The following is a 61,309-nucleotide window of genomic DNA, read 5'->3' as shown; positions in this document are numbered from 1 at the left end:
AGACAAAAGTTGAACTTTTTGGAAGGTGTCCCATTATATCTGGTGTAGAAAATTAGCACTGCATTTCAGAAAAAGAACATCATACCTACAGAACTAAAACATGGTTGTGGTAGTGTGATGCTTCAGGGTCTGGAAGACTTCTGGAAGAATTCTGCTTTCCATCAAAAGATCCTGAAGAAGAAAGTCCAACCATCTGTTTGTGACCTCAAGCTGAAACGAACTTGGGTTCTGCAGCAGGACAATGATCCAAAACACACCAGCAAGAATGGCTGAAGAAAAACAAAGTGAAGACTTTGGAGTGGCCTAGTCAAAGTCCTGACCTGAATCATATTGAGATGCTGTTGCATGACCTTACAAAATGCACCACATGTGGCAGAATTACAGTCAAAATTCCTCCACAGTGCTGTGAAAGAGTCACTGACACAAGTTTTCGCAAACGCTTGACTGCAGTTGTTGATGGTAAGGGTGGATCAAGCTGTTATTAGGTTTAGGAAGCAAACACTTTTTTCACACAGAGTCATATAGGTTTGGATTTTTTTTTCTACCTTAAATTGCTGGATTTAAATCAGATTTAGATAACTCTGCTAAACAAGTCACTTTGTTTGATCAGAAAGATAACGTGTTTTCATCATTTGAGGAATAATCGTGCCATTAGAACATTTTCCACAGAATGAGTTGCATCCGATAAGGACGAATCTCAGTCTGTAAGAGGAATCAGATCTGACAGGTCTCAGTGTATCAGCGCATGGCATATCATTCATTTAAGGTTGAACAGTCAGAACAGAAAAAGTACAGAGGAACTGTGTTAGTCCAACAGAACAGTTTCTGCTCTTTTAACTGAGTTACATTATGATATAATATCCAAACTTCAGAAGACATAAGATATCTGAACGTGTTCTGAGGTATCAGAACGTGTTCTGAGGTAAAAGACCCAAATTGTGCACACTTTTAGTAGGTACTGACCAGCGTATACTGGGAATAGAACACAATACCTGCCTTATGTTCTGGAGAGGTTCTGACCCACTCCTCCTCTACATAATTTGAACCACAGTTTGGTTCTTATCTCTGCTCAAAACCTTGAGCCAGAGTTTAAAAAATGATTAATATTTTTCGTAGTTCTGGTTCCAAACAGTTAAGTGACTAAATTAACTAAAGAACTTTGCCTCGCCTTTTACTTGATTTTGGTTGGTTTGTAGAATGTAGAATGTTTCACGAGTTGCTTTTTCAGATGTTGTGCTGAATTTTGCTTCCCTGCAGCAGAATGAGTGCAACAGATTCCCCTCAGATTCCTTTTATTTCTGTTTATAAATAAGATTTAATCTACAGTTACAGTGACATGCCTGCATATCACCAAGGAGAGCCGGATTTCAGCACAACACTGTTCTTTTTCTTCTTATTGTAATAGGATAATAAAGTGCGTGTAAACACACTCACTGTACCTGTATACCTGTTAAACCCCTAATAATAATGCATTGACTCGCACATAAAGTATTTTTCTCAGAGCTCCAGCACTGAGACCTAGTTGTGTTGTTCAGCAGGCAGGGAGGATAAGTCTCTCCAGCAGGGAGAAGGCTAAAGACACGACCTCGCTCGGCTCTATCTGGGTCCTCTTTTTCAGGAGCACTGAGGCAGATCACATTGAGACTAATGGGAGATGACCGGCTTTGTTGCAGCACTCTTTCACTGGTTCACGGGCTCGGGATGGCAGGCCACTGTCAGGCTCGCTTAAGGATCGCGGGGCACGTATAGCGCGCCTCTTTATGTAATACAGTGGGCCAGGGCTAAAAATAGAGCTCTCCTGCCGTTTCAGCATCAGACTGGCCCTTGTTTAAAGTGATCTCATCAGCATAGTCAGATAGTACCCCGCTGTGTGGCAGGCATGAGTATAGGCATTCGCAGCGAGGGCGGCATCTCAGGAGAGTGCACGGATCAATTCGGTCCTGGAGAACACCTGTCGATTGAGACTGAACTTTCAGAGCAGCAGCTGCTTCAGTAATAATAGGACCCTCAGGAATTCTACAGCTTCAGGTCACATCAGGTCAGGTCAAGCAATCCGGGAGACTGGATCCTCCAGAAGCCACAGTTTTCTTTCTAGAGTCACTATGAAGACCAGAGAGCATCACTGCAGCTTCTGACGGGGATACTGTAACAGGGATGTGTGAAAGGGACCTGTTAGGAAAGCCCCGGATCACCCAGGAAAGGCGAGTTTCCCAGTGAGGAGTGTGTGAAGGGGCTCGTTCCCCTTGACCCGCTCGCTCTCTCTCTGGAGGAATGGTGTTCACAGGAGGATGTGCAACAGTCAGAAGATTGTCTGGAGCCTGGTGATGATCTCGCTGTTCGAGACAGGTGTGGGAGTGGCCAGCGTCATCCTGGGAGTGCTGGAGCTTCAGGGTGTGGTGCAGCAGACCCACCTGTCCACAGCTACACCCATATGGAGCGGCGTGTTTGTATGTCTCCACCTCTGCTAAATTTTTATATTTTGGAAACATTTAAAATACAACCATTAAATATCAGCTTGGTTTAAACCTTAGTCCATGATAATGATCTTTATTAAAATTGGCTAAAGGTAATGCTTTTGCTTTTTTTTTAAAAACATTGTTACAATTTCTGAGGCAAGAGTTTAATAGGTTAATCTAAAATGCACAAGTAGTGACCCAATTGTGCAACAGCAACTATGAAAATATGAAAATATATGAATTATGATTTCCAAATGGAATTAAAAAAAAAGACACACTTTTTTAATTTGCAGTTAGCAAATTTGTTTCTATTGTGTATCTATGCACACTGTAAACCCAGAAGTTGTTTGAACTCAAATAAATTAAGTCGTTTTATATAAAATTGAAGATTTATAAACAATCCTCAACTATTTTGAGTTAGTTAAACATTTGTGGACACATATAAACATTCAAACTGAGATCTTTGATTTGAACCAACTTTTAATAACTGTGTTTAGTCTGTTGTCATTAACAGCTTCTTTTCCATTGGCTTCTGTCACAATCTATTTGCATACTGGGTGTGTCCCCCAGTTTCTGACTAACACTCACCATCAGTGTGTAGTGATTCCTCCCAGGCTAGTTTAGGTAAACTTGTAGATTAACTGTTATGATTAAATGAAGGTTTTAGAACAAGCATCATTTACCGAACTGCAGTAACTCTGTGTTCTCGCTGTGCTCTCAGTACTTTTAATTCTTTACTGTTTTCTTTCATCTACTTTTCTATGAGTATTTAAAAATAGTTGAATGAAACCAGAAGGAAGACTAAATACAAGTTTAGAAAAAAAATAATATATATGTATATGTATTTGTTAAGCTCACTGTACTTTTTTTTGTATTACATGAACTTAAAATTTATTAGGTAATCGGTTACAACAAAAGTTTTAAGTTTAGTCAACTTATCGGGTTTTATAGTGCACTACAGAACGAATGAAAGGTGTTATAAATATTAACTTGCCCTCTCTTGCTGTCATCATGTTTCTGGTTTTGAACTTTTCCCCCTCTGTGCTGCATAAGTAAAAGTTGAGTGTAGGTCTGTAGAAAAAAATATCTTAATATGTTTTATTCCTCAGTTCCTGCTGTGTGGACTCTGTGGGCTGCTGTGTGCCAGGAAGAGAACTGGACTGACAGTAAGTTGAAGGAGATGGACTGGGTGAGACAGGAGAAGGTAGATGTGGTGGGAAAGGAGATATGAGAGGTGGGATCAAGTGTACACATAAAGTGGTTGATGATGTGAGTGAGAGAGGATAGATAAAACCAAATGAGTCAAATGAGGTAGTGTAAACAGGAGATGAACTGAAGGGAGGAGGGACAGAGGTGGGATGGAGTGGGACTTTGGACACACCTTAAATTAGAAAATCTGAAATACTTCTCAGACCCCGGATGGGGAAAACGGACCTTTCTGAAAACGCTGACGTCACATAGCGAGTCTGCACGTCTGCTTTTTGTTTGAAGTTTCCTGTTCGCCATGTTAGTACGTCCTGCTCTTATTTAGGAAATTAGCGCCACCAGCCTGCCTTTTATTGCGCTGAGTAACACACTCGAAGTCCGCAGACACAGCAAATGTTTGGAGTTCAAAAATCTGCAGTTAATCAAAACTGTGTGAAATTGATAAATTGTGTGAGTTTATTCTCTATCTTAAAGTACAAGTTGAGTTGAGGTGAACTCTTTGGCAGTGTAGTTTTTCAGAGTTGATTCCAATGTGTTGAGGAGCATTACTGAACGCTCTAAAGGGCGTGTTCCCCAATCCTAGTTTACCATCAGTGTAAATCCTTGTCCACCAGGGCTACCTTCCATGGGGTATTCTTTAATATTTTGGATGATGGTTGTTTGCTTAGCCAATGCGTTGTCGGCTATAAAAGCAAATAATAGTTTTTTTGCAATGTTAAGGACGATAAAGTGCTGGCAATGCAATGAAAAAATGTACACAGGCATACACTTGTTGAGTATAAAATTGTTATTGTATATCAGTAATTAAGTTTTTTTTGTCAGTTTTACTCCTACATGTTCCAGGGTTTTAAAATATTAGTTTAATAACACACATTTTTGCATTCATATTTAGCACTGTCAAGGAGTTTATGGTAAAATTAACTGGAGCTGAAAGCTGTATTTTACTTTAGGTGGGATAAGTGTTTTAACAACAGCTCAGAATTAACTCCTAAGCAGAGTTAAAAAGCCAACTCCCAGAAAGGAGCTACTTTAACTCTGTCATAGACTGTATTCGATGGTCACGCATATACACTTAAAAGAAGTTGATATTAACTCTCAGGGAGATTATTCCAAAAAATAGAATTTGCTGTGCAGAGTTTGTGTCAATGAGGGGGTTTGCCATGCGCCGCTCTATCGAAACTCGCCCAAAGCCGTACGAAAAGCGCACTAAAAAGTGCATTTGCTGTTCCTGGAATAGCTTAACTGAAGTTAAAGTAAAAGAGCAGTCTGGCTTTTATCCGCAGACAGAGTTTGTGTGAATGGGGACACGCCCAAAAGCCGAATCCATCCGAAAGCACCCTAAAAAGTGCATTTGATGGTGCTAGAACAGCTTAGCTGGAGTTAAAGTAAAAGAGCAGTCTGGTGTAGCTTGAAGTTTCCTGTTTGCCCTGTTAGCATGTCCTGCTCTTATTTAGAAAAGATGGCCACAGGGTAATGCTGTAAGTAACACGCTGAGGTCTGCAGACAGAATATGTATGAAAAGTGGGGGTTTGCCACACCCGCTCTGTCGAAACTGCCCAAAGCCGTCCGAAAAGGGCGATAAAAAGTGTGTTTGCTGTTGCTGGAATAGCTTAGCTGGAGTTAAAGTAAATTTCATGATGGCACTGTTAGTTTGCTCTGCTCTTATTTAGGAAACAAACGCCACCAGACTGACTTTTAATGCCGTGAGGAACGCCCTCGAGGTCCGCAGATAGAGTATGTGTCAATGACGGGGTTTGCCATTCCACACTCTATCCAAACTCGTCCAAAGCCGTCCTAAAAAGCGCGCTAAAAGTTTGTTTGCTGTTGCTGGAATAGCTTAACTGGAGTTAAAGTAAAATAGCAGTCTGGTGTAGCTCGAAGTTTCCTGTTCGCCCTGTTAGCATAGCCTTCAACAGCTGCCTCCCCTCATTCTGCCTTGTTTCTTTTTCCTTCCTTCCTTTCTTCTTTTAAAAACCTGATTTCTGCTTTTTGGGCAGCATGATGTCTCTAGCCCCCAGGACTTTTAACCTGGGTTCCCATTTTGCACCCCCTAAGAGGGGGCCCCCAGAATGTCCCAGAATGTTTAGAGGACTGTGACTAAAGTTCATTCTCCAAGTTGATTTTATGAATATATTTATGTCAATAAATAAATAATTAATTATTTACCAACTTACCATCTTTGGTTACTATTTTCTTCTAAGAAACTACTGAGGTCTTCACAGAACAGGAATATTTATACTGAGACTAAATTACACACAGCTGGACTCTATTAACTAAACGGAAATCGATTGCACTGGATTTTATTTAGGGGGTTTAGAGTAAAGGGGGTAAATACTTTTACACGTTACAATTTTTTCAGATTATTATTTAATTAAATGTATAATACATGTTTTTGAAGCTGTAAAGGATTAACATTGTGAGAGAGAAAAAAAGTGAGTAAAAAACACTCTAAATATGTTAGAAATGATACTAATGAACTCCAACAAATGAACAACTTCTGTTGCATTTTAAATAGGCAGTCACGTCTCAAAATAACTTTATTTTTATGTAAATTACAGAAACCATTTTTTTGCCGTGTTGTTAAATGTTATTATAAGAGCAGTTTTTTATTTTATTACATTTTTTTTGCTTTTTTTAAGTTTTCTTTATTTTCAAACCTATTATAGACAACTTGTTGAATAGCTTTTTACAAAGAGTCAGACACTGTGGAGGAGGTGAGTGACAGGCTGTGTGGTGAATGAGGTGAGTGAATGATTGAGACTGTGTGAGTTAAATTCAGTGAGGTTTTTTTTTCGTGTCACACTGAAGACACTTTAATATTTATATTTCTACTCGGTAAATACGAGGCAGGGTCAGTCAGTACGCACAGTGTGTTGGTGGAGCGGTGTGTGTGTTCTGAGTGTGTGAGACTGCACTGGGAGTGTTGTGGGCAGGGCTCACGGCAGCAGCCGCTGCAGCACGGAGGACAGTAACTGAAGAGCGTGTGTTTATCTCAGAGTCGCCAAAAGTCTCCAATAACACCACAAAAACTCACTAGATTTCTCGCTAGTTGCTTTTTTACTAAAAAAGTCGCTAGAGGGTCTGAAAAGTAGCTAAATATAGCGACAAAGTTGGCAACACTGCTCCGCGGTCATGTTGTGTGTGTGTGGGGGGAGCGCGGGAGGGAGGGAGAGAGGGGCGGGGCTGCGCACGGGAGAGAGGGGAGGGGCTAAGCTCTGGGGAGCGTCGGTGGTGAAAATAAAAACACATCGTCCTTAACTGTAAATTCGAATTAATCGATAAAATCGATTAATCGAAAAAGTTCAAGGAGTATGAACACTTTTGAATACTTTTGAAAGCCACTTTAGGTGGTCCATAAGGTGGGTCAGGGCGAGAAGCAACAGCACTGCAGATCTAAAGGGAAACTCACACTTTTGTTGTTACTAAATGTTGCTGTTTGCTTAGTACCTTTACTAGGAGGTACGTTAGGATACTCTCTGCAACTCTGAGCACTAAAACTGAACTGTACTCCTTTATTTCAGATGATCCTGTTCTCCGCCTGCTGCATATGTGGGCTAATCGGAGGCATCCTAAATATTCAGTTTGTGCGGGGGTATGCCCGGCGGATGGACGCGGTGCCCCCCCTGCACCTGGCCTCGCTCTCTCTGGCCTGCATCGGCATCGGGGGCTGCATCCTGTCCACCTGGCTGACCTGTCGACTGGCCAGCAGCGAGCAGCAGAGGATGTTCATAGAGAGGGAACTTTCCCTTCACCATTCTGTGGAGATGGGAGAGAAGGTGAAGAACATGCAAGGGTAAATGGAATTGTGTGACTACACATGCAAATTTAACATACTGGAATATATTTTGAATATATTCTATTATTGTATTGGAGGGAGGTCATTATCCACCGTCAGACAGGGACCAGTAATAATAACTTGGTCCTGTTTGCACAAAAATGGTGCACATATTGAAAGATGGCTAATGCTAATTGGTGGGTTAGCCTCTGTTTGTCTTTAACCATAGTATCTTCAGTACATGTATTTTTAATGAAATTTTAAAAAATCACAGTTATGTTCACACTAACTATATACAGTACCAGTCCTACATTGTAAATGAATACTGAAGTCATCCAGACTATGCAGACATGAAGGAACACATAGGGAATCATGTAGTAACCTGTACAACAGAGGAAACTCTCGCTCTTTCTTACTGGGGCAGTCCTGATAAGCGCCAGTTTTATCAAAATGTTTTTGATGGTCTTTGTGACTGCTCTTGAGGATACTTTCAAAGTTCTTGAAATGTTTTGTATTGACTGACATTCATTTCTTAAAGTCATTTTTTCTTTAATTAGTTTTTAAATAGGGCTATTCACTGTATACCTGTAACTCTACCTCTTCACACGTTTACAACTGATGCTCTCAAACACATAAAGAGACAAGAAATTCAAGTAATTAACTCTTGACAAGTTCAGCCTGATTTCCAGGTGACTCTACCTCATAAAACAAGATGTTTAAAGCTGTCATCTAAGCAAGAGGTGCTACTTTAAAGAATTAAAAAAATAAAGCATATTTTGGTTTGTTCAACATTATATTTGTTTACTTAATACTTTTGTTTCTTTTTATAGTTTGGATGACTTTAGTATTAATCTACAATGCAGAAGTTTTTTTAAATAATAAAAAAAACAGTCAAGTGTCCAAACGTTTGACTTCTACTGTATGTACAGTGCACAGTCAAGTTTACACATTTTGACAGTCTGGTTTAAATGACCTACCAAAGCATGAACTGAGCTTTGTTAAATTGTAATTTGTATATTTAGTCCAGTTAGTTTGGTTTCACACTGCAATTTAGTGACTAAACACACTTAACAACTTTACCACAAGAACTTGACTGCATCCTGGTTTCATGTGGGTGGAGCCTCCCTATACTTTCCATGGAATAGATTATATAGGGTATGCTTTGGATGGTGGTGTGTTGTCAGTTTGGTAAGTTGTCTTACCAAACCACATCTTTTTCATATTTTATTGTTTAATGGGTGAGGATAGGCTAACTCAACTTCCTGTAATTGGTCTGAAAGTCCAAACAGTCCAGATAAGCGTTTTCACACTGCAAACTGACATGGTTCAGTAAATCAAAAAAATTATACTAAATATTTTGGTCAGACCAAACGGTCTGGTCTTAAAAGTTCAAAGGTTTGGACCAAACAAGCTAGTTCTGAAAGCAGCCATAGCAAACCTGTTGTGCCTGTTCTGCTATGACACCTGCCTAAATATTAATCAATCAAGCTACCTTTATTTTCACTCTGTAATAATTTAATGTCTATTGAATATACAGATGATTTACAACTTACATCAAAAAATTCGATTTAAAAAAATTAATATTAGAAATCTGTTATTTAATCAGGTAAGCTAAAATAGGGAACTAAAAAAAAATAAAATAAAAGATAAACAGAATATGAATGAATAAACAGAAAACAGAACAAAAAAAATAATAAAAAAAATAAATAAAATAAATGTTGCACTTTAAGGCACACTTAAAATCTTTACTTTTCCGGAAAAACTGCTAACATTACTGTTGAAAATATTGGAAATTTAAGCTTACTCTAAGTAAACGGAAGCACTTTATTCAACCCAAAAAACAGTTTTCTAGAGAGAAATCTTCTCTACTAGAAAGGAAACATGGCTGCTCTGTAGCTGCTCTGTAGCTAAAAGCAGATTTTATCAGCTCAGTAAAAAAACTCCAGGAACCTGACGGGTAATTGACCACTGAAAAAAATAGTGTGCTTGATCTACTTAAAAAAATCAATTCAACTTTTTGCATCAGATAATTAGGTAGATCAAGCAAGAGTAGTCATTGTATTTACTACTTAATTTCTCCAGTAGTGCTAACATACTTTTTCAGGTAGTGTCAACTTAAAAGAGTCCATTGACACTACATAGGAAATTGAAGTATTGTCAACTTAATTTTCTCTTGTACACTGCTGACTTAAAAAGCTGAGTTAACTCAACTTAAGTGTTTAATTTGTCCTTTTAAAAAAATGATCTGTTAAGTCAAATAAACTAACAATTCATCTTAATTTTAACACACACTTTCAAGTTAATAAAACTTTAGTAATATTCACATAACTTATCATTTTAAGTTAACCATGGATATTCTCTACATATTTAGTATATTATTATTTAACTACCAATACTGACAGTACAATAATGGAGCAATACAGAAGTAAACTGGGTAAAGAGTGAACTCTGTAGCTCAAAGCCAGCATACTGTGATCACTAGAAACCCAGAATAAAGTTATTGTGCTCTTACAGCTCTACAACACTGAGACCTGCCAATCAACATGTATATTATAATTACTGCATGCCCAGGATAAGGTAGCTTTGGGCAACAGACAACACAAAGATGGTAAGTAAGGGAGAGGCCACGCCCAATATGCAAATATATGGTACCAGGAGCCTATAGGAAAGCTGCATGAACCAACACTGTAGAAAGAGAATCGACACAGGTAGTGACTAAAACCCTAGTAAATATAACAAGACTTTAGTTTGTTGTGCAGGAGTACCTAAAAAGATTTATTACATAAATACATTATATTTAGGAAAAAATACACAATGTCTTGTATTTTGAACAAATGTGGAGTAATTAAAAACTAGATATATTCATGTAAAGGTAGAAACATATTTTTTGTTGTTAATAACACAGATTTAATTATGTTACATTTACTAATGCTCAGATTTATTTTTTCAGTGTAGAGCAGGTCGGATAATTACTGTTATTTATAAAAATCACTGATGAGCAATTAAGATGACATATGGCCAGAGAGCAAGTTATAAATGCATAAAAACCAGTGTGTTACCCATCAAGCTTTTAGTGTAAAATATGAAAAACCTTTCCTGCATCTTCACTACAACATCCAGCATCAGATGTTTAAAAAAAGTCCTGCAGACAGATAGAATGATATATGACATATATGTTTGGAGAAAAAAAGGGTGCAGAGATTCATTAAAAGAATACCTTTCCAACTGTTTGTGCTCTGGGTTTGTGTTGCAGCCAGTGGCATGGGGAGCATTTTGACTGATGGAATGGAAGAATGGACTGAAGCAAATACAGCAGCAGTGAATTCTGGAAGTGAACATTAAATATCTCATCATCTGTGCAAAGAATTGGAGATGAAAAAGGGGGAAACTTCTACAGAAGGAAAAGGATCCTGATCACATCAAAATAATTCACTCTGGACTACCTCATGAGGAGCAAACTCAAGGATCTGCCATGCCTCTCAGAGTCCCCTGACCTGAATCCTCAAATGTTCATGAATTGACTCAATGACCTCAGAGGACTAGAAGCCATTTTGCAGGAGGAAAGGATGAAAATGCCATAAACAAGAACTGAAGAACTGTTGGCTGCTGCAAAAAATGTCAACTACATGAAGGACTACCAGAAAATGTTTATGTTATGACTATCTCAGTTTTCAAGTCACATATTCCTCCTTTCTTTACTTATATCGTTGCTGTCCAATGAAAAGCAAGTGTCTCCAAAACAGCAACTTTACAGGAGAGAGAAAAAATCGTCTTCAATTTGAATGGAAGTCAATGTAAAAAAAGATTACATTACATTTGGCAGACGCTTTTGTCCAAAGCGACTTACAATAGTCAAGTACAAGGTAATAGAAGTTTAAAGGTAAAACATCTTTAGATAGGGCTTAAAGGAGGTCAAAGGGAAATAATAGGACAGAGGAGTGAAGGAGGGGAAGAAGGAAAAGAGGTTAGAGGTAGTTAGTGTGTTAGAGGTGTTAAGAGAGTAAGTGCTCTTTGAAGAGCTCTGTTTCTTAAAGATAGAGAGGTTTTTTTTTTTCGCATAACTCATATGTCATGATTGAAACTCAGGACCAAAAATGGATGTGCTCTGCCAAAGTTGCTTGTCTGTTTGCATGGATAATTCTAGCCAGATACTGCCATTACATTACATTTCAGATAATTTCGTTTTTTCTTTTAAAGAGTTTCTATTGGTCCGTTCATCAAGACATTCTGACACGGTGTAAGGGACAGTTTGTGTGTTCAAGGTATGTAGAAAAATAAAAATCTTCACAAATGGATATACTTGGTTTTCATTGGAGAGCAACGATATGCACATAGAACCAAAAAGAAAGTGAGTCTCTGTAACAGGGCTGTAGATACGTGGCTTCATTAACACACATATAGATTCTTTTAAACCTTTTCTCGCATGTTGGTCACTACAATGAACAGCTATTTAAAAGTCATTATTTTCTATGTGTGTTTGTTTTACTGTTATTGATGCATGACAGTCTTTAAATGGGACTTTGAAACAGCCCTGCACCATGTGACCAATAACTGCAAGTGCAACGAACCATACGGTAAACACTCTATCACAGGGGTCACTAATAGGCGGACGGCGGTCCGGATCCGGACCCAGACCAATAAACTACAGAGAAGGATTTATTTCTGACTGCGTTCATTTAAAGTGGTGGAACGTTAGAAGTGGGAGAATAAAGCGAGAAAAGCTAATACAGATGGTGCGCACCAGAAAAAAAAAATTAAAATACTACCTTTAAAAAAACATACTAGTACTAGAGTTACTTTGAGGAATTAATGAGAAACAACCGAGACAAGAGTGCAAAATATTCCACTTTACTCCACCTGATCAGAACTCCTCAACAAGAAAAAAAACTCCCTCGCTTGCAGGAGCGCTCTCTCTCTCTTTGCTCCCAAAACAACCCTACCTCAACACTAAGGCAACCCCCAGGGGACAAAAAGCATTGGCAACTTCCCCCATCAGTTTTACCCACAACATAATAAAGTATGCTACAGTAATAATATTAAATAAAATAAACTACTGGTTTTAAAAACAGCTGATATTTTGGCCAAGTTCAGCAAACATTTCTCTATATATTATACGATTTATCATTCATGTAATTATCATGACAGGCAGACCTAAATGAAATGAAATGGTTAAAATGGAGGGTTTCAGTGTGTCTTGGTCTCCCATACAAAAAAACCCTGCTGGTCACTAAAAAATGAAACTTTTTTCAAGCTCTGTGTTCAATATTTTCATGTGGATGGATTTTTTTTTTTATAAAAACACTGACATCTTAACGCAAGCATGTTTCTGCATCTTATATACCTCCTTTCTCCCTATATGATGAAATATATAAGTCATAAAACTTCAGCGTCTACATGCAGATAGCACTACAGTTCAGATTTCCACATATGAATAAATATAAATACTGTTTTGTTACAGATATACAGTATAATATTGTGTTAAATCTTAATATGAATCATTTCTTTCCTAGCACGCTAAAATAAGAAGTATCATTTTGTGATTAAAGTCGCTTAAATGTCACTCTTTACAAGGCACATCATCGAGAAAGAAGAAAGATAAAAGTTACTAGGAACAATAAATGATTATTAATTTAGACTGATATGGGTGATATTATTTAGCTACGCATACAGGAATAGTGTCTCAGCCAGCCAGACATCTCAGCATGTAGAGTTGTAGAGGTTGATAGAGCGTCCAATAGAATGGCATCCCACACATTTTCTATCAGACCAAGTCAAGAAACAGCTGAGGAGGCTCCACCCCAGGAAAGCAGCAGGCCCAGACAAGGTGTCCCCCCGAATCCTGAAGACCTGCGCGGCAGAACTGGGTGAACCGTTACTACGGATTTTCAACCTGAGCCTGCAGCTGGGGAGAGTGCCCACCCTCTGGAAGACATCATGTTTAGTACCAGTTCCGAAAAAGAACCGGCCCAGTGAGCTGAATGACTTCCGACCGGTGGCACTCACTTCACATCTGATGAAGACGTTGGAGCGGCTCTTCCTCTGTCTACTCAGACCGCAGGTGCAGCATGCCCAGGACTGTCTACAGTTTGCATACAGGGCAGTTGTTGGTGTGGAAGACACCATGCTCTACCTGCTACACCGAGCCCACTCACACCTGGACAAGGGGAAAAGCACAGTGAGGATCCTCTTCATGGACTTCTCGAGTGCCTTCAACACCATCCAGCCTCTTATGCTCCAGGATAAACTGGATGGGATGCGAGTGGACCCCTACCTGGTCGCATGGATCTTCAGCTACCTCACTGATAGGCCGCAGTATGTCAGGCTGAAGGACATCACGTCTGACACTGTGATCAGCAGCACTGGAGCACCTCAGGGCACGGTGCTGGCCCCTCTCCTCTTCACCCTGTACACCGCAGACTTCTGCTACAACTCCGAGCTGTGTCACATTCAGAAGTTTGCAGATGACACAGCCATCGTGGGGTGTATCAGGGACGACAACGAGGAGGAGTATAGAACTCTGGTGAGGGACTTTGCTGTTTGGTGCCACAGGAATAATCTGCAGCTCAACACCTCAAAGACCAAGGAGTTGGTTATTGACTTTGGGAGGTCCAGACCAAGGTCACGACCAGTTCTGATTGATTGGGTTGAGGTGGAGGCTGTGGACTCCTACAAGTACCTTGGGCTGTGGCTGGACAGCAAGCTGGACTGGACCTGTAATTCTGACGACCTGTACAGGAAGAGTCAGAGCAGGCTGTACTTCCTGAGGAGACTGCGGTCCTTCAACATCTGCAAGAAACTCATGTGGATGTTCTATCAGTCTGTGGTGGCCAGTGTCCTGTTCTACACCGTGGTGTGCTGGGGATGCAGCATATCAAAGAAGGACTCATCCAGGCTGGACAAACTGATCAGGCGTGCTGGTTCTGTGGTCGGCATGAAGCTGGACTCCTTGGTGACGGTGGCAGAGAAGAGGACTATGGACAAACTGCTGAACATCATGAACGATGCCAGTCACCCTCTGCACACCGTCATCAGCAACCAGAAGAGCCTGTTCAGTGACAGTCTAATCCTCCCCAAATGCAGGACCAACAGACTCCGAAACTCCTTTGTCCATCATGCCATCAGACTTTACAATTCCTCCCCTGGGGGAAGGAGGAGTAACAGCAGGACAGAGGATGAGGAGGAGCAGTAGCAACTCAAATGGACTAAGTGCAATAAAATAACACATACAGACTAAGCGCAATAAAATAATACATACGGAATAAGTGCAATAAAAATTCTATTCAAATACATTCACTGCATATTTATATTTATAGTTATACTAATTATATTTGCTGTTTTATACTTTTGTCTACTTCCTTTGCACTTTATATTGTAAGATTGTTTAGTTTTATTTTATTACTCCCTGTCACCTACTCTTTGTTTCTATCTGTGTGTACTGTATTGATGCTGCTACTGGAACCCTAATTTCCCTGAGGTAACCTCCCAAAGGGATCAATAAAGTTCTATCTATCTATCTATCTATCTATCTATCTATCTATCTATCTATCTATCTATCTATCTATCTATCTATCTATCTATCTATCTATCTATCTATCTACAGTGCCCTCCATAATTATTGGCACCCCTGGTTAAGATGTGTTCTTTAGCTTCTCATAAATTGAGTTTTGTTCAAAATAATATAGGACCACGATGGGAAAAAAAAGTAAAGTCCAACCTTTAACTCAAGTAAATTTTAAGGGGGAAATAAAATCCCTGACTAAGAAATAATTATTCTTCATAAAATCACCTGTTCCACAATTATTGGCACCCCTAACAATTCTTAGGAAATAAATTTAATAAAAGTATTTCTGTCACTTCTACAGTGAAAGACAAAGGAACATACCATTCAAGTGAGGCAGATGTGTGTTGACCTTCACAAGTCAGGCAATGGCTACAAGAAAATCGCTACTCGCCTACACCTGTCCATATCTACTGTCAGAGGAATTATTAAGAAGTTTAAAACACCTGGAACAGTGGTAAACAAGCCTGGACGAGGACGCAAGTTTATTTTGCCACCACGCACAGTGAGGAGGATGATAAGAGAAATAAAAAGTTCTCCAAAGCTCACTGTTACAGAATTGCAACAAATGGTAGCTTCTTGGGGTCACAAAGTCTCCAAAACAACCATCAGGCGCTATCTACATGCCAACAAGCTGTTTGGGAGGCATGCACGGAAGAAACCATTTCTCACTCACAATCATAAACGCAAACGTTTGGAGTTTGCTAAGCGGTACTATGACTTCAACTGGGACCGTGTGCTTTGGTCAGATGAAACAAAGATAGAGCTTTTTGGCAACAAATGCTCTAAGTGGGTCTGGTGTAACACAAGAGCTGAGTATGCAGAAAAGCACCTCATGCCCACTGTGAAATACGGCGGGGGATCAGTGATGCTGTGGGCCTGTTTCTCTTCTAAAGGCCCTGGGAACCTTGTTAGGGTGCATGGCATCATGAATGCTCTAAAATACCAGGACATTTTAAAACAAAATCTGGTGGCTCCTGCCCGAAAGCTGAAGATGGGTCGTCACTGGGTCTTTCAGCAAGATAATGACCCTAAACATGTGGCCAAATCTACACAGAAATGGTTCACCGCACACAGAATCAAGCTCCTCCCATGGCCATCTCAGTCCCCAGACCTCAACCCCATTGAAAACCTGTGGGGTGAGCTGAAGAGGAGAGTGCAGAGGAGAGGACCCAGGTCGTTGGATGATTTAGAGAGAATGTGCAAAGAGGAATGGTCAAAGATCCCTCTTTCTGTATTCTCCCATCTTGTGAAACATTACAGGAGAAGATTAGGTGCTGTTTTGTTGGCAAAAGGGGGTTGTACAAAGTATTAACATCAGGGGTGCTAATAATTGTGGCACACATGATTTGATGTTAAATAATTATTTCTTAATGTGGGATTTTTTTCCTACTGAATAAATTCACTTGAGTTAAAGGTTGTATTTTACTCTTTTTTCCATCGTGGTCCTATATTATTTTGAACAAAACTCAATTTATGAGAAGCTAAAGAACACATCTTAACCAGGGGTGCCAATAATTATGGAGGGCACTGTATCTATCTATCTATCTATCTATCTATCTATCTATCTATCTATCTATCTATCTATCTATCTATCTATCTATCTATCTATCAGTGATAGGTTTGGAGATGCAGTTGGACATGTGCATCTCAAAAAATAGAATATCATTAAAAACTTACTTTATTTCAGTAATTCAGTTCAAAATGTGAAATTGATATATTATGTAGATGTATCACACACAGAGTGATCTATTTAAAGTGTTTATTTATTTTATTGTTGATGATTATGGCTTATAGTCAATAAAAACCCAAAAATCAGTGTCTCAAAAAATTAGAATATTATATACAACCAATTGGTACTTTTAGCAGTGTGGGCAGCTGTTTCAAGTCCTGCTGGAAAATGAAATGAAAGTTGTCAGCAGAGGTTCAGCATGAAGTGCTGTAAGATTTTGTGGGAAAATAAAACTGCACTGACTTTAGACTTGATAATAAAACACAGTGGATCAACACCAGCAGATGACATGTCTCTCCAAACCATCACTGATCATCAGTAAATTTTACATTTCATTTAAAGTAAATCAAGGAAGAAGAGTCTGGAGGAAGAGTGGAGAGACACACAGTCCAAACTGCTCGAGGTCTAGTGTGAAGTTTCCACCAATCAGTGATGGTTTAGAGAGACATGAGCTCTGCAAGCAGAAGAAGGTAACCAGCGTGGCAAGGAATCACATCTCATGATATGATATTATCAGATTATGTTGCCCAACATATCACAATATGTTGCCAAGAGTAATGATGATACCACGACTCTCTATGATACTTCACGCTATATGTGTTACTGAAGAGGATAAAATATTGATGCCATGTATCAATAATATATAACAAAGGATAACTAGAAAGGGAAAGCTTGTGAACCAACTTTAAGTTGGCTTAGGGAAAAAATAAAATAGGTCAAATGCTAAAATCCAAAAAATGTTGGCTAAAATGGTGGAATACCAATACTTTAGCTGATAAAGCAGTGTCCAAAAATGTTTGGATAAATAATGAAATGCCAATATTTTGGCTCAGAGTGTGAGAGACATTAAAGAACAAATTAGTATTATATGTTTAATATTAAATGATAATGATCAGGATGTATTTTCAGATATTAAGCAAGCATGCTGAGTTAAAGCACGGGCAGCTCTTGTCAGCAGCGCTTCAGCCGGTGCTTTCCTATTTGGAGTGTGGAGTGCTTTTAAAGGTGACTGTAGTTAGCCCTTTATGTACAATACCCTCCAGAAGCATTGGAACAGTGGGGCCAATCTATTTATTTCTATTTGTAGAATGAAAACATTTGGGTTTGACATTAAAATATCAATGTAAGACAAATCATCAACATTTAGTATTTTGTCTGAACCCACACATTTTTCTTGTGAGTAAAAATTACAGACCCACTGACCACTAAACTTTTGCATTCTTCTTGCCTGTTGTTTTACTTTGCAGCATGACGAAGGATCTCACAGAAAGCTTGGTTAAATCCTTCTTTAAATTGACAGACAAAGTATTTCTCTAGACTTCTGAGTTCACTGTACATCAGCAAAGCCCAAGCCATGACACTACCTCCACTGTGTTTCACAGATGAGCTGGTGTGTTTGGAATTGTCAGCAGATCATTTCCTTTTTTAAACTTTAGCTTTTCCATGACATTGGTAAATGGTAATGTGATAGATAGACAGATAGATAGATAGACAGACATACAGACAGACTATACCTTATAAGATATAAATAAAAATAAAAAATACTGTAATCTTAGATAAGTATCTCACCTACTACAGTGGTCAAAGAATACATACAAGAATATATAAATACAAAAACTATACAAAGTATGAAAGTAACCTAACCGTAGATAGGAGGTAGTGCAGTAATACAGAATCTTTGCCTCATCAGTCTTTTTTCAATCTTTTAGAGTGGAGTGGGTACTAAAAGCAGGACTTTTAACTGCATTATAAAAGGCAATAAAAACCAATGACCTGAAGCCCTTATAGTAATAAACTATTGTCTGAGCATATCTGTAATAACCTTACAGAAACATTTTGCACCAATTGCTCCATTGAATAATGAATTACAATAATGACGCCACAATGAAATACAAATATTATTCAGAGAAATGTCAGAGAAAGATGAAAAACAGCTTGATTTTGGATAACTGCTCTTGTTTTAGCCACTGCACATGTATGCTTATTGATTTAAAGACCATTATCAAATATTACACACAGATTTGTAGGTGAGAATTGTATAAAAGTCAGTCAGTGTCCTAGATTCCATTATGGACTGTATGAAAGGCTCTCTTGGCCAAATATATCTCCAAGGCAACTTGACAACCTATTTCTTCAAAGGAAACCAAAGGAATCACATCAAAGATATCGATTCAAAGACTCCATACTGGACACTGAGCTTTGTGCACTGTTTCTTCCTCCACCTGTAAAAAGAAAACATATCAGTCAGTGTCTGAACTTTCACCAAGACTCAACAGTTCTACAAGTTCAGATAACCTGTAGGTAATCAGATAATGTGTATTTATGGTAATCAGTAGTAAATGTATTTTTGTCTCTGTGTAATGGAAGGAAAATAATGTACAGGCTGTAGTAACAGGCTGGGAGGTTAGTCTTATTTGCCCATTACACTAAACAGACAAATAAAAAGGCCAATAACAAGGTTAGATAACACACTGAGGACACTGTTAAACTAGCATAACAGAAGTGCTGCAGAAATTACTGAAAAGTCTGTTAAGAACCAGCTCTCAGAACCATCAGCTACAGTTCTGCAGTGGTGATCTGACCATAATCTAATTTAAATATAAACTAAACAATTGGGAATAAAAAACTAAAAATAAAAAAATGAAAAGTGTGCATTTGTATTTAGCCCTCTGACACACCTAAATATAATCCAGTGTGATCAATCGCCTTTAGAAGTCCCTAATTTGTAAATAGTGTTCATCTGTGTGTAGTCTATTTACTCAACTACCACTGATTTGTAATATACTCAGAGATTGATTCGTTAGAGAAGACTAGTGATCAAACATCATCATGAAAAACAAAATGAAAACACCAGGCAGTTCAGGGATAAAGTCGTGAAAGGAGTATTGCAGAACTGCAAACCTCCCAAGACATGGTCATCAACCAAAATAGAAAAGTAGTCAAGAGGCCCATGTTCACTCTGGAGGAGCTACAGAGATCAGCCCAGGTGGGAGAATCTGTCCACATGTAAACTATTAGTTATGTTCCCTTTATGGGAAAGTGGAAAGAAGAAAACCATATTTGAAAGCAAGCCATTAGTTTTTCACAAAGCAAACGAAGAAGATGCTCTAAACGAGACTGAAGTTGAAATTTTAGTGCCAGAAAACAAATCACATCACCCTGAGCATATCCTCCCTTCTGTTGAACCTGGTGGTGGCAGCATCATCTGGGGATGCTGGTCAGAGTTAATGGGAAAATGGATGGAGATAAATACAGAGCAATCCTGGAAGAAAACCTGTTGGAGGCTGCAAAAGACTTGAGACTGGGAAGGAGATTCACCTTCCAGCAAGACAATGACCCTAAACATACAGCCAGAGCTACAGTGGAATGATTTAGATCAGAGAATATGCATGTGTTAGAATGGCCCAATCAAAGTGCTGACTCCAATTGAGATCCAATTGAGCTTTTGTGGCAACACATTAAAAATGTTGTTCAAAAATGCTCTCCATCCAACCTGACTGAGTTTGAGCTATTTCGTAAAGAAGAATGAGCAAACATCTGGTAGAGACAGTCAAATGAAAGTTAAAGTAAATAAAAGAAACATTGTTTTTTTTTTGGTTTCAAAAATCTTTTCTGATTTAGGGTTGTAAAAAAAAAAATATTTTAGCCTAGTGCACTGTAATGTAAAGAAGCCCATGTTGGTTACCAACTGACTGACTTTAACCTGTAGGTTAAAGCTAACAAATCTACACCAGTGCAGCTGAATAATGTATAATTACTTACAGTCTGAGTAATTCTCAGTGCTTTCTGTTCTTCTGGGTGGACTGAAGCCAAATGGATCTTGCAGAGGAAAAACATTCAAATCAAAATCACAAAAAAATAAAACACACACACATATACACACAAGAATATATATCAATTTATAAGGCTTTGAAACTAGCTTAATTGTCCACAGTTATAGTTGTTTATAGTAATTCAACTTTATAGCTCTGGTCAAATTTACTACAACTGTGGACAGTTAAGCTAGTTTCAAAGCTTTATACATACCCAGACTCCTCTATACTTGTCCCAAAAGCAACAACTAAGGGTTCTCTTAAGCAGCTGTGAAGATGGTGAAGCACATCGTTCTACTGCTACACTGTTGTGGTGGTACTGTAGCCGGTGTGGCTGCTACACTCTTTTGGTGGTAATGTAGCCGGTGTGGCTGCTACACTGTTGTGGTGGTACTGTAGCCGGTGTGGCTGCTACACTGTTGTGGTGGTACTGTAGCCGATGTGGCTGCTACACTGTTGTGGTGGTACTGTAGCCGGTGTGGCTGCTACACTGTTGTGGTGGTACTGTAGCCGGTGTGGCTGCTACACTGTTGTGGTGGTACTGTAGCCGGTGTGGCTGCTACACTGTTGTGGTGGTACTGTAGCCGGTGTGGCTGCTACACTGTTGTGGTGGTACTGTAGCCGGTGTGGCTGCTACACTGTTGAGGTGGTACTGTAGCCGGTGTGGCTGCTACACTGTTGTGGTACTGTAGCCGGTTGAGGGGTGGAGCGTTGTGTGTGCTCTTACTGTGAGACTACACCGGAAGGGGGGGGAGGGAGGGTTCCACGCTGACAGTCAAGCTGTCTACTGCTCTCTGGTCCAATGAAGGTAATTTAAAAAACAGAACATTTCCTCACTTTCTGAAAAAAAAAAACCCGTGACGGGACAGGACATAAAATACGGACGTTTGGTCACCCTAGTTAAGGTGCTGTTGAGGTGCCAGTGCTGAGAGGACGCTGCTATGCAGTTGATGTGCCCTGGGAGGGCGCTGCTATTCTGTTTTTGGTGCGGCTGAAACACTGTTGAGGTGCCACTGTTTTTCTTCCTTAATTTTTTGTGTAGTTCCAATACACACAATGCTAATGCTGTTAATAATAACAATGCTACATCAGTCAAGCTGAATAATGAATAGTGACTTACGATATGAGGAGCCAACGCTTCTTGTTCTTCTGATTGGATTAAAGCCAAATGGATCTTGCAGAGGAAAACATTAAAATCAGTATCGCAATAAGATAAAACACACACATGCACAGACACATATACACACATGTTTGGAAAAGCAGAGGAAAAATTTCCTGCATCCTAACTTCAAAATTCAGTTAGAATGTTTGAAAACAACATCAAAACAGCCATATATCTTTTGGAAACAGCCTCATTGTTCCACAAGGTTTAATTATTCATTGATGCAATTAACCAATGTATGTTGTTTGGGGGCACAGGATTTCATGAAGAGAACAGTAAATCTGAGGTTAGAGATTAATGATCTTACTCTGATTTTACACCAAACCTCTCCAAAGCTACATCAGTGCAGCTAAATAATGGATAATTACTGACAGTGTAAGACGTTCTCAATGCTTCTTGTTCTTCTGGGTGGATTGAAGTCAGATGGATCTTGCAGAAGAAAAACATTAAAATCAGAATCATAGTAAGATAGAATGCACACTGTACACACACCATACCTGTCAAGTCTCCCGTTTTGGCCGGGAAACTACCGTATTTTACCCCTCTTTCCCAACGACCTTCCTTATTAGTATTTTCCCGTAATTTCCTGTATTATATTAAAAATATATATATTATTGAGGAGACAGGACACTGGCCGCTGTGTGTCACTTAACCAATCGTGGTGCCGGTTCAAGGAGCAAGTCCCGCCTTTCAGTTGTATAAAGTTGAGAATGGCATTAATGACTGAAAACGTTATGAGGCCTACAAATAAAAGAACACAGCCAAATATGGCAGAGGTTCAAATATGTTTTGGTTGTTTTGGTGCCTCTGGCACCTCTGGTCAGAAAACTGCAGCATAGCAGGACAGTGGCCGCAGCATATTTCAAAAAGCACCCAGAGATAGAAGGAAACAAATGGCTGAAGTGCTTAGCAATGAATCCGGATCTAAATCCCATTAAACACATATGGAGAGATCGTAACGTAAGTTTCTTCAATACTTTTGCAAAAATAGCGATCCATAGGCATAGGATGCATATATAAACACTCAACAATGTAGTAAGAGATGAACAAAATATGTGCAAGAAGTTCACTTTAGGTGAAACCGCTATGGGAAAAGACTGCCACTCCCTCCCCTAAATGAGGAAGAGCTTCAGCAAATAGATGATCCTAAACACACATCAACAATCACAATAGACTACCCTAATATTTGCAAGCTGAAGGTTTTATATGATGATCCGAACATCATTGAAAATCTGTGGATAGATCTCAAAAGAGCAGTGCATGCAAGATGTCCCAGGAATCTCACAGAACTGGAAGAATTTTGTGAGGAGGAATGGATGAAACAAGAACTGAAAGAGTCTTATTTGGCAACAATAAGCTGTGTTTAGAGACTGCGATACTTCAAATCAAATCAAATCAAATCAAATTTATTTGTATAGCGCTTTTTACAACAGGTGTTGGCACAAAGCAGTACATGATTACAGGACAAAGAATCAGGCAAAACATTACACATAGAAAATACAGAATACAGAACCCCCAGTGAGCGCGGAGGCAAGGAAAAACTCCCTCAGAGCTGCAGGAGGAGGAAGAAACCTTGGGAGGACCAAGACTCACATTTGAGGGGGGACCATCCTACCACTGGTCAAAACGGCTTTTAAATTAAAATTTAAAAAGTCTTTTATACATCCATATAGGTTTTATGTACTCAGGAGTGTAATAGTGCCACTAATGGCTTGGATGTAATCTGTAGTGGAGAGTAAGATGGTCGATGAGCAGCTGATCTGTGGTGGTGGTGGAGAAGAGCTGACTTCAGAAACTTCCATCAGTCTGGCCGGACAGGAGACGCGAGAGCCTGAGGGTCCAACATCGGTATCGGGTCAGACAGGTGGGCAGTCAGTAACTCGGAGGAAAGCAGAGAGATTAGTTTTGACTGGATTTATGCAAAACTGAGAATATTAAAACATTATCAGAGTGTGGCAAATGACTCCGGCAGAACTGAATAAAACAGCCTAACTAAAGGCAGAGAGCCAGAAGGTAACATAGACATGGAGGCACCCTGAAACACCAGCATCCACCCACTCCACCGTCCACAAACCTGAGTGACCGTGTGCAGTGGGAGAACAACAGCACCAGCATCTCAGTTTACCACAATTTCCTCTGTCCATGAACCCCTGAATCTGCAGCCTTATCTAAAGGGAAAAACATTAATTACCAAAAGCTAAACTAAACAAGTAAGTTTTCAGTCTAGACTTAAAGATTGAGACTGTGTCTGAGTCCCGAACATATTCGGGGAGATTATTCCAGAGTTGAGGCGCTTTATAAGAGAAAGCTCTTCCTCCTGCAGAGCTCCTCTGAATTTTAGGAACTACTAATAAACCAGCACCCTGAGATCTGAGTAATCGCGGTGGTTTATAACAGGAGATGAGGTCTTGTAAATACTCAGGAGCGAGCCCGTGTAGGGCTTTATACGTTAACAGGAGAATTTTATAGTCTATGCGGAATTTGACTGGAAGCCAGTGCAGTGCTGATAGTACTGGACTAATATGGTCAAATTTTCTCGTTTTAGTAAGGACCCTGGCTGCAGCATTTTGAACTAGCTGAAGTTTATTTAAGTTACTGCCGGAACATCCAGACAGTAGCGCATTACAATAATCTAGCCTTGAGGTAATAAAGGCATGGACTAATTTTTCTGCGTCATGCAGTGATAGGGCATTTCTTAGCTTGGCAATATTACGGAGGTGTAGAAAAGCTGTTCTAGTAACATTAGATATGTGTTTATCGAATGCTAGATCTGAATCTATAATAACTCCAAGGTTTTTAGCTGCTGAACCAGGTGTGGCTGAGAAGTCAGCCAGATTTAGCATTAAGTCTGATAATTTATTTCTAGCAGCTTTGGGGCCTAATAGGAGAACTTCTGTTTTATCACTATTTAATAGGAGGAAGTTGTGCGACATCCATGATTTTACATCTTCTACACAATCCTCGATTTTCTTTAATCTCACTCTGTCATCAGGTTTGGCTGATATGAAGAGCTGCGTGTCATCCGCATAACAATGAAAATTCACATTGTGTTTTCTAATAACTTTGCCCAGTGGGAGCATATATAATGTAAATAATAACGGTCCTAATATAGAGCCTTGTGGAATTCCATATCTTACCTTGGTATAACTGGAAGACATATCATTTATCCTCACAAACTGATAGCGATCGGTTAAGTACGATTTAAACCATGCTAAGGCAGTTCCGGTTACACCGACCATGTTCTCTAGTCTTTCTAAAAGGATAGTATGATCTATTGTATCAAAGGCTGCGCTCAGATCGAGAAGTACGAGTAGGGAAACACAGCCTTGGTCGGCGGCTATAAGTAGATCGTTTGTTATTCTAACTAAAGCTGTCTCAGTGCTATGATAAGGCCTAAATCCAGATTGAAATTTTTCATAGATCTGGTTTCTTTGCAGGTAAGAGCAAAGTTGTTGGGCTACAGCTTTTTCTAAAATCTTAGAAATAAACGGTAAGTTTGAAATAGGTCTATAGTTAGACAGTACACTAGGATCAAGATTTGGTTTCTTGATCAGAGGTTTAATTACAGCTGTTTTAAAGGCTTTGGGTACATGGCCCAGGGCGAGCGATGAGTTTACTATCATTAACAGTGGTTTAATTATATCTGGCAGTACCTGTTTTAGTAATTTTGTGGGAACAGCATCAAGTGTGCAGGTTGTGCTGTTTGAAGAGGAGATAATTTTCTCTAGTTCTAGCTGTGGAAGTGGGTTAAAGACTTCCAACCTAACTTCAGTAACAGGGTTTTGTTCTAGATCAGCCAGACCAGATGACAGAGAGGATGTAATATTTATCTGTTTAATTTTATCCCGAATGTTTTCAATTTTACTATTGAAGAAGTCCATAAAATCGTTGCTGGTGTAAATGGCTGGAATCTGAGGTTCAGTACCTGCCTGGTTTTTAGTTAATTTGGAAATAACACTAAAGAGAACTCTAGGATTATTTTTATTTATCTCGATCTGTGAGGCCAGATACGCTGAGCGGGCTTTATATAGTTCTTTTCTATATTAACTGCTTTAAGGTACGAGTTTGATCATTGTACCACGGTGCGAGCTTTTTCTGTCTCTCTATTTTGTGTTTAAGGGGTGCTACAACATCTAAGGTAGAGCGAAAGGTATTTTCTAAACCTTTGGTTAGTTTGTCTAGTTCTACTGGGTCTATAGGAGAGTACATTAGAGTTGATAAGTCTGGAAGCTTATCTGTAAATTGTTGGGCTGTAAAAGGCGTAATTGAACGTTTTACAGAGTAGCTAGGGGATGTACGTATATTATGACTAAGATGTAATTTAAATGAAATAAGGTAATGATCTGAAATTGCGGAGGTTTGAGAACGAATATTCGGGTTATCTATGCTCACACCCAGGGTCAAAACTAAATCCAGAGTATGATTACAGTAATGATTAGGTCCTGTTATATTTTGAATAATACCAACTGAGTCTAAAATCGATGTGAATGCCTTTTTTAATGGATCATCCAATTTTTCGAAATGAAAGTCTCCAACTATAATCACTTTATCATTACTTACTGCTAAGTCTGTGACAAAATCACTAAATTCTTTTAAAAATTCTAAATAGGGCCCTGGTGGTCTGTAGATGTTAATTAAAGAAAATGCATTCTTTTTTGTAACTGGATTGAATATACTGGTGTAAAGAAGCTCAAAAGAAGTAAAATTTTCATAGTGTTTCTGATTGCTAACTAAGGTACTTTGGAAAAGTATGCAGACCCCACCTCCTCTACCGGACAATCTCGGATTGTGTATATAATTATAGCCTGCAGGGGTGGCTTCATTTCATTTGTGGGGTGTTACTAGTTACTAACTATGCAAGGTGCCCAAAGGTGCCATTTTCCTTTTTAGTTATTTTTAAAATGTAAAAGACGAATATATATATATATATATTTTATTAAACAAATACAAAGGTAATGTTTCATCTTAAACTTTATGCCCTTTGGAGATCATTTCATCTTTAACTTGTTTAACTCTTCACAGTAACAGTAATTTTGCATGCAACTGTAGAAAGCTTCCTTCCATTCCAACTTTTAATTTGCTGTGATATTTATTTAATCAATGAGTGTATGTTACTGAGTAGCAACATGTATGTGGAACAGCATTATACTGCTTCTCAGTCTCTTTAATAATTACAAAAACAGCCCCAAGCACCAATCGGTGGGTTCAGGCAGAAACTAGGACTACTCTTCCGTTACAGTCTGAGGGACATAACAGAGTCATTATTAGAAAATACAGTGCCCCCTTATGGAAGCAAAGGTGCAAAGTTTTTTTGATAATTGAATAAAAATACTTTTTAAAATTTGCTTAATGAAGCGTTCGCATGTTGTAGTATTCCATATAATTTATTTAAGAAATAATCATTAATCCCATAGCTGGGAAATTTTTGACTGTTTGAATTTTTAACTTAAGGCGGAACAAAACCCATACACAAATAAGAAGTATAAGGATTACAGCATCACAATTAAATACATAAGGATCAATTGCACAAATATACACTTGCAAGAAGTAGTATGTGAACTCTGGGATTACTTGGATTTCTGCATAAATTGGTCATTAAATGTGTTCTAATCTTCATCGTCACAACGATAGACAAACACAGTCTGCTTAAACTATTGCCACACAAAAAAATATTTGTTTGCATGGTTTTATTGAACACAACATTATGTGCAGGGTGGAAAAAGTATGTGAACCCCTCGGCTAATGACTTTTTAAAGAGCTAATTGGAGCCAGGATGTGATGAGATTGGATGTGTTGGTTAAAGCTGTCCTGCTCTAACAAAACACACAGCAGTTTTAATTTGTTGTTCTTAAGAAGCATTGATTAATGAGAATCATGCCTCTCACAAAAAGCTCTCAGAAGACCTACATTCAAGAATTGCTGACTTGGATGAAGCTGGAAAGGGTTACAAAAGTATCTCTAAGAGCCTTGATGATCATGTGTCCACGGTAAGACAGACGCTCTACAAATGGAGAAAGTTCAGCACTGTTGCTACTCTCGCTAGACGTCTTTAGTCCTGTAAAGATGACTGCAAGAACACAGCGCAGAATGATCACTGAGGTGAGGAAGAATCCTTGAGTGTCAGCTGAAGAAATCTCTGGCACATGCTAACATTTTTGTTGACAAATCTACAATAAGGAAAACATTAAACAAGAATGGAGTTTATGGGAGGACACCACAGAGGAAGCCACTGCTGTCCAAAAAAACATTGCTGCATGTTTAAAGTTTGCAAAAGAACACCTGGATGTTCCACAGCACTATAGGCAAAATATACTGTGGACAGACGAAACAAAAATTTAGTTGTTTAGAAGGAATACACAAAGCTATGAGTGGAGAAAAAGGCACAGCACACCATCATAAAAACCTCATCCCAACTGTGAAACATGGTGGAGGGGGCATCATGGTTTAGGGCTGATTTGCTGCCTCAGGTCCTGGACGGATTGCCGTCAACAACGTAAAAATTAATTTCTAAGTTAACCAAGACATTTTGCAGTAAACTTAAGACCATCTGTCCGCCAACTGAAGCTCAACATAGGATGGATGATGCAACAGGACAACGACCCGAAACATGGAAATAAATCAACAACCGAACGACTTCAACAGAAGAAAATTGAGATGCTGTGGCACCATGACCTTAAGAGAGAGATATCTCAAGAACATTGCTGAACTATTACATACAAGTAATTCCAAAGGGTTCACATACTTTTTCTTGCAACTGTCGCTCAATAATCAAAAGATAACACTGTACACCATTACTCGCTATAATTTGTAGATAAGGGCTTGTAGCTGAAAGTTTCAGGTGAACAAAGGTCCCAGGTATTTTTTCTCAATCTTCCTTTCACTGCAGACAAAGAACATCTTATGGTGATTTTCCTTTGCATGGTAACTTCACTGTTTAATCAGTTTCCCCATAATTTTGATAAATAATTAACATGGTGAAAAAATGCTAAAGCTTTAAAAGCTTTAAAGCTTTGTGTATGTAACAACTATGTTATATAAGTTATGCACAGCTCTCTTAAGGTCCTATCACTGCCTTTTTGTTGAGGTTTAGACTTTGAGTGGGCCATTGCACCACATACATTCTTTTTTGTTATTTCAGTTCACCTAAATAATAAAGGGGTGACTTTTACTTGTCTCATTCCAAATGAGAAGAGCACCCCTGATGTTTGATGAGTTCAAAAAGTTTTGTAGAACACTGTAAATGGAGTAAACAGTAGATAAACAGTAGACTGACTACAGTGTATTTCAGTAATAAATGTACAGGCTGGAAATGTTTTTCTGTAGTTTAGAGCTGTACAAGGTGAAGCAACTGATTCTCACCATTTTTTGATGTTTACAGAAAAACATTTATGTGAATATCACCTAATTCAAATCTAACTCTACTCGCCTTTTTCATGCTGAGTTTTGTCTGCTGCTGAAGGATCTTTCCATTTCTCTTCTTTTGGCCTCTGTTCATAATTATGAGATAGTAAGTCATATTTATGAGATAAAAAGTAATCTCATAATTATGACTTTCTATCTCATAATTATGACTTTCTATCTCATAATTATGACTTAGTATCTCATAATTATGACTTTCTATCTCATAATTATGACTTAGTATCTTATAATTATGACTTTTTATCTCATAAATATGACTTACTATCTCATAATTATGACTTACTATCTCATAATTATGACTTAGTATCTCATAATTATGACTTACTATCTCATAATTATGACTTAGTATCTCATAATTATGACTTACTATCTCATAATTATGACTTACTATCCCATAATTATGACTTTTCTATCTCATAATTATGACTTAGTTGAGGACGTTTTTTTTTCTTCAGGTGGCGGAAATGGGCTTTCATACATTCATACACAAACACACACGAAAACTTATGCAATTTATGCAGTTAGTAATGTTTTTTTATTCAGAGAAAACTGCAGGTTGCCAGTCAGCCACTGTCCACTTTTTACACAGAAGCGAGAGAGACTAGGTGTTGAGCCATTGGTCCGTTTGTGCGTTTATACTAAGAAGTGGCGGTATATTTTAAATAAATATAATTTGTTTAAAATGAAAGTAACACGTAATAATCCAATTTGAATCGAGCTTGTTCTATTTTTCATTATATTACACACTTACCAATCCTGGGATCATGTAGATAGGGTTTTGTGGATCTGTAGTTTTTTTTGTTGATGTTAAAACAACAGGAGCAGTGTGGCTGAGTTAATTAGGTGTTCAGCACCCCTAAAACTCTAATCCTAGATTCGCCTCTGCAGACAATTCAGACAGATGTCCTATTGGGTCACTTTAAAATATAATGTGATCAGATTTGTTTTAAAAAATCTGATTTGGTCCACTTGTACCTGCTGTTTGAACGCAGCTATAGTTTTACTTCAGATTGCAGCCGAAGGCTCTGCAACGTGTAAACATTAGGAACTGAGAAGTAGCAGTTTATCTACTAAAAATATTTTCCAACCTTTCCTAGGATCCTAATTAGAAGAGTAGTTAAGCTAGGTAAGTAACATGGTTACTGCGCAACACTGTACCCTGCACACAAAGCCACCTGCAGGGAGTGTCATGCTGTGCTGTGACAACGGTGTAAGTTACCTTTCTATCTGCTGTTAGGTCTGTCGAGCTGCTCCAGTGCTTGGAGTAAAAAAAAAAAAAATCAATCAATAAATAAAATAAAAAAAAAACTGAAGTTTTCAAATGCATCTGTTTCACTCTCCTATCTCCATCTTTAATCTGTTTATACTACAGACAGGTAAACGCACTTCCTGTTGTGACAGTTAAAGGGCAAAGGGACAGTAAGAGTGTGACTCAGATAAAGAATGTTAAATTATACCACAGTTAGTTCCGACCCTGCAATGTGATTGGCTGAAAGCCGAGTTTTTATAACCAAGCAAATCGTATTTTCTTGTCCTCTTTAACTTAAAATCTTTTAATAAACAGATATAATGGAACTGTGTTGTAATCACAAGAATACATTCCAGGTTCATGCTATAAAGTGTAATATTAATAAGTGCCAATATTACATTTTATAGCACTCCCTCTCGTGTATTATTGCTTAAATATGTACTATATTTGGAGAGGGACACATACATATTTATGATATTTATAAAATAAATATTAAAAAAATAATTTTATGACTTGAATTTATTTTATTGCAACATTATAGCTTTTTCATGATAATTGTATTATTATAAAACATTTTTGTATTTTTGTAAGTATTTTTTCTATTTTTATTTTTTTATTTTATACCTTCTTTAAATTGTTAAATTGTGTCTTATACAGGTTGTCAGTTAAATTTTTAAAGCACTCTGTGAATTTATTTGGGCTGTATACAGTAGTATAATAAATGCTGGCACCCCTGATAATTTTTAGGATTTTCCATCATATAACAGATGAACACACTGATATTTAAGAAGTGAAATGAAGTTTATAGGATTTACAGAAAGTGTGCACTAATTCTTTATACAAAATAAGGCAGGAGCATAAATTTGGGCCCCAATAGAAAAAACCCTTCTTATAGCTTCCAATGAGAGTCTGGCTCGGATTTCGGCTCATTCTTCTTTACAAAACATCTTCAGTTCTGTCAGGTTTGATGGTTTCTGATCATGAACAGCCCACTTTAAATCACACCACAGATTTACAATAATATTCAGGTCTGGGGACTGAGATGATCTGAGATGATCATTCCAGAATGCTGTACTTGTTCCGCTGCATGAAAGCTTTAGTAGATTGTGAGCAGTTTTTAGTGTTTAGGGTCGTTGTCTTTTTGAAGTATCCAGCCCCGGTACTTTAACTTCAACTTTCTCACTGATTCTTAAACATTGTTCTCAAGAATCTGCAATATGATATATTTAATTGAAATTGCATATCAAACTACCGATGATTTATAAAGTAAAATCATAAAAATGATCAGGGATGATCAAACTTTTTCATACCACTGTATACCTTCTCATGGGTACATGAGAACAGAAGGTTCACTTATTAATAAATAGTTAAATTTGGTCATTGGATGCTTAAGCCTTACACAGAATCTAACCACTTTTGATATTTAAATAAAATATATTTTTTATAATTCTATGCTTTTGCATATCATATTATATCACATCATATCAGTGATATAATTAATATTCAGAAGATCAAACTGATACATTGTGTAAATCAGTTGGAAACTGACACTGTAGAAACAATACTGGACACTGGAGGGCAGGGTGGAGCTAAAAATGTAAAATGCTTCAAAACTATACATTACTCTCTAATTCAACATCCGGGTTTATTAGACCACCAGATGGCGCTGCCGAGTGAGTCCAAATGAAAGGTTTAATATGGAGCAACTGCGCAAAATCACAGTTTATTAACCCTTTCAGACCTGAATTATCTTCCAGTCATGACAAAAAAAATGTAAGAATGCTGTTTTCTATCTCTAATGCGAACAAAATAAGACACTACTATTCTAATATAAAATAATAAAATAAAAATATATAAAATAAATCCAATTACATACTTTTTAAATTCCTAAACATAATTTAAAAAGGTGTTCTAAATCGCAGAATTAGTAAAAATGAGCTTGTATTACTTTGCCTCATTTGTTCTGCCCTAATGTCTGATGTTTTTTCCAGTGCAGTGGGCGGGGCTAAGCTACTGTTTCATTGGCTGATTTATGGTCTTTTCTGATGGACAACAGGTTTCAGTTATTGTTCTGTGCAACAAATGTCTATTGTATTTGTATGAAAGGGTTCATGTTTGATCTATTTTATTTTCTCAACATAGAACAATATTTAATGTTTCAGCACTGCAGACATGATGTTTCAAGTAATGAAGTACAAATATTTTGTTATTTTACTTAAGTAGAAAATTTGGTTATCTATACTTTACTGCAGTAATTATTTTTCAGAAGACTTTTTACTTATACTTCTTACTTTTTTATACTATTACCTGAACTTCTCATCGTTTAAAAAAAAACATATCCAGATAAATCTCCATACCATTCCGACTCCTTATTGGTTTATACATGAAATCAGTACTTTTACATTTTACCTGAGTAAAAAGCTTGGGTTCAGCTTCTACAGAAGTATTTTAATCTATAATTGTTCGATAGAGGTAAGTTAAATGGACTGTATAATAAGGCTGGCTCTATATGATTTGTCCTCCTTCGGAGTGTCGGTCAGAACACTGGTGTTAGTGGTGATTAAGGATTAATTGTACTGACACCTCAGGTGTGTTACACAGCAGCACTTTACTTGCACACAGGCTTAGTGGAATACAGAGCTTGTAAAGTATGAAAAGTATGGTCTGGAACAAAAGAAAATAGCAAAAGCATTTACATAATTGTTTAGAATTAACTAAGCATAACATTTATGGCAGTTACATTCACAATTAACCTCTTTGGCAAATAATACATGAAACAGCTACTTGAGTGGCCTAACAGTGCCCCCTAGTGGGGAAAAGGCGGTAATTCACCTATTTTCTGCACAGAAGGTTCTAGAACTCTTGCTAGTAGTACAACATGGAGCTAACACACATTTTATGAGCCAAAATACACTTCATACACTTAATAGAACTCACAATTAACAATTAATCCACACTAGGTGGCCTTAAGAAATTACTAGAAAGGATTTTGCACATGTATAACAGAATATTAGAATATTAACCAAAATGTCAACAGTATCAAAACATCTACTCTTGACCACTTTAAACATCAGATAATCCACTCACTTCAAGTCAAGGACGCATACTTCGCACACAAAGGGGGTAAACATGGAGGAACAGACCCACACAGCTTGTACTCCTCTCTCCCTGGCCAAACTAACTCCATTGAACTGTGACTCAGCACTTGAGGCCCCTCCCAGATTAGGTAGACCTATAGGAACGGTCTTTCCAACAATAATTATCTATAATTCTGCCTGCAGACTGCAGACATCTGCAGACATGATTTTGTAAGCTTTAAAAACTTTTGTCAAAAATTAAACTAAACAATTCTTATATTAAGCACAAAAAATGACCAATAGAGTAAGTTTTTCATTTTCTTAGTAAGATTGCTTAAAATAAGCAATTTTCACAAAACAGTCACAAAATTAGTAAAGTAATACTTAAATTAAGTGACAATCAATAATTTAATATCTTACATTTAAAAGCAAGAATGAGAATATCTTGGCTAGTAATTTTTGTGGGGGTTTTTTTCAAATTACATAAAATAAGGTGAAGACTAAGATTAAATAAGCAACATAATTTTACACTTACACAAATGCTTTTTTTCACTGTTTTCATGTTTTTGTTTCAGAGGGGCTCTCCTTTCACAGACAGCTCACAAACACAGCTCACACTGCAAAAAGCAAAACAAATAAATACAGGATAATTTTTAATTTCATTTTTTTTGGACTAATGTCAAATATTACATAATACATTCAAATTATTGCACCTGCTTACATTATAATTCCCTAACAATATGTATCTGTTTCTGAACTATTTTTTAGTTTTAACAAGATTTTTTAAATAAATATATATATTTAAAAAATATGTTTTTTATAATATTTACAGATCAATTGAAGACATATTTTAAAAACATATATTTTAAAATAACAATATCTGACATGTGTGACTCCTTTAACTACTTTGGGTACTACATAGGGTTAACACACACACTTCAGTTCAGTCAGGGCTTGTTATTAAGATAAATTGGGTTTATTTAACTTCCAGGTTGGGGAACACTGTCTGTACCAGAGTCCACACCACGCTTAATGTGTTACACTGTATTCTGGACTGTATTTAGTCGGGTTAGTTTTCTCTAGTTTCACACTGCAGTTCAGTGACTTAGCGCACTAAACAACTTTAAAACATCCTGTCATCATCATCAACATGGGCATGGACTTCCTATAATTCACACTGATTGCTTTATTTCTGTTTATGAATTACGGTGAATCTACAGTTACAGTAGATACAGAATCACCAGCCTAATCTCTTGTACCTATACTGCTGTGTGACGCACCTGCCCCAAAAGGGATTTCGGCACAACACAGCTTCTGTTTCCTCTAGTCTGATGATAGCCTGACTCAACTTTTTGTAATTGGTGCAACAATGTGTTTTCCAGTGTTGGGCACGTTACTTTGAAGAAGTAATAAGTTATAGTTACTAGTTACTCCTTCAAAAAAAAAACTCAGTTACTAACTGAATTACTCCACTATAAAAGTAACTATTGCGTAACGTACCCAACCCAACTCTTGCTACCATAACTTTACCCTGAAACAGTGATTTAGGCTTTCCAAATATTATAGTACATGAACTTCTTACTGGAAACATGCTCTAATATTGTGCTTCCTTTTTACATTTACCTTTAAATATACACATACGTGTAGCACGGTTTGACCGGGTAGCACAACTCAACAGAACACCGGATCACTCGGCTCGCCGTGTGTGTGGGCGTATCCGTGACATTTTTTAAATTCAAATCAAGCAACAGGTGTAGTCAATCATAAGTTTAAGATTTTTAATCAACCTCACTGTGATCATTAGTTCTATAAATCCGTTTTCAGCTTCTCCTCCGTGGTTGAAAGACAGCTGTTATGTGTGTGTAAAACTCGTATCACACACAGCGAAACTGTTTTTCCGGAGGGCGGGGCTGCGCTCTCTCTATTGAATAGGATGTGCTGTGCTGGTGGACGGGGAGAGGATGCACCTTTCTTGCGGGCGCGCCGCGCTAACACTAAAGTTTAATTTCAAGTCGCGGCCACAAAGTATCCCTCTGCGGGCCGCGAGTTTGAGATCCTGATTTAAAGTGCTTACTACAGGCTACTATCTTCCTCTGAGGATGAGCCTGCAGACCCCTAGAGTGTGCTTCGCGGCCCACTGGTTGAGAAACCCTGGTTTATCTCATCTGAATCAGTTAAAGAGTATGTTAACTTAGAGCGTTTTCCCTTCAGTTTGGTTTGTTTTCACACAGGCACAAACCTAAACACCACACCCCAACAAACCATGTGACAACGCTGTTTCATCTAATTGGTCAGAGCTGTCTGGTGAGGAAGCAAGAAAGTAAACACTCCAAGAAGGTTCTGTGTTCAAGACCAGAGCGTATATTAGTGCAGTGTGGAGCTGCTTTAACAGTAAATGCAGAAATGTGCTGCTGCACTTTCAGTGGGTAGCGCAGCGCTAAGGGGAGTCATACAATGTTCATATGACATTCAGTGTGAAAACAGTTTAGCCTAGAGCAGCAGGGATGCATTGGTTCATACCTGTAGTAATGATCTGGCTAATAAATCAGGTTAAACAGCACCTGAACACAAACCTGAAAAGTATATTTAATGACCTCCTCTTGCAGGTCATGTTTGTTTTAATCCACTCCCGAGAAATTACAGTTTTCTCTTCTGCTTAAACAAACTTTACCAAACATACAAACGGACCAGAGTCAGTTTTAACTGGTCCAAATAGTGCTGATGTGAAAACGCCATTTACTCTAGAGTACTATAAGACTTCAGTGACACATAAAGAACCTCTTCAGCTGAGAAACATCAGTAGAGTCCACTCTTCTCCTCATCTATTTTACTGTGCTGCTATTTTATTCTCGATTTCAAAAGAACCGTCTCTCAAGTCTCTCTAAGATCTTGAGGAACCCTCACAGCAGGTTAGCAGGTTATGTACTGCGGGGAACCTGTTGCTACAGAGTTCTCCTCCTCATTAAACCTGTGTAATACAAGCTCCTCTTTTTTTCCTCCTGTTCCTCGGACACAGCGTTCCTGAGAGCCGTCCACAAATCACACTTATGAACAGAAGCATTCCTCCGTCCTCGGGGGGATCCAGCCTTTCGTTCTGCTCCCTCTGTGATGTACGCCGGGAGGGCGAGAAGTCATTTAGCTTGCAAATTTATTAGACCTGGTGATTTAATAGGCTCTAAAAGATCTTCCTCAGAGTCTGCCTCACTCTGCTCCTCACCCAGAGCTCCGTAATCGCCCGCTGACTGATGATGTGAATGAGGAGAAAGTACAACAATTATAGAAATCATAACAAACACGGGCCTCACCGCTTCCTCCGCTAGGCTTCATCCGTCAGCGGCGTCTCAGGTCTGAGGTAATAAGCACATTCTTCTTTTTATGTTTTTCATCCTTGACCACGGCTCATTTCACAGAATCGCACGCTTTTACCGAAAACCTCATTTTGCTCAGCTAATGAAGTGTGGGCTCGGAAAATTTCACTTTATCATTTGGAACACGGCAAATATCCCAAATGAGAAGATGAAAAACGGACGTCAGAGTGAATAATAAAGTGCGATAGGTGTAGAATGGCTCACGGCATCGATATTTATAGTGCTCTCATATAACAAAATGGGAGCAAAAATGGGTTCTTTGTCAGTGGAACCATATTTTAAAAAGTTCTGTCCAGTAAACAGCACCACTCAAAAATTTAGACATACCTTCTAATTTAGTGTTTTTCTTTAATTGATATATTTTCTTTGTTGTATATTATTATTAAACACATGAAACCAATTAAAAGACACAAATGGAATTATATAGTAAACAAAAAAAGTGTTTGTCCTTCACAATCCCCTAAATCTATCCCCTTAACCCAACTGAGATGAATGATTTGAAATGAGCTGGAGCTTTACAGTGTGAAAGAAAAGCAGCAACTATTGTTCAGACTCTACATGAAGAAACTGAAAAAGAAATAAAAAAAACACATTGAATGAGAAGAGGTACTGTAGTTAAAGCAATGTTGAGCTTCTGTCCTGCAGGTTTCAACTCCAAAATTAAATATTCTTTGGACTAATGTGACAAAAGTGGAACTTGTTGGAAGGTGTGTGTAATGTTACATCTGAAGTAAAACTAACACATAATTTCAGAAAAAAAAACATCATGCTGAATGTAAAACATGGTGGTGGTAGTGTGATGGTCCGGAGCTGCTTTGCTGCTTCAGGGTCTGGACAACTTGCTGTAATTGATGGAAGCATGAATTCTGCTGTTTACCAGAAAATCCTGAAGGAGAATATCCCACCATCAGTTTGTGAAGCTCAGGTGTACTCGGGTTCTGCAGCAGAACAATGATCCAAACCACACAGACACGCCCACCTCTGAATGACTTTAAAAAAAAACTAAATGAAGGTTTTGGAGTGGCCTAGTCAAAGTCTGATTGAGATGTTGTGGCATGTTTTCAACAGGAAAATAAATAATCGGTAAAGCTAATTTAGGGGGCAAATACCTTTTCACACACGGCTAGATTGGTTTGGATAGTTTTTTTCCTTTGACAAATAAAACCATTTAAAATTGTTTTTTTATTTACTCAGGTTATCTTTGTCTGATATAAAAGTTTGTTTAGTAATTAGAAAAAAAATCAGTATGACAAAAAAAGCAAAAACCTATTAAATCTGTGGGGGGCAAATACTGTTTCACACCACAGTATATTTTGGATAATATTTTTTGTTGTATTTATGCTAATAAATTCTGAAATTGGTATAGGCAGGTCTAATGTGATTGGGTTGATTTTTGAACAGATGAGTGAGCTTAACTGGTGGTATTGTAAAACGTATTTATTTCTGGGTTCGTTGTAGAAGTGGCATTAAGGTGGCTTTGTGATAAATGTGTTTGAGGTGTGTAATGCCCTTTTTGATCCAAGGTGAGTATTTTAATGTTTTTTTTTATTGATGATAAGGTCCAGGTTGTTCCAGGTTGATGATTACAGAGTGCAGAGTACGTTATTTTATAAATATTTCCACAAAGCTGTCAGGGTTGTTGCCACAGTTATATTGTCTAGCCATAAGTGTATTTAACTGATTGCCTAATAAATGGTGAGTCTAATATCTGTAAATCTTTGCATGTTTGTTCTAAGTCGAGCCAAGATCTATCCGAACTATTAAGTTTTATCAATTCTAATATGTCTTTGAGTTGATTTGATCGACTAATACGACTCTGGAAGAAATGTTGTTAGTTGAACTATTTAACGTTTTAACATTTTTAGACAAACAAAGATACATATTATCAAGAGGATATAAAGAACAGTCTCTTCTAGTAGAGTCTTTGGCGTAGGCCCTGTCATCGGCCCAGCACTTGATACATCTGGGCTCTTTTCGAGACAGGGGCGGAGCCAACCCCCGGGCAACCAAACGGGACCAACCTGGAGGCGGTGGGGGAAGGAGGAGGGTAAGAATGACCATCAGTGTCTGAAAGTCAGCAAAGGTACTGAATGAGTGATCTTATTAAAAAGGCAGAAGGGAAGAGCTGATTGGATAGGTAATTAAGTGACATAGAATTTAGTAGAACTTTCGCTGCGCTTTCATTTTTGTAATGTGGTGAGTTTGATTCTGGCTGGTTCAATTTTTCAGCAATATTCAGTTAGAGTGGTATTTGGAGATTGAAACCAGGTAGATGGGGGCTTAATGGGAATCATTGAAAATAAATTGTTGATTTTTGTAAATAATGTCTTTTTAATGTCATTTTGTGAATGGACTTATACATATTTTCCAAATTATACTCTTGTAAGATTGTGGTTAAAATATAACCAGTGTTTAAAAACATGTTTTTTGAAAACGTTTATTTTTAAGTCTTTGTGAGTCAGTGTTGGCAGAGAGCGAGGGATGATTTGTGTAAATCTTACAGTTTTCTCTCCTCCCAGATTCATCATGTGCTCTGGGAAACCTGCAGTAGTGGGAAATGTCCTCTCCTGAACTGCACTGGGTCTTCTCTTTTATCATTAGCTCAAAGAGTATCTGTGCAGATAAAGTATATATTTATGAGCAGTGAGGTGCAGACGCTATGGCCCAATGTGCTCGGGCAACTGCCCTTTTGCCGTCCTTGGCTGATATTGCCCTTCCGAGGGAGAGGAAAAAATAATATAGACAAATATGATTTCATATTTCAACAAGATTTTCTTATAATTCATAATTTTGATTGAAGTTTCGTAAAACAAAGTTTTCAGAGTCAATAATTCAGATTCAGACACCTCGAGAGAAGGCAAAAGGGAGGGGCGCGGGCGAAGCGGGGGACACGCAGCACGCTTCACTAGAAAAAAAAAAAAAAACGCAGCACACGACCTGGCGGTGCTTCAGCCAACTAGCAGAGGAGTTTGAAGATGCCGTGGGAGTAGAGTGACTGCCATTTTATCAAGCAAGTTAAATGACGGACATAAAGCACTATTCAAATTATTCACATGCACGTTGTGTTAAAGCAGAAAATTCTAAATGCCCACATAAAAAGAGACGAATACAGGAGAGAGAGAGAGACTCTTTTTTTTTTCCAGGTTAGAGCAACTGCCCTTTAAGATTCCTGTGCACGTCCCTGTATATGAGCTAAGTGTGATTTTTGGTGAAAGTATAGTAATTGTCAGAGTAATTTTGAGGAAGTATGAGTATAACCTTGAGGAAAACCCATTTAGGAATTTCTTTTTAAGTCTTTGTGTAAACAACATGATGCAGGATGATTTTCTGAGACTGGTGCCTTTTGCATCACTTCATTTTATAATGAAATAAACACTTTATTATCACAATTGTATTTGTGATAATTTTATCTGATGGTTTATTGGTTAAGCCTTTGAGAAAATAAATGTTTCCACTTCAGACAGGAAATTACAATTTTCCTGTAAAACACTTGATTTTTCCAGTTCTTGCCTTCATATTTTATCCAAAATTATGCATTACAATATGCATTATAGGGCTGTCGATTTATCGCAACGATTGCAAAATCGATTTATCGTACAATAAATGAGCATGACCTCAATCATTTTTGATAATCATGATATCGTCTATTGTGTTTATATCAGTGAACAGTATTTTAGCCATTCATGTTTCAATAACTGTGTAGGTGAAGAAATAAGTATATAATTCCCAAACTAATTATAATAAATGATTAATTCAATTTTTGCTGTCTTTAAAAATGTGTAATTACTTGTTTATGCTTTTCTGTTATCATTATGTCAGTGGCAATTAATAGTCCTAAAGTTACAAAAATATCGTGTATCGCAATAATTTCTGGGACAATATATTGTACACAAAAAATTCTTATCGTGACAGGCCTAATGCATTTTAATATTTTTTGGCACTGTGCTGTAAATTATACATACAGTCCAATAAATATTTACATTTAAAATAAAAACAAACATTCCAAGGTGATGATTGGGTTTGCTGTGATGGAGTTGAGTGACACATCTGTAGGAATAAAATTATAATTTGATTTCAAAAAGCCTCCGAATGTAGTTTAGACCTGTTTTGCAAAAACAATAATTTATGTTGTTTCTGTCTGATCCAAGATCCAATCTTGATTCAATTTATATATGCCATAATCAGATTTTGGATGGCATTCTGAACATCTTAATAGAGTGTAATGCATCTGAGTGAGACAGTCATTTTAGTTGTAATTATTGGCTATTTTGTGTTGCAAAACAGTGCATCATTTATAATGGGGACTTTTGTTTTGACACTGTGGGGTTTTGTGTTGAGTGGAATGGCTTCAAGTGGTCCAGCTTGCCATCAGCTGCCAGAGCCCTGAGAGAGCACAATTGTCCTTGCTCTCTCTGGGTGGGTAGATGGCGCTCTCTCCCCACATCACTCCAAAGGGTGATGTCGATTAGACATAAGGCGCCTGTGAGCTGATGTATCAGAACCCAGTTGCTGCACTTTCCTCTGAGAGCGCTGTGATGCTACTCGGCAATCCTGCATTAGCAGCAGTTCCAAAAAAGAGGCGGTGGCTGACTTCATATGTGTCGGTGGCACATGCTAGTCTTTACCCTCGTTGTGTTGGGGCATAACTAGTGATTGCATTGATTTTAGCATCCTGAATCTTTTGAAAGCATGTAGCTGCTAAACGGCGCTGTAGAATCTGCAGCAGTGCAGGGCAGCTCGGAACTGGAACTGCAGGCCGGCCAGGTAATGGTGAGTGATTTTGGGGCTGGTGGTGGGTGTCAGATGGAAACTGGCTGTAGAAAGAGGGGTCTTACCGACAGGCTGTGCTGACGCTGCAGCCCCCACCCAACCAAATCTTCCACTAATGCACAAAACACATGGGCACAGCGGTCAGAAACACACAGTGAGCCGTGTGCGGTTAGCAGGGCAGAGCCGGGCCAGCTTTACTAACCACTCATCGTAAGGTTTGTACTGGATAGACAGATAGACATTTTAATATAATGTAAAGGAGTCAATGTACAGCTTGTATAACAGTGTAAATTTGTTGTGCCCTCAAAATAACTCACAGCCATTAATGTCTAAACAACTGGCAACAAAAGTGACTACATTTGAAAATTGCCAAAATGTGCTTGAGGGTACTGTAAAAGTGTAATGAAGTGTTAAAGAACACTAGTGAACAAACAGCATCATAAAGACCATGGAACTCACCAGACAAGTCAGAGATAAAGAAGTTGTGGAGAAATTTAAAGGAGAATTAGGTTATAAAAACATATCCCAAGCTGTGAGCATCTTATGGATCACAATTTAATCCATCATCCAAAAATGGAAAAATAATTTAACTGCAAACCTACCAGGACATGACCATTCACCCAAACTGACAGATCGAGCAAAGAGAGCACTGGTCAGAGAATCACCCAAGAGACCCATGGTCACTCTGAAGGAGCTGCAGAAATCCACAGCTCAGATGGGAGCATCTGTCCACAGGACAACTATGTTGTGCACTCCACAAATCTGGCCTTTATGGTAGAATGTCAAGACGAAAACCATTGTTGAAAGAAAGACAAAAGAAGAGCCATGTAGGGGACACCGCAAACATGTGAAAGAAGGTGCTGTTTTCAAATGATCCTGAACGCAAAGTGTAATGTGTGGTGGAAAAGTAACTCTACTTATCACCCTGAACACATCATCCTGTGAAACATGGTGATTGCAGCATTATGCTGTGGGGATGCTTTTCTCCAGCAGGGACACGGAAGCTGGTAAGAGTTAATGGGAAGATGGATATAGTTTAATACAGGGCAATCCTGTAAGAAAACATGTTGGAGGGTGAAAAAAAAACCTTGAGAATGAGAATCAGATTCACCTTCCAGCAAGAAAATGACTCTAAACATACAGCCAGAGCTACAGTGGAATAGTTTAGATAATAGAATATTCATGTGTTAGAATGATTCAATCAAAGTCCTAAAAGACCTAAATCCCATAAAGCTTTTGTGGCAAAACATTAAAACTACTGTTCACAGATGCTCTCCATCCGACCTGATTGACCTTGAGCTATTTTATAAAGAAGAAAGGGGAAAAATAGATGGAGCTGTAATTGCAGTGAATTGGCTCTTCTAAGTATTGATATAGGGGGGTGGAATACTTTTTTTGCATGACACACTTTTTCAGATTTTTATTTGATTAACATTTTCATTTTGATTACATGTATCATTTTCATTCCACTTCAAAATCATGTGCTTTTTGTATCACTTAAAATCTCAATTGAATTTATTTAAATGTGTGGTTGTAAGGTGAAAACATGAAAAAAGCTCAAGGAATATGAATGATTTTGCAGGCCACTGTAAAGTTGTTTAATGTTGGTACTGTGGTGCTATGGTACCCTGGGCACTGCTCTCTCCAGGATCAAAACTGGCCTTGGCTTTCATGTGAAGAATGTCAGTAACCTCTTTAACACGGTTATTTAGTGGATGGTCTCCTAATGTCCAGCAGATGTCAGTGATTGGCGTGAGCTGCAGGTGCAAACACATCACACAGCAGTAGGTGAACCCCACCAGCACCACCAGCACCAGCACCACCACTCTTTCCCCTCTCTGTTCCTCACTTCCATCACATCGGAAAAGAGAGGTCTGGCTGAAGCCTCCAGAACTCCAAGGTTTGAAAATGCAATATCCTGGTGCCTGCACTGTACCCTGACCCCCGTACTGTGTTTTACTCTAGATGGGATAAATATTTTAACTCCCACAACAGGTAAGATTTAACTCCTAAACAGAGAAAAGAGCTACTTTAACTCTGGCATAGAGTGTATTTGATGGTCACACATATATTTTCTCAGTCAGCTTTATGAAGTAGAGTCACCTGGAATTCAGGCTTTCAGTTAACAGCTGTGCTGAACTTGTCAAGAGTTAATTACTCGAATTCCTTGCCTCTTAATGTGTTTGAGAGCATCAGTTAGTAAAGTTGGTATACAGTGAATAGTAACTATTACTATTCACTGTATTACGAGGAAAGCACATCTCCCACCTCCCATCCTCACCATGTTCTACAGAGGGACTGTAGAAAGCATCCTGAGCACCTGCATTACCGTCTGGTTTGGGAACTGCAACACCTCAGACCGCAAGACCCTACAGCGGATAGTGCGGACAGCTGAGAAAATCATCGGAGTCTCTCTTCCCTCCATCACCGAGATCTACACCACACGCTGCATCCGCAAAGCCACCAGCATTGTGGACGACCCCACCCATCCCTCACACGGACTCTTCGCTCTGATTCCATCCGGCAGAAGATACAGGAGCATCCGAGCCTCCACTACTAGACTCTGCAACAGCTTCATCCACCAGGCAGTCAGACTTCTCAACACACAAAGACAGCTGAACCCCACCCCACCTACCACACACAAAGACTGAACTTCACCCACACACACACTCAGCACACAGAGACTGACATGACTTTATTCCTATCAGCAATATTTGCTGCCACTCTCAAAAACTATAAACTCTCTACCTCAGTAACTGCTGTGATTATATATGTTCTATATGTTACAGTATGTTACACATCTCTGCACCTTATCCCCACTATACACTTTATTATACCGTATCGGTACTGCACTGTCCTGTCTTTTAAATTGTCTCATCTTTTGTATTTATTTTATTTATTGTTATTTAATGTTATAATTTTATAATTTTATGTTGCACTGTCGTCACTCCTGCACTTTATGTTGTCTATGGCTTGTTGTTCTATGTTGCACCATGGTTCCGGAGGAACGTAATTTCATCACACTGTGTACCTGTACTCAGATGTAATGACAATAAAAGCCTCTTGACTCTTGACTTGACTACACTACACTATATTAGACTCTCCCGGAGAGTTAATATCAACTCATTTTAAGTGTATATGTGTGACCATCGAATACACTCTATGACAGAGTTAAAGTAACTATTTTCTGGTAGTTGGCCTTTTAACTCTGTTGAGGAGTTAAATCTGAACTGATGTGGTTAATGTGTTAAAATATGTATCCCATCTAAAGTAAAATACAGCTCTCAGCTGGAGTTCATTTTAACATAAACTCCTTTACAGTACAAATAATGCAAAAATGTGTGTTACTAAACCAATGTTAAAAAACATTGGATTATTTTAAAATCCTGGAACATTTAGCAGTACAATAACAAAAGCAACATTGCTGATTACAATATAAATGTCATACTCAAAAAATGCATGTCAGTGTATATTTTCTCTTTGCATGGCAACTTTAATCCTGCATTGCAATTATCAGTGCATTGCCAGCAGTTTGTCACACTTCACAAAGCAAAAGACGGTAACTTGTTCTTATAGCCAACAACAAGTCAGCTAGGCAAACAACCATTATATAAAATATCATAAAATACCCCATGGAAAGTATCCCTGGTGGGCAAGACTTCACATGGTAAATTAGGATTGGGAACACGCCCATTAGAGAGTTTAGTCATGCTCCTCAACACCTTTGAATAAACTCTGAAACACTACACCACCAAAGAGTTCCCCTCAACTCAACTTGTAGTTTAAGTTGGAGAATAAACTCACACAATTTAACACTTTCACACATTTTTGTTTAACTCCAGATGTTTGAGCTACAAAAAATAGCTGGGTGCTATTACTACACTGTAAACCCAGAAGTTGTTTAAATAAATAAAATAAATTTAGTCTGTTTTACATAAAATTGGAGATTTCTAAAAAATACTCAACTATTTTGAGTTAGTTGAACATTTGTGGGAACATATATACATTCCAACTGAGATCTTTGAGTTGAACCAACTTATAATAACTGAGTTTAGTCTGTTGCCATTGGCAGCCTCTTTTCCACTGGCTTCTGTCACAATCGATTTGCATACTGGGTGTGTCCCCCAGTCCCCTCAGTTCACTGTACTTACGAATTATATTACATGAACTTAAACTTTATTAGGCAATCGGTTACGACAAAAGTTTTGAGTTTAGTCAACATATTTAGTTTTACAGTGTAAAGTAAAGAAAAAAATGACTTCAAAAAATGAAGGTCAATCAATCAATCAGTAACATTTCAAGAACTTTGAAAGTATCCTTAAGTGCAGTCGCAAAGACTGTCAAAAATGTTATGATGAAACTGGACACTAAAAAGTGATTCTGTGTTTTAGTCAGGAGAACTAATATTATTAAGTTAAGTGAACTTACCGGCCAGTATAACTCAATAAAATGAGTTCAGAGAACTTCAACCTGAAAACTTTTGTTGAGCCAATAAAAAATGGGATTTCAACCAACTTTTAGTCACTACACGTGTCAATGTCCTTTCTGCAGTGTTGGTTCATACAGCTTTCCCATAGGCTCTTGGCACCACATATTTGCATATTGGGTGTGGCCTCTACCTTACTTACCAACTTTGCGTTGTCTGTTTCCCAAAGCTACCTTATCCTGGGCATAAAGTAATATAATATATGTGTTGGTTGCCAGGCCTCAGTTTTTGTAGGCTATAAGAGCAAGTTAACTTTGTTCTGTTTTCCTAGTGATCACAGTAAGTTGGCTTGGAGCTCTGCTCTTTACGGAGTGTACTTCTATACTGCTCCAGTATTACACTGTCAGTATTGGTAGTTAAATAATAATATACTAATATACTATTTTTAAGGTTCCTTGAGACCTGTTTCTTCTACAGCATTGCTCCCAACAACCTTTTCTTCACCTTAATTTTTAAGAGTGTACAGTAACAGCCTATAAAATCCTCTTCTCCATGCTCTCAGAGGGCTTCAGAACGTCCTGCTCCTCCAGCGTGAGAGATTCTGGTGCGGGAAGTTCAAAGCTCCGTTTCCAGGAAGTGTGGAGGAGGCTTGGCTTCAGGAGGCTCTGGTGGGGTTTAGCTTACAGTGGCCTGCTGGGAAGAGTGGTGAAGTTCTCACTGCTCTCTCTGCACCTCTGTACTCAGCACATACCTCACTGTCTGCCTCTCCTGAACTGTCTCACACCTCGACTCTCTCCTTCTCTTATCCAGCACTGTCTCACCTTTACTTACTTTTATAACACTCAACAAACAAGCAGCTGTAGAGACTGTAGGACAACTGTGTTCCTTTAGTGATGTACTGTGGTGGACAATAAAAAAGTAATTGGTTATTGTTCTTAGGTAATTTGAGTACTTTTACAGAGGCATTTGATGTACTTTTTACCCCAATATATCACACATAATCAGAATCTGTCTTAGTGTTGTAGTTCTTGAGTCTGGTTTTGGTCTTAAGACCATAAATGAGCACTCCTGGTCTCGTCTCGGTCTTTGTATTAAATTGTACATTCGTTATCATAATTATACAAAACATACATTAATAAATCTATTAAATCATGTATTTTCTAAAACATTAAATAACAGAGAATATAGAAGAGAAAAAGTAATTAAGGTTCACAATCCAGGATAGTCTGGATGGTGGATAAGCAATCCCAATCAAGTTCTAAAGAAATTCAAGCTGTCCTGCAGGCTCAGGGTGCATCAGTGTCAGTGCTAACTATCCGTCGACATTTGAATGAAATGAAAGAAGACCAAGGAGGACCCCTGTTGACACAGAAACATAAAAAAGCTCGACTGCAGCCAAAATGTACCTGAGTAATCCAAAGTCCTTCTGGGAAAACATCTTGTAAACAGATTAGACCAAGTTAGAGATTTTTGGTAAAGCACATCATTCTACTGTTTACCAAAAGCTACTGTTTTTTATAATTTTATTTCTAATTTTTTTCCAATTTTCTCTACAACTTACACTAGTGATAATTCAACACCAGGAGGGTGAAGACTAACACATGTCTCCTCCGACACATGTTAAGTCAGCCCCCCCCTCTTTTCTCCTGCTGATGCAGCACAGCCAATGGCAAAGCGACTCGGTTCTGATACATCAGCTCACAGGTGCCTTGTGATGACCGACATCACCCTTTGGAGTGATGTGGGGAGTAAGTGCCATCTTCCCACCCAGAGAGAGCAAGGCCAACCGTGCTCTCTCAGGGCTCCGGTAGCTGATGGCAAGCTACATTAACAGGATTCGAACCGGCGATCCCCTGATCAAAGTGTCAGCGCTTAGCCTGCTGGATCACTCGGAGCCTGCGAAAACTACTGTGAACCATCAACTCTCTCTTACTCTCCCTGACAAAGGTTGCACAGGCCACCCAACTACTGGTACAAGCAGTGGTCATCTCACGCCCCGACTACTGCAATGCAATGCTAATGGAGCTCCTAGACTGTGTAGTAAAGCTCCTTCAGATGGTCCAGAACGCAGAAGCGTACCTGGTCTTCAACCAGCAACAATGGGTACATGTCACTCCACTGCTCATTGAGCTCCACTGGCTACTGATAGCTGCTCATTAAGTTCAAATCTCTTACAATCGCCAACAACGTGAGAAAGGAATAGACTCCTTCCTACCTGCACTCACTCATTAAGGCTTACGTCCTCCAGTGAACCTCACCTAGCTTTACCAAACATTCACACAGCAATCCAGACTGTTCTCATACAGAGTTCCCCAATGGTGGAACAAACTACCTTCCACTACCAGATCAGGAGAATCTCTCAATATCTTTAATAAACTCCTGAAGACAGAGCTCTTCAAAGAGCACTTACTCTCCTAACACCTCTAACTAACTACCTTCTACTACCAGATCAGGAGAATCTCTCACTATCTTCAATAAACTCCTGAAGACAGAGCTCTTCAAAGAGCACTTACTCTAAAAACACCTCTAAAAAACTAATTACTTCTAACATCATTTCCTGTTCTCACTCCTTCACTCCTCTATCCCACTTTTACCCCTTGGCCTCACAAAATATTTTTGCCTTGGACTTAAGTCTATGAAAATGGAATGGGGCCTACCAAGAATTGAACAGTACATACAGTCCAATACAATAGAGGTTTAATGATTTTTGGACTTGTTTTGCTGCCTCTGGCACTGGGTACCTTGACTGTGTGCAAGGCATCATACAATGTGAAGATTACCAAAGGATTTTGGGTTGCAATGTAGGGTGAAGTGTCAAAAAGCTGGCTTTGCATCTTAGAGTCATATGAAAAAGTTTGGGCACCCCTATTAATCTTAATCATTTTTAGTTCTAAATATTTGGGTGTTCGCCATTTCAGTTTGATATATCTAATAACTGATGGACACAGTAATATTTCAGGACTGAAATGAGGTTTATTGTACTAACAGAAAATGTGCAATATGCATTAAACCAAAATTTGACCGGTGCAAAAGTATGGGCACCCTTATCATTTTATTGATTTGAATACTCCTAACTACTTTTTACTGACTTACTGAAGCACAACATTGGTTTGGTAACCTCATTGAGCTTTGAACTTCATAGCCAGGTGTATCCAATCATGAGAAAAGGTATTTAAGGTGGCCAATTGCAAGTTGTTCTCCTATTTGAATCTCCTCTGAAGAGTGGCATCATGGGCTCATCAAAACAACTCTCAAATGATCTAAAAACAAAGATTGTTCAACATAGTTGTTCAGGGGAAGGAGACAAAAAGTTGTCTCAGAGATTTAACCTGTCAGTTTCCATTGTGAGGAACATAGTAAGGAAATGGAAGAGCACAGGGACAGTTCTTGTTAAGCCCAGAAGTGGCAGGCCAAGAAAGATATCAGAAAGGCAGAGAAGAAGAATGGTGAGAACAATCAAGGACAATCCACAGACCACCTCCAAAGAGCTGCAGCATCATCTTGCTGCAGATGGTGTCACTGTGCATCGGTCAACAATACAGCGCACTTTGCACAAGGAGAAGCTGTATGGGAGAGTGATGCGAAAGAAGCCATTTCTGTCCATCAGTTATTAGATATATCAAACTGAAATGGCTGTTGCAAATACCCAAATATTTATAACTAAAAATGATTAAGATTAACAGGGGTGCCCAAACTTTTTCATATGACTGTATGTTTATGGGTCTTTCAGCTGGACAATGACCTCACTTCAAAAAAAGAAATGCATCTTAAAATATGAGAGATCTGTTGCTGTTTGCAAAGGAAGAGTGGTCTAAAAATCCAGTTGAAATGATTATAGGAAGACATTAATTTCAGATATTGCAGCCAAATATTAAGCTGAAGGTGCCAATAAAGATTGCCCAGCCTATTTTTGGAGTTTTGTGTGAAATTATATACATTTTGCCTTTTTTATTCTTAGTTTGTATGTTGTTCCAACACACACAAACAAAAATTGATGAGTGCCAATGACTGTATGAAAATGTTTTTTAAAACATTTTTTTTTTAGTGGTTTAGTATTGTAAAGAAGGTTCAGTGAAAAGTCTTGAACTCGGGCTGTTCCTCCAGTGGCCGTGAGTCTTCACCGGGCTTCTCTGTCAGTGTATAAATAATAAATGTGGCTGCCTGCACTTTGTTCCAAAAGCAACACGGTGGTGGAGGCGGTGATTGTGCTCTGACAGACAGGAGTTCCCCCGGGGAGCGTGGACTCTGAAGGTGAATTGAACAGTGAGTACGGTGGAAAAATCGCACAGCTGTGGACAGGCTCAGATATATCGTTGTCACTCCCACACATTTTTGGAAATCATCTGCTCGCAGAACCTCCACTGAAGAATTTATTATATTTCTTACAGTGTTTCCTGACTCAAAACAATAGTTCTGCCAAAAATCAATGTGTAGATTTTTTACTCCTCACCCTAAATGTAGTGGATTAACCACACTGAAAAAAATAGTGTGCTTGATCTACTTAAAAAAATCATGTTAACTTTTTGCATCAGATAATTAGGTAGATCAAGCAAGAGTAGTGCTAACATACTTTTCAGGACTCTTTTAAGTATTGTCAACTTAATTTTCTCTTGTACACTGCTGACTTAAAAAGCTGAGTTAACTCAACTTAAGTGTTAATTTGTCCTTTTTAAAAAAATATCTGTTTAGTAAAATAAACTAACAATTCATCTTTATTTTAACACACTTTCAAGTTAATAAAACTTCAGTAATATTCACATAACTTATCATTTTAAGATAATCATGAGTATTCTCAACATATTTAGTATATTATTATTTTAGCTGCCAATACTGACAGTATAATAATGGAGCAATACAGGAGTAAACTCAGTAGCTCTACAACACTAAGGCCTGTCAATCAACATGTATATTATAATTACTGCACGCCCAGGATAAGGTAGCTTTGAGAAACAGACAACACAAAGATGGTAAGTAAGGGAGAGGCCACACCCAATATGCAAATATATGGTACCAGGAGCCTATAGGAAAGCTGCATGAACCAACACTGTAGAAAGAGAATCGACACAGGTAGTGACTAAAACCCTAGTAAATATAACAAGACTTTTGTTTGTGAAGCAGATTTGTTGTGTACCTAAAAATATTTGTTGGGATTGCATAAATAAATTATATAAAGGAAAAAATACACAATGTCTTGTATTTTGAACAAATGTGGAGTAATAAAAAACTAGATATATTTATGTAGAAAGGTAGAAACATGTTTCTTTGTTGTTGATAACAAAGATTTAATTATGTTACATTTACTAACGCTCAGATTTATTTTTTTTCAGTGTATGATCTGTTTGGCGAGTAAAATCTACTTTAGTTTGGCTTTAGATCTATGAAGGTAAATTGGCTAGTGAGCTTAGCAGCGGCAAACCCTCAAGACTAAGCTTTGTTTGGGGCTCGAATGGCCCAAAGTTCAAAATGAAATTTGACTATTTCTGTTCTGAAGTTATTAGTAGAACTTTTTCTGTAAAAAAATTGAATTGTTCTTAGAATGTTCTGCTAAAGTCACCATTCACTGGTGTCAATGTTTTAATTTGTATTTTTGGAAATGCTACTTTTATCATTTCCATAATGTTAGCATTCGTCTCGCTGGGAACATTATTTTAGAAATGTTCAAGAAATGTCATGATGCAAACCATTACTATTTCACAGGTTTTCAGAAGGTTCCAAAAAATGATTTCTGTAACATTACAGGCTAATCTTCCTGAAGCCTTTACAACATGATGTGAAATGTTCTCAGAAGCAGAGCTGCACCAACTGTAAAAAACAGCTCATAGAATAGAGGTAACAATTTACATTCACTTTACGGTGGCTTGCAAAAGTATTCATGCCTCTTGAACTTTTCCCCATTTTGTCACCTTACAACCTTTATTGAGATTTTTAGTGATAGACCAACACATAAGTTTGCATAAGTGTGAATTGGAATGAACATTATACATGGTTTTCACCATTTTTATCAAATGATACTTAGTAGAGCCACCACTCACTGCAATTACAACTGCAAGTGCTTTGGGATTTGTCTTTACCAGCTTTGCACATTTAGAGACTTTAGAGATTTTTGCACATTCTTCTTAATAAAACAGCTCAAGCTCAGCCGAGCTGGATGTAGAGCATCTGTGAACAGCAATTTTCATGTCTTGCCACAGATGATCAATGCAATTTAAGACTGGGCATTTATAACACAAATAATTCAATTATTTGATTATTTAAATCATTCCACTGTAGCTCTGGCTGTATGTTTAGGGTCATTGTCTTGCTGGAAGGTAAATCTCCTTCCCAAGTCTTTTTTTGCCTTCAGCAGGTTTGCCCTGCATTTAGCTCCATCAATCTTCCCACTAACTGTGAACAGCCTCTCTGTCCCTGCTGAAGAAAAGTATCTTAATAGCATGATGCTGCCACCACCATGTTTCACAGTAGGGATGGTGTGTTTAGGGTGATGAGCAGTGTTACTTTTCAACATTAAAATTCAACATTGGTCTCATCTGACCACAGCACCTCCTTCCACGTTCACCATCCAATGGAACTGGAGAGTAGAGGTGTGACAAACTTGTTGCATCATTGCCCAGAAGACCCATGTCAGGTGCTTCCAGTCAATACTGAATACTTATGACTATGTGGTATTTCTTTTTTGAGAAATATATATTTTTTTATTTTAGCAAATGGCTGCAATGAAACAAAGAGGGGTTTACTTTGTTGTGTTGAATACTGCCAGATAAATGCCAGATGGACGTTCAGAAGGAAAGCAGAAAATGAGAATTAGAATAAGAATGTTATAAAAAAAAGTGTAACAGAAGAGGCCTTAAGAAGAAGATACTGAATATTATATGAAACCAGAGTGGGTAAAGACTGAGCCTTGAGGGACACCAGTGAAGAGCCAGTATGGAGCTGCTGTGGATCTTCTTAATGTTAGGTGATAACAGTACCCTTTAGGCCAGGACTGGAACACTACCACAGAGCCTGAGTTTTCCAGTTGGGCTGGGGTGGATCTGAAGATCTCGTGAAGAATCTGGACCTGAATCTGGATTGGTGACAGCTTGGCTAATCTTGCCGTGTTGAGCTTCTCAGTAATGGCCACGAGGGAGTCTGAAGCCAGACTGGTTGGGATCCAGGAGCCGATTCTGGGTGGGAAAGTGAGTCAACAGACTGTAGACAGCACATTTAGGAATTTCTGAGAAGAGTAATGGAGAGATATTGTTTTATGACTGAACCGTAAAACCACAATTTGTTTGAAAACATAGGTTTGTCTTACATAAGATTAATCAACTACTTTGAATTAGTGACCACAAATATATTCAAATGGAGATTTAAATCTATTTCATTCACTTGAATTGAAAGAAGAATTGCTGTGCAAAGCCATTGCTATAACAAAAATACATAAATTAAATTAATTTACATCTAAAAAATGGAGGCAACAAATTGTCTCAATTTATTGAAATAAAGGAAATGTATCCAGGCCTATACTGCAGTGTAGATGGGATAACATTATGCAAACTGTTGTGTTAAATAAAGAGAGAAAAATGAGAATCGAGTAGTCAGGAATTCTTTGAAACTTAGTGAGGATGGATTGTGGGTTGTAGAGAAAAAAGAGCCAATATATTATTATCCCACCCTGCCTGGCAAAAAAAAGTTGCCACCAAAGAAAAAGGTCACACTCTAATATTTCATTGGACCACCTTTAGCTTTGATTGCAGCACAAATTCACTGTGGCATTAATTTTTCACCAAGATCTTGCAGCAGCATTGATGATGGTAGAGTCTGACCACTGCACAAAGCAGCTCTTCTCCATCCAGCACATCCCAAAGATTCTCAATGAGGTTAAGATCTGGACTCTGTGGTGAACTCTCTCAATCCATGTGTGAAAATGATGATCTCAATTGATCACAATTCCAGCCCCATGAATCCTGACATTGTTCATCTTGGAATATGATTGTGCCATCAGAGAAGAAAAAATCCATTGATGGAATAAGCTGGTCTATATTCAGTATATTCAGGTAGTCAGCTGACCTCATTCTTTCTACACATACTGTTGCTGAACCTAAACCTGCAGACCAACTGCAGCAACCCCACATCATTTTGGCCAGGCAGTGTTTTATTATTATTAGCAAAGTTTGGTCAAACAAACTAATGGCAACCAAACTGAAGACTTTCAAAAAGACATACAGTTATTTGAACAAACAAAAGACAAACAAAAAAGCACTCTCTTATAAAAAGACAATATTATTTTAGAGAAGATGGCAAAAGTACAAATATTCCAGTTAGTAAATGCTAGTACCTGCTCCTAATTGTATATAAAGTTGAAAAAAATAAAATAAAAGTGACAGTAAATGATTCTTTATTGAATGTAATCCTCCATCCAACTTTAATCCTGGAATCCTAACGTTTTAAGCCTAGGTTTAGGGTCAGACTTAAGTTTTAGATTAAGGTTTGGGTTAGGTTTTAGGGTTGAAATATGGTTGAGGTTAGGGCTAAGGGTAGGGTCATTTACAACTAATGGTAAAGTTGCATTTAATGAACATTTAGTTGAATGTAAGATGAATGTTATTTGAGCATCTATGACACATCTATAATGGACCATTCAAATAAAGTGATACTGCCAAATTTACTGAGCTACACGTAACGTCTCAGAGAGACATAGAGAGTTGTAGAGGGTCCTAATGGAGTCCTATGATAATCCATCCCATGCAGCATCAATATTCTCACACAGTTCCTACAGATTGTGTGGTAGGGGTGTATAGAGCGTTCAATAGCATCCAATAGCATGCCACACATGTTTAATCAGGGATAAGGCTTTAGACGCACCTGATCATGGCATAGTGTCTTCTAGTGTATTTAAGGCAAGCTCTTGAGACAGTAGCAGTATGTGGACGAGCATTGTCCTGTTGCAATAGTGCATCAGAATGTGTGTTTAATGTAGAGCCACTGGTTGCAGGACATCATTAACGTAACATTGAGCTGTAATGAAGACCAAATGTAATCTGGCATTAAATTAAATTACACCTCAACCAAATATAAGCAAGACCTGCTGAATTAGAAGGAAAACATGGCGACACCTCTGTTCCTTACTAGTGTTGCATAATGTGCCTTATGATCCGGTGCACCTTATGTATGAAAATAGACCAGAAAATAGACCTTTACTGATAGTGTGCCTTATAATCCAGTGCCCCGACACTGGCTGTCATTCTGTGTCACTCCATGACAGGCTGGGAAGAGTACCCACCAAGTTTCATTCCTGTCAGTTGAATCATTTTGGGTGCAACTATTTTTATGATCTTCATCTCTCTGTCTCTCTTTCTCTCTCTCTCTCTATCTCTGCAGCTGCAGTCTGTGTGTGTGTGTGTGAGGAGTGTTAGTGGGTGGACGCTGTGGCTGAAGTTTAGCAGGAGAATCCATCCTGCGCTTGTTGTTTTTGGCCGGGCCTGACGGACCCCTCCCCTAAACATCACCCCTCCTCCTGCATTCATCTACACACAGCTGCAGCACTTATTCTGACCCCAACTGACACACACACACACGCACGCACGCACGCACGCACACACACACACACACGCTGGGAGTCTAGTACTATTGGGTATATAATTCAATTTCAAATAGATCATTTTCCAAATAGATGTCTGAAATATTACTTATTTAAATTATATATGTGGATTGACCTTGTGTTCCTCCTCTTGGAGATCAAAGTTCCTGTAGACTGTGTTCCCTAGCGTATCTCCCCCCGATGTGGCGAATAAAGAGAGTATGAAAGCATGAACATCCTTATAGACTACAGTTAAACACTAATACATAAATACTTCTATAGTTACTGACAAAAAGTCCCCTACAAAACATTAAGGCCAATCCTGTTTATTTCCGCTGTAAACTGAAAACATTTTTTCTTCTTATTAAAAATTGTACTTTATGTGTACATTTTTAATGGTCAATTATTTTTACTATTTTATTCCTTAATATTTCAAATTTCTTATTAAATGTTTTACATTTTATTGATGCTGTAAATGCTCGGCAACATTGTAAATGAGGGCCACCCTCAATGTTTTCCCGACTGAAAATAAAGGTTGATTGATTGATTGATTTGGTTTTGACATTAAAAAATTTATATGAATGAGACATTATTGGAATATTACCCTGAACCTTGATCTGGACCTACTCTGTGTCCTTCCTTTGAACAGATGATTAGTCCGACTAGTCAGGTTCACAATACGAGTTTTTGAGTCATCAGTCATTGTGTTGTTCACACTACACAACTGGTTGTGTTATAATTGTGAGTCCTTCAGTTGTTTCAACATTTTACACTACATGACTGATCAGCAACACAAATTACACAATTTCTCACTGTGCACTCTAAAAAGTAATTCTGTGTTTTAGTCAGGAGAACTAATATTATTAAGTTGAGTGAACTTACCATCCAGCACAACTCAATACAATGAGTTTAGAGAACTTCAACCTGTAAACTTAAAAATGTTTGTTGAGCCAATGAAAAAATGTGATTTGAACCAACTGTTAGTCACTACCTGTGTCAATGCTCTTTCGATGTTGATGTCGATGTTGGTTCATGCAGCTTTCCTATAGGCTCCTGGTACCATATAATTGCATATTGGGTGTGGCCTCTCCCTTACTTACCATCTTTGTGTTGTCTGTTGCCCAAAGATACCTTATCCTGGGCATGCAGTAATTATAATATACATGTTGATTGGCAGGTCTCAGTGTTGTAGAGCTGTAAGAGCACATTAACTTTATTCTGGGTTTCTAGTGATCACAGTATGCTGACTTTGAGTTTACTTCTGTATTGCTCCATTATTGTACTGTCAGTATTGGCAGTTAAATAATTATATACTAAATATGTTGAGAATACCCATGGTTAACTTAAAATGATAAGTTATGTGAATATTACTAAAGTTTTTTTAACTTGAAAGTGTGTGTTAAAATAAAGATGAATTCTTAGTTTATTTGACTAAACAGATCATCTTTTAAAAATGACAAATTAAACACTTAACTCAGTGCATCAAGTTGAAACAATAAGTAATGAATATTTGAACAAATTATTTAACTTAACATCTTGAGTTGATACAAAGGTTTTTATCAAGTTGACTTTCTAAAATTAAAGAAATATTCAGAACATGTAGTTCATTATTATTTAACATTTTTGAAGTTTTTAGCTTTTAGCTCCATTTACCCCATTCATAGAGGACTCACTCGCCGGCTCCCTTTAGAGTTTAACAGTCATTTACTGATATAACGGGGGACAAAAAGTGGTCAGACTCTCCATAAACAGCACTGGGAATGCATTTTGCGTTTTGGACCCATGGTTCTCTTTTTAACCCATGTGTGGTGTTCTGGTCTGTGGGACCCGTTTTCATTTTTCATCAAATGATACTTAAAATATATTTTTTCTAACTCAATATCAAAACACATTTTCGATAAACACACAATGTACACCACCACCCCCCCCCCCCCATTTATATTACATACAGTATGTTTGGCCAAGGGCTAATAAACATTGCTTCATTTGTAAATTTGAAATTAAACTAATTTTCTACTCATATCTTGAGTTTAATTCATTTTCTTTTAAATTTTATTAAAAAACTAATAAAGAAAAGAGTAGCTCTTTTTGAAAGAAATGTAACATAAGAAAGGTAAAGGGCAAATATTAACCATGTAAGCTGTTTATATTGCTTGCAATTCAGGTGAAGTAAGCATGTGTAAAGCATTTTAATGTAAAATTGCTTAATTTTGCTGAATTAAATACAAGTAACAAAGTAAACGAGTAACAAAAATATGAACACCACACAAGGGTTAATTCCATTGGCTGTTGGTAACCGCTGCGGCTGACTCCCAGTCACTGACTGGGTCAGATATCTAGCTTTGCCGGGCATCTGTAAATCCGAGCTGAGCTGAATTTCTGTCAGCGATCAACAAAAAAAATGGTGTAGAATGAACCTGACATTTCTCTCCAGAGTTTATTTGAGCAGACTGAACTGGTTGTGTTTGGAGGTTCTGTAAGGGAATACTGTGATAATAAATGGAGTGAAAGGTACGATCAGAGAAATCTACTGAACTGGCCGGTTGATTTCCCAGTTTATATGAACTGGTCAGCAGCAGACGTTCTTTCCACAGCTCAGCTGATACTTAATAAAGCAAGTCCTGGAGCAAGTCCTTACTGATAGGCCCTGGCTCCAGCCCTGCAGTAGATCTGGCTGAGCGGCGGTGCTGAGGGAGCGGCCGTGAAATATTTGGCTCCTGAACTTCTCCTGACTCTTGAGTCACCACATGAATCATCATCGCAGCTCTGGCTGGAGAGGAAGAGCTGTTGTTGACTTGCTGCTCTGAGGCAGGGAGATCAGTCTGGGTGATGTGCAGAGTTCAGCGTATAGTGTTTATCCACAGTGCGCTGTGGGTTTTAAAACTGTACCTTAAAGATCTTTACAGATGAAGTGAGGATAATTCGCTGTAGGCTCCTGTGGATCTCCTCAGGTTCTGTGAGGGACAGAGGAACACTTGTTTATGAAGATAAATGACATCGCAAAGATTTGGGAATCCACTGGAACTGTAGAAATCCCTTTTGCACTGTCTGTTGATACTGCAGAGTAGTTTGGTCATTAATTCTGGTCCTGTTAGGTTAGGTTCCTATGGAACCCCATTCCCACCACTCTGTTTTGGTGTTAACCCTTCAAATGAACAAATCATAGTTTAATGATTTAGATCACCAGAGTCCACACCGAAGTTGATATGTTTACTACATTGTATTCTGTTCTGTATTTAGTCTGGTTAGTTTCAGGTTCACACTGCAGTTTAGTAAATGAGCGCAAAAAAAAAATAATTACTACATTCTTTCACCATCATCACATGGATTGCGTCCTTCTGCACTTCACACTGATTGGTTTGTGGAATGTTGTCATTAATTCAATGCAGGGGTGTAGCAGCAAATTTTGGGCCCTGTACACGCTCAATGTCAGTGGGCACCTATCCATGCTAGTACACGAGGAACGTGAGCTGGAACAAAAAAAAAATTAATGGGCCCCTCTCCCTACACTCCCTATTACTGCCTATTACTGCCTATTACTGCCTATTACTGTATCAGACTTTGCCAAAGCTTTTTGTCCCCTGGGGGCTGCCTTATTGTTGAGGTAGGGTTGTTTTGGGAGTAGAGAGAGAGAGCGCGCCTGCGAGCGAGGGAGTTTTTTTTTCTTGCTGAGGAGTTCTGATCAGGTGGAGTAAAGTGGAATATTTTGCACTCTTGTGTCGGTAAAGCTTACTGCGCTGTAAAGCACGTAAACCATAATGACAATAAACGTTCCGCCGCTTTAAATGAACGTGGTCAGAATTCTCTGTAGTTTATCGGTTTGGGTCCGGATTGGACAACGTCTGGGTCCGGACCCGGACCCGGACCCGGACCGCGGTCCGCCTATTAGTGACATCTGGTCTATGGGCTATAAAAACATGTCCATGAAGTTATTTACACAAAATCACTCTCAAATAAAGAGATCTTACCAGGTCCATTCTCACCAGTTTCAGTCCCTTTCAGAATGATCTGTTTAAGGGCTCTGTCACATTTATGCAAATAAGATGTTGCTAACCATGCCACATCTAAATGGTGAGTGTTTACCACAAGTTAGTGTTAGCTTGTGCTAAGTGGCAAAACATGAACAAGCTAATTTATGCTTAACTGTGAACTTATTTGAAAGTAGTTACATCTACTGACTTGTCACAGACAGTAGGTACAGATTCCTCCCTCAGACAAAGTCTACTGGCTAATCCTGCTGTGCACTGTCTGAGGTTGCATTCGTAGTATTTTAAGAAGACTTACTTTTATAATCCAGTTAAATCAGACTCAGGTATTCGTTCTCACCCAAAGGACTTGTATGATTTCTTCAGGCAGACTGGATTATAGTAATTACCCTCGGATTTGGACCAACATGATGACTGTGATCCAACCTTAACCCGACTATCAGCGGGACTTTTTAACTTGAACAGTTAGCCAGATAATTACTACAGCTATCAATACAGCTATCTGCTTCTGCTTCAGGTTAAACTGTACAGACACTAGACCAGTCCATGAGCATAGAGGTACCAGCATGTGATGATGAGTCCTGATGATGTCTCTCTTCATTGTTTTAATGACTTTAGTATTAATCTACAATGTAGAACAAATTAATGAAAAAAAGGCTAAATTTAAGGTTTGTGCAAACTTTTGACTGGTAGTGCACATGAAGGGTGAAGTTCTAAAAATGATAAAGATACTCAACATCAATCACTCATTCAAGAGGAAAACAACATTAAAGAAGAGAGCTCAGGAAGAAGACCCCGCCCCCTGGTGGAACAACAGGACAGATGTCCTAAGTCTGATGTACATTTGTCATGTCAGTGTCATCATCCGACCAGTACAGATCAAGGCATTAGAGTTTGTGTCACATGACCCTCTGATGTTATAGCTCTTCATTAGTATGGCTATGCTTTTTTTTTAATGGTTTAATGGTTCACCAGTAAAACCAGTGCTACCAAACTGTTCAATAGCATCACCAGTGTTACCAAAACTACTCAGCCAGTTTGAACGAGCAGTTGGTTCATGCTGGTCAGGCTGATAGACCCTCCAGTACATTAAGCTCAGGTGTGTTTTCACCTGGATGATCAGCTTTTACATCATCATGGATCAGCTTAAAACATCTGAAAAGTAATTGATTGTTTGTTTGTTTGGTTAATTGATTAAATGTTTGGTTTATTAATTAATTAATGCATTTGTGGTTGTTTGATAGATTGTTCGGTTCAGTTATTTGTTTATTGATTAATGCATTGATTCATTTTGATAAATTGATTGCCTAGATTACTGGTTTGTTTGATTCATTGATTGATTGGTTGTTGTAATGATTGCTTTATTGATTCATGCATTGAGTGGTTGACTAATTGATTAGTTTGGTGATTAAATGGTAATGGTTCATTGATTGAGTGTTTGGTTGATTAGTTCATAGACCTGGTGATTAATTTATAGTGAATGTGTGGATTAGTGATTAATTGGTGGTTGGTTGACTGAATTGTTGATTCATTGATTGGTTGATTGATGTAATAATAGGCTTCTTTAATAATGTTTTGATTGGTTTTATTTATTGGTTGGTACATTTAATAATTGACTGACTGTGTCATGCTTTGAGTGGTTGATTGATTAGTTGGGTGATTAAAGCCAGGCGGACACTGTGCGATTTTAGCCCGATTTTAGCACATTGTCAGCCTCTGATGCTGCCCGTCAATTATATAAAACTTAAAACATG

The 61,309-nt window shown here is 38.3% G+C and overlaps 1 protein-coding gene and 1 long non-coding RNA gene across 3 annotated transcripts; one reads left to right on the top strand and one right to left on the bottom strand.

Annotated features, from left to right (window-relative positions):
• The first annotated feature begins 1,438 nt into the window (after positions 1–1,438).
• tmem196b (transmembrane protein 196b) lies at positions 1,439–12,574 on the top strand. Its single transcript, XM_007237414.4, has 4 exons — positions 1,439–2,447; positions 3,566–3,622; positions 7,184–7,455; positions 10,691–12,574. Exons 1-4 carry the CDS (start codon positions 2,289–2,291, stop codon positions 10,716–10,718), a joined length of 516 nt encoding a protein of 171 aa, XP_007237476.3. The 5' UTR covers positions 1,439–2,288; the 3' UTR covers positions 10,719–12,574.
• A 4,169-nt stretch (positions 12,575–16,743) lies between these two features.
• LOC103034312 (uncharacterized) lies at positions 16,744–33,559 on the bottom strand. 2 transcript variants are annotated; one of them, XR_007439422.1, is made up of 6 exons: positions 33,457–33,559; positions 30,340–30,378; positions 22,074–22,130; positions 21,660–21,713; positions 20,490–20,546; positions 16,744–18,949 (listed from the first exon to the last, which is right to left on the bottom strand). It is a non-coding gene; the product is annotated as an uncharacterized LOC103034312 (long non-coding RNA). The 2 variants fall into 2 exon arrangements; XR_007439421.1 differs by lacking the exon at positions 30,340–30,378.
• Positions 33,560–61,309: the final 27,750 nt, after the last annotated feature.

This window comes from Astyanax mexicanus, chromosome 6 (assembly GCF_023375975.1).
Source record: "Astyanax mexicanus isolate ESR-SI-001 chromosome 6, AstMex3_surface, whole genome shotgun sequence".
Lineage (NCBI taxonomy): Eukaryota > Metazoa > Chordata > Actinopteri > Characiformes > Acestrorhamphidae > Astyanax > Astyanax mexicanus.
This window is presented reverse-complemented; position numbering and strand designations above follow the sequence as displayed.

What these genes read in the sequence shown, in the direction of transcription:
- tmem196b (XM_007237414.4), top strand. Translation starts at nt 2,289, where the DNA reads ATGTGCAACAGTCAGAAGATTGTCTGGAGCCTGGTGATGATCTCGCTG. An exon ending in CCATATGGAGCGGCGTGTTT is followed by an intron (nt 2,448 to 3,565) that starts GTATGTCTCCAC and finishes TTTATTCCTCAG; the next exon opens with TTCCTGCTGTGTGGACTCTG. An exon ending in GGAAGAGAACTGGACTGACA is followed by an intron (nt 3,623 to 7,183) that starts GTAAGTTGAAGG and finishes CCTTTATTTCAG; the next exon opens with ATGATCCTGTTCTCCGCCTG.